Here is a 72,089-nt window from a genome sequence, read left to right as displayed (position 1 = left end):
TGTTCCACGGTTATTAGACTTTATTATTAATCTTTATTATTAATACTTTCTCCGCAACGGAGAGTATCTTATCAACTGGGTTTTTTTTTAAACAATAGATGATAAACTAAAAATATTGACAGTTCAAAAATGTGAACATTATTGCATTGTGTGTGGCCTAAGTTTGGGCTGAAAACTGAAATGTATTACATTTTTACAAAATTTTGGAATATGTTTAATTACGTAGACCAATTTTAACAGTTGTTTTCAATACAGATTTCAATCCTCTACAAATAGTTTCTAATGTCTTTTGATGTCAAATAATTAGGGAAGCTGGAATTTAACAATTTAGAATTTTACATTGAGTTAATGCAAAATTGTGACGCATGTCAAAATTCTCAATGTATTTTAATTGTATTCATTTTCTTCGAATCCTGAGAAAACTAATAAATATTTTTGAAAAACTTAAACTCAGAATGAAGGACTACATTATTACCGAGGGCTGAAAGTCCCTGAAAACTTCTATAATATTTATTTTAATAAGTTACAGGGCTGAATTGAATATTAATTTGTTTTGTTGTATAATCCACGTTTACAATAATTATGTGATCTATTTGATGTAAATACTATCATTTAGATAGTTAATATAAAAGTTTAGATAGATTTAAAATAATATAAACATTTAGACCTTAATAATTGGTACAATTTATGAATTAACATAATATGTAATCAGTTGTTTGTTGTTTGTTTATTTTATTATTTGTATGTCATAATAAATATAATGTCAGATCAATCATACACTGCTCAACATGATCAAATCTTACTAAGAGTCGTATCAGTTTTTTTAGGAACCGGCTGTACAGCTGGTTCCTAAACAAACTGATACGACTCTTAGTAAGATTTGATTATTTTGAGCAGTGTATTTGATTGGTCTGACATTATATTATATTTGTTATGACAGACTGTCAAAGTTAGTTAAAATAAACAAACAAACAACTGATTACATATGTTAATTCATAAATTGTAGTAATTATTAAGGTCTTAATTTTTATATTATTTTGAATTTCTGTATTTTATAAATAGTATATAAATGATATCTAGTTGTTACATAAAATAGGGTGGTTGTTATCATTTTTATTATTATTAAGGAATAAAACAAACGACTTAACTCAACAATATGTATATTAAAGCAAGAATTGTAACCAAATTAAAAGATAACTGGGCACTATCAGAGGCAGCAAAATATTTTAATATAAGCAGAACCACAGTTTTTCTATTAATAAAAAATGGAGGGAACAAGAAACTCTCAAAAGAAAGCGAGGGTCTGGAAGACCAAAACTATACTAAATTTAGGTATGAAAAAATAAAATTAATATTTTGTAATATCTCCATCAGCAGCAGTGATAACAGCTTGTAGTCTTCGGTCCATATGTGTGAAAAGAACTATGAAATTGTCTTCTTCAGAGAGCTCTTCCCAAATCTTGCTTTCTTTCGAGAGTTTCTTGTTCTCTCCATCTTTTATTAATATTAAAAACGGTTGTTCTGCTTACGTTAAAATGGTTCTCTACGGCAGATAGTGACCAATCATCTTCTAATTTCGTTACAATTCTTGATTTTACTTCTTTGCCAGCATGTGGACACATTTTTTGAGGTTGAACAGAATAAGTTATCTGACAAATTTTAAGATTTGGCAGTGACAGTGACAGTATGTATAGTATGTAAATAATAAGTATTTCAAAATACACTGCTCAATTTTCTACAAAATACGCTTTAAGAGTCGTATCAGTTTTTTTTGGAACCAGCTGTACATTACAGAAATTGGACTATTTAAGCGGCCTCAGGAATATTTTAAAGTTATAAACAATTTTTTGGCGTATAAACAAATAGAATATCTTGGGAAATAATAAATTAAATTAAATTATGAAACGGGTGTTGAAAAAAGCTGCAGGACGCTTCTTTTAAAAGAAAAAACGTTTAATTGGGATGAGTGGTTCCTGAGATAAAATCGGTCAAAGTTGACCGGCATTTATGGCAAAGGTATAAACAACAGGATCATAATTTTCAAACCATCAGCTTTTTGTTTTTGTTCTCTTTCTCCACACCAATTTTCATATCTTCAAAAACTCGTAACATATATTATTATAATAATAACGATATTACAAATGAAAATTGCCAAAAATAGCAAAATTCCCATCAAAAGTTGGGTTGGAGAAAATGTAATCTCAAAGTTCAAAATCGGTATACGTTAAAAAAATGCATTTTCTCGGCTTCCCATGGAGCAATTTCCTTCATTCTTTTTTTGTTCTCAAGTAACTCGAGTAGAGCCATCCAACTAACGCATTATTAAATGTCAAAGTTGCTTTTGTTTTGTTATAAAAAATTAATTTATTTATTACAACAAAAATTTTTAATTTGTTTAAATAAAGATTGTTTAAATAACCATACAGCTTTCAAATGAGAATATTGGTAATTTTAACGGTAAAAGGTACACTTGCAGTAAGTTTATCTAAAGAAAGTATACAACTGGAAAAAATATGTAGTTTTCTTTTCTTATAAATAAATTAATTTATTATAATAAAACAAAAGCAAGATTGACATTTAATAATACGTTAGTTAGATGGATCTACTCGAGTTACTTGGGAACAAAAAAAAAATAATGAAGAAAATTGCTTCATGGGAAGCCGAGAAAATGCATTTTTTAACGTATACCGATAGTGAACTTTGAGATTACATTTTCTCCAACCTAATTTTTGATTGGAATTTTGCTATTTTTGGCAATTTTCACTCGTAATATCGATAGTTTTTATTATAATAATATATGTTATGAGTATTTTAAAGATATGAAAATTTGTTTGGAGAAAGAGAACAAAAATAAAAGGTCATGGTTCGAAAATTATGATCCTATTGTTTATATCTTTGCCGTAAAAGCCAGTCAACTTTGACCGGTTGTATCTCAGGAACCACTTATCACAATTAAACTTTTTTTCTTTTAAAAAATCGCCCTGCTGCTTTTTAAAATACCGTTTTAAAGATTTAATTTAATTTAATATTTCCCGAGATATTGTACTTGTTTATAAGCCAAAATTTTTTTTATAATTTTAAAATATTTCTGAGGCCGCTTAGATAGTCCAATTTCAATTCCGTAAAGGGCATTAGATAGGTACAGTGTCTTTTTATACAAAATTCATAGTTATTCCCATGCGTCGTAATTACTGTGGCTATTATAACCACCGTAAATTTTTAATTAATAATTCAATTGTTGTTAAACTGTTCATTTAATTTCGATCGGCTTCTGGAATTATAATCTAAACGAAAATATCTTTTATATTATCAAGTTATTTAATTATTAATGAACAATTACTTATCTAAAATTTTAGTTCAAAATTAAAAATTTTGTTGGAAAAACCTGCATTTTCCGGAGAAAATTTTCATCGGAGTGAATCGGAAAAAAGACGTCTCTCTGCAGAATTTAATTACGATGATTTTTTATTTTGGTGTAAAATTAAAATCTTTGGAGTTATAGAGCAAAAATTGAAGAAAACACGATTTTCGGGCGCCATTTTGTTTATAAAAAAAGTAGCACTCTATCTGCGGACTTTGCATACCTATATTGGTAATATATAACAAGATTCGATTCCAGTAATAAAATTGCTGGTAAATAACTTTTCCTTGTATTTTGCTAATTAGCCCAGGGTAAAAGTTTCCTCGAACATAGAAGAAACATACCTTAATGATGAAATCGAAATCGAAAAGCCGTCATATGAGGTCTTTTTACGTGTAATAAGAAATCTAAAACAAAAGAAAGCAGCAAGCCCAGACGAAATCCCAAACGAGCTAATAAAACGAGGCGGAGAAGAAATACAACGGAAAATATACGACCCAATAATAAGGATTTGGGAAGAAGAAATAATGCCCGAAGAATTGAAAACTGGATGGGTATTTCCGATTCTAAAAAAAGGGGAAACCACAAAATGCAACAACTATAGAGGAGTAACACTGTTAGGCAGCTGCTATAAAATATTGACATCATTAGTCAGACAAAAACTCTGAAGATACATTGAAACTAAAATAGGAGACTACCAACACGGATTTAGAGAGGGAAGGTCAAAAATAAACGCAGTTCAAATAATCACATAGTCAATTAAGAAATGTTACGAACATTATATCGTTTACACATGCTTTTCATAGATTTCAAACATGCCTTTGACAGCTTAACAAGACCCGACCTAATAATAGAAGACATGAAAAACCTAGATGTACCAATAAAACTTATAAAGCCTACGAAAATGACAGTGGAAGCATTGAGTGCAGCAATAATTACAGATAACGGAATCACCAAAAATATAGAAATAGCAGGTGGAGTACGACAAGGCGACTCTCTATAGACGTCACTATTGACGTTCACCAAATGTCACATTGACGTTCACAGAAATAAAGGGTACAATTATAACATCGACGTCGCAACTTGTGGCGTCCACTGACGACATAGTATTAATTGGCAAAAACCTAAACAGTTTAACCCGGCATCCGCCAGGTGAATATTTTGCCACTAACAGACAGGTAGGATGTGACAAACCCCAGCAATTGAAAGAGATAAAGAGTCTCAAAAAATATATTTACGTTTAGATGTCTGTAATATATGGCACGCCAACATCTTGAAGCTGGACAGAACATTTACTATTTACACTAACATTATCTATTTCTTCACTTACTTCCGAATAACTCATGTCAATACATTTGTCACTACCTCCTTCATCCCATATAAGATCTGGAAGGCGTGCTTATTCTCGTTCGTAATTTATTTTAGCTTAGTCTAATAAAAAATATGTTAAAATGTTTAATAAGTGCAAGTAAGCACTTATTACACATTTTAACATTTGAACCTATTACTCCTAGTGTAGGAAACAGAGGTTGAACCTTGCAAAATGGACACAAGTCCGGTTTTATTTTTTTTCTGGCATATCAAGGGGTGCTTATTATAAGACTAACTTTTTCTGAAAAAATTTCGCCCCGGAACCCCCCTTTTCACCCCTTTAAAGGGGGTAATTTATGGTTTTTGCAGAACGTAGCCCTTCCTGTACCTTTTACAAAAAATTTCTTTTATAGAAATATGAAGAGGACTATATTTTCTACGATTTATTTCCGACAGCATCTCTCTATCATCCGACGTTTAGCAAGGGTGGCGCCCCAAAATTGACAAGTTTTTAAAAAAGATGTTTTTAAAAAAATATATTTTTCCCTAACTGTAACGGAAATTAAAAAGAAATGCTGCGGAGATTATTCACAAATAGATGATTGATTTTTCGGTATAGGTTTCACTTAAGGGTAATTGCCCTTTTTTTAATTACAGGGTATTACATTTTAAAAAACCGCTTTTTATACCATCTGAACCGTTTATGCTAGAGTAAAAAGACTTTCAGCGATTACCCATGTAGTGGTGTTATTTACAAATTTGTATAATGCACCCCCATTTTTTCCCCGGAACCACCCAAACAAAAAGAAGAATTAATAAATAAAGTGATTTTCTTGGAATCCTTCACACACAATGCCCTTCATTAATATGCTTCATATATCATTTTGTGCAAGTTATTATTACCCATGCATGGACACTAAAAGCGATTTCCTGGTGCAACCCTTGTAGCCAAAAACAATAAATCAAATGGGGGGTTGGAAATTTTTTTTCGTTTTTTGCTTTTTGATCCATATGGGCATATGCTTCATCAATAGTGCTTTTCAAAAATTATATGGTTATTGCAACATCCCTGCGCAAACCACCCCTATCCTTGAAAATATACTGCAGAAACCACCCCTATACCTTATCCAGCATGTTTTTACGATTTTCTCATTACCTATTCATTTTTTTTTTAAACAAAACTTATACAAGGTTAAAGACCACTATTTACTCTAAAAATTAGGTCCTATTCATTTTTTTCGTTTAAGCAACCGTTACGGCACAGTGGCGCCGTAAACCTCATATATGCTTTGACTGGCTCCAGTTTTTGTTTATTTTTTCGTCATCTGTTTGTTTTATTGATAAAGTACTTATGTAAAATAAAACAACACAGTGTAACCTACAAATCATGACCTATGCACATTTTACATTCTTTGCTCCCCAAAGCTACAGTGGTGGCCCAAAATAAATTTTTTCATATTTTCGCCACCTACACGCATTTTATTGCGTTAATGCTACCTTAATAGCACAATATTCACCCCTAAGTGGTCGCTAAGCAGTGGTGGATCCAGGGAGGGGTGATGGGGGCGATCACCCCACCGCTCTCAAACCAAGTGATATTATATTTGAAGATTATAAAAATATTCATTTATTTTTATAGAAATACTTATACTATATTAATATTATTTTTATAAGAATGACTTTTATGCTTTAGCGACAGTGGCGGATCCAGCATCGTTAAGAGGGGGGTGCCAATTGCTTAAATTTCTATAAAAATAAATAAATATTTTTATAATGTTTGAATATAATATCACTTGGTTTGAGAGGGGGGGAGGTCATCACCCCCATCACCCCTCCCTGGATCCGCCACTGCGTAGCGACCACCTAAGGGTGAATATTGTGCTGTTAAGGTAGCATTAATGCAATAAAATGCATGTAGGTGGCGAAAATATGCAAAAATTTATTTTGGGCCACCACTGTGGCTTTGGGGAGCAAAGAATGTAAAATGTGCATAAGTCATAATTTGTAGGTTACACTGTGGTGTTTTATTTTGCATAAGTACTTTATCAATAAAACGAACAGATGACGAAAAAAAAAACAAAAACTGGAGCCCGCCAAAGCATATATTATGAGGTTTACGGCGCCACTGTGCCGTAACGGTTGCTTATACGAAAAAATGAATAGGACATAAGTTTTAGAGTTAATAGTGGTCTTTAACCTTGTATAAGTTTTGTTTAAAAAGAACACATAGGTAATGAGAAAATCGTAAAAACATGCTCGCCAAGGGATAGGGGTAGTTTCTGCAGTATATTTTCAAGGATAGGGGTGGTTTTCGCAGAGATGTTGCAATAACCATATATATTTTTGAAAAGCACTATTGATGAAGCATGTGCCCATATGGATCAAAAAGCAAAAAACAAAAAAAAATTTTCAACCCCCCATTTTATTTATTTTTTTTTTGCTACAGGGGTTGCACTAGGAAATTGCTTTTGGTGTCCATACATGGGTAATAATAACGTCCATAAAATGATATATGAAGCATGTTAATAAAGGGCATTGTCTGTGAAGGATTCCAAGAAAATCAATTTATTTATTAATTCTTCTTTTTTTTTGGGGTGGTTCCAGGGAAAAGATGTGGGTGCATTATACAAAATTTATAAATAGCACCAGTACATGGGTAATCGCTGAAAGTCTTTTTACTCTAGCATAAACGGTTCAGATGGTATAAAAAGAGGTTTTTTAAAATGTAACACCCTGTAATTAAAAAAAGGGCAATTAGCCTTAAGTAAAACCTATACCAAAAAATCAGTCAGTTATTTGTGAATAATTGCCGCAGGATTTCTTCTTAATTTCCGTTACAGTTAGGGAAAAATATATATTTTTTAAAAACATCTTTTTTAAAAACTTGTCAACTTTAGGGCGCCACCCCTGCTAAACGGTGGATAATAGAGAGATGGTGTTGGAAATAAATCGTAGAAAATATAGTCCTCTTCATTATTCTGTAAAAGAAATTTTTTGTAAAAGTTACAGGAAGGGCTACGTTCCGCAAAAACCACAAATTACCCCCTTTAAAGGGGTGAAAAGGGAGGTTCCGGGGCGAAATTTTTCAGAAAAAGTAAGTCTTATAATAAGCACCCCTTGATATACCAGAAAAAAAAATAAAACCGGACTTGTGTCCATTTTGCAAGGTTCAACCTTTGTTTCCTACACTATCCAGGGAAATAAGGTTTTTGTTGGGACACTTGAGCAGCCAGGTTGCAAATGGGTTCTTTGGGTACTATATACCTAATACATTATACATACAAAAATGCCCGTCACAGTTCGGACGAGAATTTTAGTTATTAACAAATAAGGGTCAAAAATGGCAGTTTTTTCTTTTAAATCGCTACAGGTAAAAATAGGATAATTAAATATCTTATTTTTAGTATTCTTCTTATAGTAGAAGAGCCAATGTTTAAAACGGCCGTTTTTAAATTTTGGTCCGATCATTTGTTCCTTCTAAAATTGCAAAATAAAACTAAAATTTCGAAAAAAAAATTTGCTATAACTTTCGCGAAAGTGACCTTACGACTTTTATATTTCACAAAAAGTTGAGTCAAAGAGTCTATATACTACACAAAAAATTATAAGACGATTCGTCAATTAGTTTAAATTTTTTTTGAATTTGTTTATCCCAAAGAGCTTTTTTGGGGCGGGCATGTTTTCGACGCTAAAGTACCTGAGGGTCTTAAAATTACCCGTGTTTTGGACGCTGCCAGAAAGTAAAGTTAGGACCGAAGGGTTGGGTCTTCCTCCTTTGGGTCTTTTAAATTTAGCGTCCAAATCATGCACATCCAACGGGTTGTATAAATTCCACTGATGTAGAGTGGTAGTAGAATAGGATTTATTCGGTGAGACATTCTGTATAGTAACATCTGATGACATATTGATAATTTATTTACGGTACTACCGAAACTAATTACTTTCGTTTCCCGCAAAAAACAAACTGGTAATTTGTTTGTAATCCATAAACCTGTGTCTATTTAAAATAACTCATGTACTAGACAGGAATATAAACTATTAGTGAATATGGAAATTTCAACGTTAGTAAGTAATCGTGGTAAAATTTTGCTCAAAGTGAACAGTTTTACTTTTTCTCAAGATAAAGTACTAAAATCGGGAGAAACGTGTTGGAGGTGCGTAAAACGGTCGTGTAAAGCGAAGATATTCACGAAAGGGCCAGAAAAGTTAGTGATCCGAAGTAATCTAGAACAAAATCACGAGTGTGATATCAAGACGCTTAATAGACAGATTATGCGTAGCAGTGCCAAAAGGAAGGCTAAGGATAATTTGACCGAAAGGCCGTCCAAAATCATACATAGTGCGTTGAAAAAAAATGTAGATTTCTTGAGCCACATGACTGTTAAAGACGTTAATTTAATACGAAATCAAATATACAGTGAACGGCGAATGGCTCAACCGAAACTGCCCAAAAGTAAAGAAGAAATTATTGCTGCGGTAAATATTATGAACATCAAAACACTTAAAGACGAGAATTTTATATTTTCGGTTGAACCAAGTTCTAACATTATCATCTTCTCGTGTAACACTAACATGCGTTTTCTGTGCGGCAGTGAAACGATTTATATGGACGGTACATTTAGTTACTGTGCTCAATATTTCAAGCAAGTTTTTACCATACATGTATTTATTAACGGACATTATATACCATTGTCTTATTGTTTACTTCCCGACAAATCGAAACAAACCTATATAAAACTATTTAATGTTTTGAAAAGCAAATGTGAAGTAATTGGTCTGAAATTCAATCCAAAAATCATTTTCTCCGATTTTGAAATTGCTGTCCACAATGCTGCGCGTTTTGAATTTACAAATGTGCATACTAAAGGGTGCCGTTTTCATCTTATGCAAGCTTGGTATCGTAATATCGGCAGTTGTGGCTTAATTTGGGAATATAAATTGGCAGACAGTGAAATATCTATATTGCTGAAATATATTTTTGGGCTGCCATTTTTACCTCCCTCAGAAGTCGAAGAATCTTTCATATATGATTTTATGGCTATTCAACCAAAGGATGCAAAAATTGAAAAGTTTTCCGACTACTTATTGGACAACTACATTGGCGACCACGCAACATTTCCGCCAGAGATGTGGGCTACGATGAGTGAGAGTTTAGAATTAACAACTAATGCTTGTGAATCGTTCCACTCGCGTTTTAATGATAATTTTTACCATGCTCATCCAAATATTTTCCATTTTATTAATGTTTTAAAAAATTTTCAAACTGAAACTTACATTAAAATTACTAGTGTCCATGAAAGTAGTAGACTTAAAGATCTAAAGAGTAGAAAAAAAATTATGTTCGTTAGAGATAGGATACATGAGTATCAAACTAACTGTATCGATCGATACCATTTCGTAAAATGTATGTCGTATTTATTTCAAAGTGACAAATAAACCTTATCAAGCTTAATCTCTAGAATTTTATTACTATAACTATATACCTATATACTATACCTGACTTTCCATTTACATTTCAATTAGACCCACCGTCCAAATCATGTATGCAGAAACAGGTAATTTTATTTTTCAACGTCGAATTTTAAATTTAGCTTCCAAATCATGCACGCCCCGTTTTTGTAATGTTATTGTTCAGAAAATAATAACTATATAAAAATTCTGTCAAAACCACATGAAAGAACTATAGTTTTTTTGTTCACATTATTGAAGAAAATCATTAAAAAGTAACTTTGGCATTATGAAAACATTTTACTAAAGTAGAGTCATTTTTGGCTTGAAAACAATTTGAATAGCTTTGTTAATATTGACTGTAGAGTAAATTTACCTTGGAATTTCAAAAGCTGGTATTTTTACACCAATTTAAAAAAAAACTTTTCGCCTATGTTAATTACGGTCAAAGTTAGCCACTTTTATTATTTAATTTACAGTTACTTCAATATTCATAAAATTTTCCTGTAACAGTGTTAGTTACCATACTACTCAGAAACGGCTTGGCCGATTTTTATGAAATTTGAAAAATCTATCCTATGGGACTGAGAACAGGTTTTAATATATTTTTCATATCCATAAAATATAAGGGGGGTTGCCCCCCTGATATTTTTTTTTTTATTTTTTTGGACAAAATTGTCTATCTTAATTTTATATGATGTAGGATTAAAAAATACATACAACCCTTAATTTACACTTTTCCATCACCAACCCCTTTTTGTTAATACACATCTATATAATATTTACATCTATAAAATTCTCCTGTCACAGTGTTAGTTGTCATACTCCTCCGAGACCACTTGACCGATTTTTATGAAATAATATATGTATATTCGGTAGGTCTTAGAATCGGTAGTAATATATTTTTCATATCCCTGAGTGATAAGGGGAACTCCCCCTAACATTTTGAAATGTAAGGTGGGGATTTACGTACATAACGTACTCTACAAGACTACGAGTACATACAATTTAAATAAAATATGATCAAAATCCATCAGCAAGATCTGTAGATATTAATCGCAGCATATGTTTCAAGAATCAGTTTCATTTTTTGAGTGCACGGATTTTAATAATTCATTTCCACCGACCACAAATCGATTTCGTTAGAATGTTATTTTTAAAGCTTTATTAACAACTCTGTTGAAGTTTAAAGTTTACTCAAACGTTTACACATAAACTATATACCTTCATCCTCGAAATGGCGCTAGTTGGGTTGCTTAATTGTTATAAACAAAGTAACTGTCAATTAAAAAAAGAAGTGGCTAACTTCGACTGAAATTAACATAGGCAAAAGGTGTTTTTTTGAGAATTCGTATAAAAATACCTGCTTTTCAAATCCCAAAATAGTTTTAATCTACAGTCAATATTATAGTCCTGTCGCCAGGGGGGGTACAACGGCCTCGTTAATTCAGATGGACTTACTCAAGTTTTTTTTATGTATTTTGACCCGTAGAACACGAATTTTTTGGGTAACAGTTGATCCGGATGTCGATAAGATTGTTATAGACCAAGAACTTGAGGAATCAAATAACAGCGATTTTTGGCAAAACAAAACAATATTTTGTATTTTTTGGGCCATTTTAAGTAAAAAATATTTCTACAAGTTTTTTCGTAGGATGCACAGTTTTCGAGATAAACGCGGTTGAACTTTAAAAAAATCGAAAAATTGCAATTTTTGAACCCGAATAACTTTTGATTAAAAAATAAAATAGCAAGTCTGCTTACCGCATTTGAAAGTTTAAGTCAAATTATATCGGTTTTGATTATTTGCATTGGTAAAAATTTATTTTTTTATTGTTTAACAAAGCTATAAACACGTAGGGTTTCCCGTGCTTTTACATGCGTTTTAACGCATGTAACGTAGAAATAGTCTTGATTGCACTAGTACCTATTCTACCTACTCGTTCGATTTTAAATGAGAAATCATAGAAACATCACTTACGCACTAGTTGTTTGTAGCTTTGTTTAGCAATAACACAATAAATTTTTAGCAATGCAAATAATCAAAACCGACATAATTTGACTTGAACTTTCAAAGGCGCTAAGCAGAATTGCTATTTTATTTTTTAATCAAAAGTTATTCGGGTTTAAAAATTGCAGTTTTTCGATTTTTTGAAAGTTCAACCGCGTTTATCTCGAAAACTGTGCATCCTACTAAAAAACTTGTAGAAATATTTTTTGCTTAAAATGACCCAAAAAATACAAAATATTGTTTTGTTTTGCCAAAAATCGCTGTTATTTGATTCCTCAAGTTCTTGGTCTATAACAATCTTATTGACATCCGGATCAACTGTTACCCAAAAAATTCGTGTTCTACGGGTCAAAATACATAAAAAAAATTTGGGTAAGTCCATCTGAATTAACGAGGCCGTTGTACCCCCCCTGGCGACAGGACTATTAACAAAGTTATTCAAATTGTTTTTAACTAAAAATGACCCTACTTTATTAAAATGTTTTCGGAATGATAAAAATGACTTTTTAATGATTTTTTTTTAAACTTTGAAAGAATGACTTTTTTTATTTCATGTGATTTTCACAGAATTGCAATATTATTACTATTTCCTGAACAATATTATTACGAAAAAAAAAGCTCATTGGGATAAACAAATTGAATAAGATTTAGTCTAATTGACGAATCGTCTTAAAAATTTTTGTGCATTATATGGACTGTTCGTCTCAACTTTTTGTGCAATATGAAAGTCTTAAAGTCAATTTTGAAAAAGTTGTAGCATTTTTTTTATTTCCGATTTTAGTTTTATTTTGCAATATCTGAAGCAACAAATGATCTAACCGAAATTCAAAATCGGTCATTTTAAACATTCGCTCATCTACTATGAGAATAACAGTATAAATAAGATATTTAATTACCATATTTTTACCCGTAGCGATTTAAAGAAAAAACTGCCATTTTTGACACTTATTTGTTAATAACTAAATTTTTCGTCCGAACTGTGACGGGCATTTTTGTATGTATAATGTATTAGGTATATAGTACCCAAAAAACCCATTTGCAAACTGGCTGTAAGTGTCCCGAACATGGTATATTTTTGCCTTATTTCCCTGGAGTATATAATTACTTATTCAAAAGAGTAAAACAAAATAAAGACAATTCTGCCAGAAAGTATAAAATCCGACTCGTGTGGTGTGACCACCTTTAATCCAAATGTACTTGCTGAAACTAAACAGACGACTAAAAACTATGTGTTATCGCATAGTTGAATATACAATAGAAAGCTATCTAGCCGCTGTGGGCCCTACATGCAAAATTTCCTTATGTTTTAGGCACTTTAAAGTTGTTGGGGTGTACCGCACGCCACCTGTCGGATGGCGGGTTAAAAGAAGAATTTACGAAGTTATACAAGGAAGAATCCAAAAGGGGTTTAGAAATAAATCAAAATAAAATAAAATATTTAATATGCTCCAGAAAAAATTGAGTTAATATTATAACAAGTTTAAAATTGGTGAATATGAATTTGAAAAGGGAGAACACTTTAAATATTTTGGAGTCTCAGTTAATGGAACTAATTAAAGAAGCATCGAAATTAATGAAAAAATCCAGGCAGGAAACAGAACCTACTGGAAATACAATAACTTCCTCAAAGATAAGAAGCTTACTCAGAATACTAAACTGAAAATTTACAAAGCAGCAATTAGACCAGAAATCACATATGGTGCTGAGGTAATGTGTCTGACACAGAAAGAGGGAAAAAGATTGCGGATTCTAGAGAGGAAAATATTTCGGAGGATAGCAGGCCCACCAAACTTAGGTAATAATGAATTTAGAGAACTCATGAACCACGAAGTAGGAGAACTTCTGAAAGGAAAAAACATCGTCAGACTGCGAAATGTTGTTTTCTTGTACACTAATTTTTTGATTTTCACCTTTGATCCTTGGTCTCATAAAATCTGTGATGGGTATTAAATGGAAATAGCGAAACATATTTATTTGGTTAATTTGTATTTGAGGAAATATTCCCGTAGTGGAAGTCAAAAAATCAAATACAATGCAAAACGTAGAAAAAACAATACATCATGCATTTATAAGTTTTTATTTATAAGTTCTTGTCTCTTATTTTATAAGACGTTCCAATCACAAACATAACTCACATACACATACTGGATATGCGTTAGACATACAATCTTCGAAGCTCCCAAAGTTATTGTTGCTGCGATAGCACTTACGATGACATTCATCTTGCATACAACCCCATGATAATAGAGTTACCTTTCCCCATCTCCAACATTCATAGTTATCAAATTTTTCTTCATGGTTGCAAAACTCCGCGGGTGAAGTACAATCTTTAACAAATAAGAAAATATTTTCATTAGTAATTGGAATATACATTTTAGATAATAATTATCAGCTGTGTTTGGTTAATAAAACTTTTCCTTTCACTTTTCAGTTTTTGACTTTTAATTAATATTTAAAATATTTTTATTGCGAAATAAGCCACAATTAAAATGAAAAAATAATTTTATAAACGTTACGTATTTTTTATGGGGAATAAGCCACAATTTTACTAAAAAATGAATTTATTAACGTTTCGAAGCCCAAATCGGGTTTCGTTGTCAAAATACAAAGTACTATTAAAACATGTTTGTTTTATTTTAATAGTATTTTGTATTTTGACAACGAAACCCGATTTGGGCTTCGAAACGTTAATAAATTCATTTTTTAGTAAAATTGTGGCTTATTTCCCATAAAAAATACGTAATTATAAAAATGCCACAAGGAAATAGCTTCAGAACAACATTTATAAACGTTATTATTTTTTCATTTAATTTATGGCTTATTTCCCAATAAAAATAGTTTAATTATAAAAATGCCACAAGGAAATAGCTTCAGAAGAATATTTTAATTATTATTAACCATCGTTGCGAAATCACCAGCAAGAGTGAACTATTTAACGAAAAATTTTTTGTTTATTTTCTACTTGTGGTTATACCGGAAGTTGCTTCTAACTTCGTTTTTTTAATGGGACACCCTCTATATTTTTATACTTTGTGATTCTCCTTGATGTATTCTTTCTTAAAATATGAAATTTTGTAATAATTACGTTTTTTTTTTAATTAATTTCGTAGCAACATTCACATTCAAAACACTTTAAAATGATCTTTCAACGTTGTTGTCTATTGTTGTCTATTGTTGTTAAAAATTATTAATGTAGAAAAATATTTAATTCTGGTATACATGGTGATATTTTACGGTACTTTTCTTTAAGGGAAATTAAGGCGCGAAAAAAAAATTATTTGTGGCGCGATGGCAATTACCATGACATTCATCTGTGATACAACTCTTCAATAATAAAGTTACTTCCCCCATCCCAACATTGATAGTTATCTAATGTTTCTTCATTGTGGCAAAACTCCGGGGGTAAACCACAATCTATAACAAGTGAGAAAATATTTTCATTATATATTGGAATATACATTTTAGATAATAATTATCAGCTGCGTTTGGTCAATAAAACTTTTCCTTTTACTTTTCAGTTCTTGACTTTTAATAATTATTAACCATTGTTGCAAAATCACCAGCAATAATTTTCACTTAGCTAAAAGATATACAGGGTGAGTCAGTTAAAGAGCCAATTAGACATATCGCACACCTAGTTCAATAGTGCCACAAGTGCAAAACACAATATTCTCGAGAAATGAGCAAAACGTTCTGTAGTAAACGCGTTTTAGTTATGGCGATATTGAATTGTGAAGAAAGTCATTTATAAAACGATACCTAGGAGATACGGCGGCAATATAATGAAAAAATCAATTGATTTTTGCAGTTGTGGCCGTATTGAATTATATCGGTTGTATTGTGGCAGTGTATATTATCGCCACATCTCTCTTGATTTTTGCAGTTGTGGCCGTATTGAACGTATTGAATTACATCGGTTGTATTGTGGCAGTGTATATTATCGCCACATCTCCCAGTTATGGCCATATTGCATTTTCAAAACCTCCAAAAACCCTACAGTGAAATACCGAAGTATCTTACTTTATACTTATCCAAAACAATATTTTAGTTCAGGCTGTATTGCATTAGATGGGCCATTATATAGGCAATATTTTACAGCCTTAACCGAAAATTCGATTTTTTTGCAGTTGTAGCACAATTGAACTAAGTGTGCGATATCTCGAGAACTACATAAAGGTAACTGAATAATGTAAATTGGAATTAAGGGGTTTTAAAGAATCAACTATTTAATGAAAATATTTTTACTTATCTTCTACTTCCGGTTATAGTAAAAGTTAGTTATAACTTCGTTTTTTAATGGAACACCCTGTATATTTTTACACTTTTTGATACTCCTCGATGTATTGTTTCTTAAAATATGAATTTTTTTAATAATTACGTTTTTATAATAAATCTCGTAGCAACAGTCACACCCACAATACGTTGAAATGATCTGTAATATAGTCTATTGTTGTTAAAAATTATTAATAGAGCAAAATATTTAATTTTAGTATACAGGGTGATATTTTACGGTACTTTTTTAAGCATTATCTACACATATCTGCTTTAGTTTGTTATTCGTGATTATTGTATAGAGTTATTCGTGATTCTTTAGCCCGGGAACAGTCGCGCGTTAGATTCTATCTAACAATACGAATTTAAAAACGAATTTAAACCAAATTTTTATTTTACAATATGTTTATTTACTTGTCATATTAAAAATATATATTTCTCACAATTTTAATGCTAATTGGTCCTCACCAAAGCCATAAATTCCCCACAAATAAATTTAAAAAATTTAAAAAATTTCAATTTTTTTTTAAATATCCTATGCATTACTACAGTCTTCCTCAAAGCACTTACGAGTGGAAAGTTAGGTTGCAAAATTGTTCATCAAATTATCACGGAAAAGGATAAAATATTAAATTTTTTCTAGCGGCGCCACTGCTCCCGGGTTATTCCAAATAATGATTGCAGCAAATATTATGTAAAACTTTATTAGAATGGCCGTGAAAATATTAAATCAAAAATAAGTTTTCGAAACTAAACACACATTTTCATCTAGATTGATCCTTAATTTATTAATATTGGGGGAGATATCAATATGTCTACTTTGTTAAGATTGCTGGTGCGTAAATAATCATAAAAAAGTAAATATTCTCTCTGTTTGTCTATGACTTTGACTTTAACCTAATAAAATTAATTTTTGCTGCATTTGATATTTGGCTTAAAGTATCACGAACAACTAACAAATTAAATCAGTTATGGACAGGGTGAGGCAGATAAAGGGCCTATTAGAAATATCTCGAGAACTATAAGAAGGAAAATCATGAAAATTTGAATACAGGGGTTTTGAGGTGTGAACTATTTAATGAAAATAATTTGGTCTCTTTGCTACTTCCGGTTATACCGGAAGCTCATTGTAACTTCGTTTTTTAAATGGGACACCCTGTATATTTTTACATTTTTGGATTCACCTCGATTTTTTCTTTCTTAAAATATAAGGTTTTGTAATATTTTATATGGTAGGTTAAAAGATAATTACGTTTTCTTATTAATTTTGTAGCACACCCTGTAGGATTGTAGTAGTTTGACATAATAAACTCTATTTATAGTCAAATAATTTTTAGTGTAGTCTACTATTGTTAAGAATTGTTGGTATAGTTAAATTTTTCATTTTAGTATACAGGGTTGGTCGAAACTCGGAATGAGTATTTTCTGAGTTTTCTTAAAAGGAACACCCTGTATTTTAGTATTGTAATGAAATGTTCTTTTATGGTACTTTTTAATTTCTTAAGCATTCCCTATACCTAACTGCTTAAATTTGTGAGTTAGTGGTGATTCAAGCCAAATATTAATTGCAACACAAAATATGTGAAATTGTATTAGGTTGGCCGTGAAAATATTCAATCACAAATAATTTTTTGGAAATAAATACATATTAATCTAGACTAATACTTAAAATTGCCAATAATGGTTGGTCTATATCAAAATACCATCGAAGTTAAGATTGTTGGTACGATTAACAATTAAGCACAAATTAAAGCAGTTAGGTATAGGGAATGCTTAAGAAGTAAAAAAGTACCAAGAAATATCATTTTATTACAATACTAAAATATAGGATGTTTTATTTAAGAAAACTTAGACAATACTCATTCCGAGTTTCGACCCACCCTGTATACTAAAATTAAAAATTGAGTTATACTAATAATTGTTAACAATAGTAGACTATATTAAAAATCATTTGAACATACATAGAGTTTATTATGTCAATCTACTACAATCCTACAGGGTATGAACATTAGGGTGGAACGAAAAAAATGTTTTTATAATTTTAAAGTGTAATAGTGATAGAAAGTTGCGTATAGCCATTGTTAAGCCACAAATAAAATATTTTTCAAAACAAAATATTTTTAGAGGTGCCGCAAAAGGGTTGAAAATTAGAATTTTTAGTTAAATTTTGCGAATTTTGATGATTTTATTTTGGTCAAAAATAGCTATTGTAATGTCCTAATTCCTATTTTAAATGAGAAATACACACTCTAAAACTACTCTTTAAAGATAATTTTAGTTTTAACTTACAATAATCCAATATTTATTTTTACTAAAACTGACAAAGTTTGAACTAGAATTCCACATTTAAAGAAATATTTAGTAGTCAATATTTATTTCATTTTTTAATATAATTTAACATTCTTAGTAGCAGATAAAAGCCAAGACGTGAGAAAAATGTGTATTGATAGAGTTGACAAGATAGTTTCAAAGGTTCTGGCAACGAGGGAGGAAAGGAGGCAAAAACTAGTACAGCAGCATTTGAATTACAGACAATCAGTAGCTGATGGTAACACAGCTGTGAATATTACATTACTGATGATCACGATCAAAGTTACCTGCAAGAATTTATTTATAAGTCCAGAAAGCCCTCAAGTTCTTTAAGTATAACTAAACAAATGTGAGTAGAACTGCCAACAGTAGCTTCTATCTGTGACAGGACTGGTGTCTCAGACAGAATAGCAGCAGCAATCACCAGTGCTGTACAAGATGTTGGCATTATTATGAAAGATAATAAAAGTAAGGTAATTACACAGGATGAAAATACATCGAGCATGGTTGAAAAATCGTTCAAATGCCACAGAAATTAGCTTCACTCAAAAAAAGAAAAGACAAAACAATTAATCAAGAAAAACAAGGGCACAAATTTTACTAACAGACTTATACTATAAGAGCACATTTCAATAGTAGAGGAACCTGGATCAACCTTCCTGTGGCATATAACTTCTGCTTCCGGAACAGGTAAAGCTATAAAAGAAAGCATAGTAGAGCATTTTCAAGGAGGCAATCCTTTGAATATTTCCAATATAACAGCTATCGGATGTGATGGAACTGCCCTATCACCGGTGTTAACAATGGTGTAATTGCTTTAAAAGAAAAAAACCTTAATAAGCCGCTGCAGTGGCTGATTTGTTTGTTCCATGCCAATGAATTGCCTTTGCGTCATTTGCCATGGAAAAACTAAAAACCCTAATGAATTTGAAGATGTTTTAAGCAAAGAACTTGAAATCTGTAACCAGCTTCCTGTGGTTAATTTCGCTCCCATACAAAACAACCTCCCTATTCTAGAGATTAAAGATGATCTAAGCACAGATCGACAATATTTACTTGATATGTGCAAAACAATCTCCAGTAGTGTATGTCCTTCTGATCTTTCATTAAAAACCCCTGGGAAATTAGCTCATTCACGATGGCTTACTTTGGCCAATCACATTCTTCGGTTATGTGTTGCAACAGAGAATCCTTCAGATAATCTGAAAACTTTAACTATGAATGTGATGAAGGTGTATGCCCCAGTCTTGTCTCATATCAAACTAAAACCATCTTGTGTAAATGGATCAAAATTTATATGGGGACTCATCAAATTTTCACGTTATCTTTGTGAGGAACATCTCCAAATAACTGATCCAGTAATTCAAAGGAATGATTACTTCTCTCACCCAAAAAATATGCTTCTCTCCATGTTACGTGACAAGAGAAAACACATAAGAGAGAAAACACATATGTCGTCTACGACGACTTTTGAAGGCAAGATCGGAACTCATAAATTGTGTAAGGAACTTTGTTGTCCCAAAGCTTAACTTTAATGCCAATGACTACATTGATGTAATTAACTGGACGGAAGAAGTAATTACTGAACCTCATATGATAAAACATATAACTGACGAGGACTTAAAATATATAAGTGAAGCAAGATACCCTAGTTGTTGCAGTGTGTGGATTTTCAGTGTTTTCCCTGTCATACAAAGGCAGTGGAAAGAGTCACAAAGCTCGTGACTGAGTCATCTCTTAGTGTCTGTGGTCTAGAAGCAAGAAATGGCTTTGCTAGGGCAAATATTGCTTCCAACAAGATTATTCTTAAGTTTGAAATAAATAACAATGTTTTGAGTATCAAGCGGAATATTGTAACTAAAGAAATCTTATAGCAATGTGTACATATAGCAATGATAGCAATGTTAACTGTTATTATAAACAATATTTGACTAAGAAATGTTAGCTATGGCACCAGATTAAATATATAAAATATTTGAAAATGTCTGTATTTTTTTGTTAAAAACCTATATTTTCAATGCTCTTGCGGCACCTCAAGATGTAAACCTAGAACAACAATATTTTGTAGTTTTATTGTAGACATGAAAAGGCAACTTTCGAGTGCTATTAGAAAGTTCTTTGAAACAAAAATTTTTTTTTCCTATGCTTTCGTTCCACCCTAATGAACATTGCTACGAAATTGATAAGAAAACGTAATTATCTCTCACCCTACCCTGTATAATGTTACAAAACCTCATATTTTAAGAAAGAGGAAATCGAGGAGAATCCAAAATTTAAAAATATACAGGGTGTCCCATTTAAAAAAACGAAGCTATAAGCAACTTCCGGTATAACCGGAAGTACCAAATAGATGAAAATATTTTCATTAAATAGATCTGTCTTCAGAACCCCCTTATTCCAATTTTCGTAATTAAGTTGCCTTTAGTTCTCGAGATATTTCTAATAGGCCCTTGATCTGCCTCACCCTATATTGGAAATGCTTAAGACATAATAAAATACCGTTTCATATCAATACTAAAATACAGGGTGTTCTATTTAAGAAAACTCTGAAAATACTGCTTCCGAATTCCGAACAACCCTGTATACTGAAATTAAGTATTTCGCTATATTAATCATTTAAAAATATTTGAATGTATTAAAAAGTATTTCAACATGGAGTTTTTTTTATCTCAAATCAATACAGTTCTACAGGGTGTGAATGTTGCTATGAACTTATTAAAAAACAACGTCATTATCATTTAAACTACCATACACATTCTATTCCAACGAAAATTTGAGAGCCCCAGAAATTCAGAAACCAAGAGCTTCGTCAGAATTTAAAAAAAACACGTCCATTTTTTATGGAGTTGGACGAATTTTCATAAAAAATTCATGCCCTCAAATTTAATCTCCTACTGTCCCACATCGACCCCCACTTTTTTTTAAATAGCAAGTGTGGTCGAGTGGAACCACAACCAATCAAATCGACAAATTTTGATGCAAACCAAATTCTAGATTTATTTTAAAACATTTTTCTATAATATTTGCTAAATTTGAAGTAAACGCGCCACAAAAGAGTTTGAACATTCAAACTGCATCAATAGACCAGGGTGCATCTGTAAAAATATTAGTACATTTGGACGTTGAGAGGTGACTCAAATTTTTTTGCAGAAATTGCGTGAAAATAAATCAAATAATAATATTTCAGTTATCGTTTCTCTCAAAAAGGTCCGGAACATTGTTTAAATAATCAAAATGTCAAAAATTGATGGAAAAATTCGATTTTTTTCTTAGTTTTTTGATTATAACTTTAAAAGTAGTCATTTCCGAGAAAAGTTGTACTGACATAAAAGTTGCGTAATTAAATTTCCTATAACATAAAATTGGTTAAAGATTTAAAAAATAATTACCCTAGTTGCAAAATAGCAATAATTGCGAAAAAAACATACAAAAACAAGTATTCGCATTTTACGTTTTACAACCATTTATGCTACACTTAGGAACTTCACATTTCACCCAGAAAAACTTTATGATACAGTAAAATAATATTGTAAATTTCGTTAAGATCGGTTTCATAGATATTGCAAAATAAATTTTGCAATCCAGCTTTCGCAAAAAAAATTCATTTTTTCAAAATGTTACAGGACTGAAAATAAAGCAGATAGCAAGTTGAAATTATTTTTGCGTATAGAAGTGTACTGTACCTTTCATTTTCAATTTTGCAAAATTTAAATCGATTAAGACCACGGCGTCAGGAATTTTTTTAAATAAACATTAAATATTGGTGCTACGCGCAGGACAGCGGATAGTTTGCTCTGATTGGACATTCCAATGACCTTTGATAATAATTGATACATTTTTATTTTGATTACATTTCGATATAAATAAATAAATTTTTTTATTGCAAAAAAAACACATACTCTATCCTTTGAAATAACACTTTAATTAGCAAAAACTTTCTTTGTTCATATATTTTAACTAAGAGAATAAAAGTTTATTATTTTTAAACATAATATGCAATTGTTTAAAAAATATTTCACAAACAATAATAACATTAGTTTGATTTTTGTGGAATTAAAATATTAAAATACAACAAAATATAGAGTAAGAAAATAATATGTTAGATAAAGATTGGAAGAAATTTTGGTGGAAATCAACTTGTGTGAATCGAACACCGCTGTCCTGCGCGTAGCACCAAAAAGTAATGTTTATTTAAAAAATTTCCTGACGCCGTGGTAATTAATCGGTTTTAATTTTGTAAATTGCAAATGAAAGGTACCGTACACTTCTATCAGCAAAACAAATTTCAACTTGCTATCTGCTTTATTTTTAGTCCTGTAATATTTTGAAGAAATGATTTTTTTTTTGCGAAAGCTGGATTTCAAAATTTATTTTGCAAAATGTATTGAACCGATCTTAATAAAATTTATAGAATTGTTTTATTGTATCATAAAGTTTTTCTGGGTGAAATGTGAAGGTCCTAAGTGTAGCATAAATGGTTGAAAAACGTAAAATGCAAATACTTGTTTTTGTATGGTTTTTACGTAATTATTGCTATTTTGCAACTAGGGTGACTATTTTTTAAATTTTTAACCAATTTTATATTGTAGGAAATTTAATTACGCAACTTTTTTGTCAGTACAGCTTTTCTCGAAAATGAATACTTTTAAAGTTATAATAAAAAAACTCAGACAAAAATCGATTTTTTCCGGACCTCTTTGAGAGGGAGGATAACTCAAATATGATTATCTGATTTATTTTCAAGCAATTTCTGCAAAAAAATTTGAGTCACCTCTCAACGTCCATCTCAAAACAGATGCGCCCTGGACTACAAAGTTACTCTTTTGTGGCGCGTTTTACTTCAAATTGAGCAAATATTGTGGAAAATATTTTAAAATAAAACTAGAATTTTGTTTTGCATCAAAATGAAAATACATTTTCATTTTACGTAATATTCATATCAGACCTTTTGTAGCTGGAATATTGTATGCGCCATTCTTTTTTACGGCGTTTAGCGGTTATTTATTCTTGTATATAGATGCACATAATAGCATAAGCGATGACGGTCGCGATGACGGTAGCAAATTCAATGCTTTTTTCCCTGTCCAAAAATCGCACAACGTCCCTAAAGGAGTTTTCACTTCAAAAAAACTGTAAAAGATATTTTTGGTAGTGGGGGAGGGGTTGGTATGATGGTGGGTTAAAATTCCGCTAAGTCTTAATTAGTAATCACATAAATCGAGAAAAAAGAATTAAAAAAATTGAATTCTGGGAGTGAAAGCATTTTGCAAAGGGGTGCCCTTTAAATAAACATATTTATATGGATTCCGTCTCACATTGGTATACCTGGCAATGAACTCGCAGATCAGCATGCTAAAACGGCTTCAACAGATACCACGTCAACAACCCACATCCAAATTTGTAAAGATTTGAAAACAGAAGCGTACAGATTCTCCTGGAGGTTATGGCAAACCCACTGGAACTCTTTAAATACATCTTTACGTGCAATCCAGCCGTCAGTATATAAGCCACTTTACACTGGCCCAACAAGACTCTCTAGAAAAGACCTTAGAATTATAAGAAGAATCTATATAGGCCACACCAAGTTTACTCACGGCTTCCTGATTTCATCAGGTATACGGCCTATCTGTCTAACATACCAGTGCCAACTTACCGTGAACCACATTATTACCGAATGTCATCAGTTCAGTGTAGTAAGACAACAGCTCAAATTCAAACCGCAACTATGTGACATTCTAAGTGATACCAACCAGTTAGACAAAATTTTTCAGTTTTTAAAAAATATATCATTGTATTATAAACTTTAAATTATTTTTACGACATAATTTGTTAATGCTCTTTAATTATACCTCTTGTAATCTTGTTTGTGACCGTCCCGTGCGAGTGGCCGTAGTTGCCGAGCACGTTAATGTAAATAAAAAAAATAAACACTTTTGAGTTTTGTCCATTTTTAGGTAAAATTTGTAGTAAAAAAAAAACGTTAATAATTTTTTGATTTTAATAACAGCAATTAAATTTTTTTTCTTAAATAATGAAAAAATTACCTTCCCAAGTGATGTTTTCATACTTAGCTACGATGTCTATAGGCAGTCTTTTGGCTAGGCTGTCTTTGTGTAATCCGGCATATACGGCGGCAACCAAAAACAGTAAGAAAATAAAATTCATATTTGAATTTTTTAAGTATGTCAGTGAAATAAAGTTTATACTTTTAGAATAAATAGATATGTATAAACCTATTATTTATAGGAAACTTTCTAGGTCAAAAATTTCATAAATTAAAAAAATTAATTAAGATTAGAATGGTAAATAATAATTTTATAGGCAAAAGCAATAAAAAATAGAATGTGCATGAGTAAGTTTATCACAAAAGGTCATAAAATTTTTCTTTGGTATTTGGTAATAGTTAATTAATTCGAGGTAAAATATTGCAAAACCTCCGCCCTATTTTGGGTAAAATTTTTCAAGTGGGCTTATCATGCCTTCCTCTTCAAAAACGATGACTAAAATAGGCGATCATGGTTTATAAGGGGTGAAAACTGTCCGTTTTTGCCAAAAATTGATAAGGGCAGATATAAGCGTTATTCAAATCTAAATTATATGTACATAGGTACGTTAAATAAAAATTTATTTCTCATAAACGAATGTACTTTACAGTAGTTTAAATTTATCTTCAACCCTCAAAAATACCTACCTCTTACGTAATTATCTTTCACTTTTTTATAAGCTATATTTTTTGGCCAATAATATTTTTTTCGATAAAATACTTACTTTTTGAGTTATTTGCGAAGAACCGTCCAAAGACATGTTTTTTTTTTGTTGAAAATGAACATATTATTGACTTGCAGATAACTCGAAAAGTATTGACTTCTGAAAAAATCTCTATAGAACAAAAATTGTTTAGAATGAGTAATTTTTTACAATTCCGGACTTAATTTGAATGTATATTTTTTCAACCACGAGAAGGGGATATTTCCAAATTTTTGTAAAATGGGGACAATCTAGAAAGTGTAAACTTTTTCTTATACCTATTATAATAATAGATACTGTCAACTACGTATCCGCAAATTTTTATTCTTCCTTTAATTTTTTGACAAAAAGAATGCTAGAAATAGAAGAGATCAAAACACTTCGATAAATCGATGGTAAGACACTATGAAGTAGAGCTGGCAGTAGCTCAATATGCTGGAAAGTTTCTATAGCTTAAAAGTTTGCATCGATAAAGAGGTGATATACATTGCTTCTGCGATAAAATCCTTTTGCTGGCTACTGATCAATAATCAATGAGTTAATCGCAACTTTTAACCGGCTGTAGAATCTCTTTGCAGAACAGAGTCCACTTTCATAATGGCCGACACAATCATGAAATTTGTCTTAGACATTCTAAATAGCCAGGACTCTAGCCTTAGTGCCGATCTATCGGAAGCACTACGCAACAGAATCATAGAACGGCGCCTCTGTAAGATTACAGGTGCATTATTGTATTTACAAGATCAAAAAAAGTATGACGAAGGACTAAAAAATCCTGGTTACTTCCCCATGCCGAAAAAGAATGCAATGCAAGAAGGGATGAAAAATTTGTTGATTCGTATAAATAACCAAGTAACTGTGGAGCGAGTGCAAGAGATAATATAAGAAGGCAGGATAACTAATCCGGAGCCCGTGAATTTTACTTTGGAACAAGAACTTGAGACGGGAAAACATTTATAGCCAAAAAATCTGGTGCTCAAAAAGATTAGGAAAAGATTTTGGAAAAACAATGGCGGTTTATGAGACTGAAGGAGTGAAAGGCGATCGTTTGTCAATGTTATATAACTATTTGATGACCTTAAAACCGACCAGCACAGAGGCCGGAAGGGCTTTCTCCGCAACCGGCTGTATGTGCAGTTCTGTGCGAAGTAGGTAAGGCCTATGATTTTAAGGTATCACTTTTAAAAAACGAAATAATTCATGTCTCTTGATTAGAAATTTAGCATACAGACAAAAAAACATTAAAATCGTGTTTTTATTTTGATTCCACATTTTGCTGGATCCGCGTTGGATCCAGCTGGATTCAGGTTATCTTGCAAAAATCCAGCTGGATTGAAAATGCTGCTGGATTGCAATCCCTACAACAAATAGAGGAGTAACGACGGCGAGAGACGGTTCCCCAATAGGAAAAGGATCAGTTGGAAGACAACGAAAACGATGGAATGACAACTTACTGGAGGAACATTGAAAAACAGACAGAGTCATGTCTATACAGAAAGATGAAGAAGAAGAAGAAAAAGAAGAAGAAGAAGAAGAAGAAGAAGAAAAAGAAGAAGAAGAAAAAGAAGAAGAAGAAGAAGAAGAAGAAGAGGAGGAAAAAGAAGAGTTTTTTGAGGTTTTTGTTAAGTTTTGTGTTCTGTGATAGGGCTAAGAAACAAAAACAGCCATAAATATTTGAATACCGCTTTATTACGGTCGAATGTGTGAGACACGGGCAAGTCCCAAATTTTACGGCAAGCCGCACCATGTCAGACACGGGATAATACATTATGTGGTTAACTAAGGAAATCGTATTTCAAAGATATTTTTAAGAATGTGGTCTGTTGAACGTTTTCTTCTACATTTCGTAGTTTTTTACTATTGAATATTAAATTAATATTGAAATAAAAAAATATTGAAAGTCGCTTTTTTGCTTACACGTTAAAAAAACCATGACGCAGTAAAAAATTTAATACACGGTGGTGGGGAGACTTATATTTTTGTCTTTACGTCACAAGAGTACACAATCCCATATTTTTAAATGATTTTCGATTATTTAATGTGTGTTATTGTGTATATATGTGTATTATTTGTGTTATTATTAAATAATAAGACAAATAATACACATTTTATCTTATACCGGGTGTTGAATCGTAAAACTGGCCATAGGAAACTCAATGTAAAATTCTAAATTGTTGAATTCCTGCTTCCCTAATAATTTTACATCAAAAGTCATGAGAGAATACTTGTAGAGAATTAAAATCTGTATTAAAATCAAAAGTTCAAATTGTTCTACGATTTAAATGTATTCCAGAATTTTGAAAAATATGATACATTTGCCACAATAGGTATGCGTGTAAAAGTTAGGCCACACGTTACTATTTAACTGACAGTGCTCACACCATTGACTGAATAAAAAATCTTTATTATTGATACTTTTTCCGCAACTGAGGATATTTTATCATCTGTATTGTTTTTAAACAATAAATGATAAAATAAAAATATTGACAGTTCAAAAATGTGACCATTATTGCATTGTGTGCGGCCTAATTTTGGGGTAAAAAATTGAAATGTATTACATTTTTACAAAAGTTTGCAATAGGTATGTTTAATTCGTAGACCAACTTTAACAGTTGTTTTCAATGCAGATTTCAATCCTCCACAAATAGTTTGTAATGTCTTTTGATATAAAATAATTAGGGAAGCTGGAATTCAACAGTTTAGAATTTTACATTGAGTTAATGCAAAATTCTGACGCATGTCAAAATTCTCATTGTGTTTTAATTGTATTCATATTTTTTCGGATCCTGAGAAAACTAATAAATATTTTTGAAAAATTTAAACTCAGAATGAAAGGCTACATTTTTACCGAGGGCCGAAAGTCCCTGAAAATTTCTATAATATTTATTTTAATAAGTTACAGAGCTGAAAATAAAAGAGAAGTGTGATATTTACTTTAAAATATTTCATTCAATAGAAACTGCTTGTTTATTCTAATGGGCTTTCCGCCCTCGGTAATAATGTAATCTTTCATCCTGCGTTTAAATTTTTCTAAAATACTTAGTTTTCTCAGGATTCGAAAAAAATCATATTACGATTCAAATGACAGTACACTCTCGTGACGTAACCGCACCCTTAATGTTCATTGGTTAGTCGATCTAGGCAACCGTAGTAATGTCTAAGAACCGTGAGCTTTTACCTTTCTCTTTGTGAAGACCGAGAAATCAACTCAACCACCTACATGCACGTGTTATAGTCATATGATGCTTTGATGTATATCTTGTTTAAATTTCATCCATCGTCAAGGTTTAATATATAATACGCCAATGTAAAACTTTTGGTCGGCATTTCAAGGGTTTTAACCCATGTATTTTTGGGGGCTTAGCATGTAGAGATTGTAAGTAGAACCTAATTTTTTATCTATTTTAGGCTTAAAACACTGATGATGCTCTCTTTGGAGCGAAAACGTTCTGTTTTTATTGTAGCTCTTTATTGGGGTTTTAAATAAATACACCTTTTACACAGAAGATTTTTTCTTCAATTTTTCAATATATTATACTTTTATAAGTTATTTTGTCTCTTATTTTATAAAACGTTCACATACTGGTTGTGCGTTATACAAACATTCTTGAAAGTTTCCAAAGTTATTTTTGGTAGAAGGGCAAAAGCGATGTCAATCATCTGCTCTACAATGATTCAGCTTTACGTCCCATCTCCAACACGAATAAGCAATCTTTAACAAAAAATAACAAAATTCTTTCATTAGATATTGGAATATACGTTTTAGATATTAAATGTCAGCTATTATTGGTATATAAAGCTTTTCCTACCTTTCTAAAGATAAAACATCAAAACAAGGAAGCTGGAATATTTAGGCCACATTACCAGAGGTGCGAAATATGAGATATTAAGGCTCATAATGCAAGGTAAAATAAAGGGTAAAAGATCCATATGCAGAAGAAGAATTTCCTGGCTGAGAAACTTAAGAGAGTGGTATAGTTGTAGCTCAGTTGATCTTTTAAGAGCAGCCGCCAATAAAGTACGGATAGCTGTAAAGATAGCCAACCTCCGATAGGAGAAGGAACTACAAGAAGAAGAAAGCTTTTCCTTTCAGTGCTTGACTTTTAGTTATTACTAGATAACCATTATTGCAAAATCAGCAGCAATATTTGTCCACTTAGGTAAAATGTTATACAGGGTAATACTGCCGTGCTAAGCCCAAAGGCGAGAACTGATTTTTTATCTAAAATGAGATTTTTGTATTTTTAGGTAAAATAGGGTATTAAGTATATATTTATAAAGTTTTTGGAGTTGTAGAAGCATTATATTTTAAATAAAATTGCAATTTTGTTAGCGGTATCTACACTTTTCAGTTAAAATACTAAGCCATTTGGCGGCAAATGTTAAATACTATGGCGTTTTGACGGTATCTGCTACAGTTGCCGTCCATATACCTTAGCATATTGCACTTGCCGCTAATCTACTTTCAAGAATGCTACGCCTACATTTAGAAACCGCCAAATCGCCTTAGTATTACAAAGTAAATTCGGCCTAACTTTACAATAAATTATTGTGTTAGTTAAAAGTGTTGTGTGTGTGTGTGTTCACAAAAAGGGGATGGCATTAGATAGTTAGTAAAAGAAATAATTAGCGAGGATGGTAAGAAATTTTCGAGTTTATTATATCTATTGAAATGTATTTTCATTTTTGTTTATAATATTTCAAGAATTAACCAAATTATATTGTCCTAAACAATATAAATCTGCCCCAAGTGGATGATTTTTTATATCTTGAATTAGGCAGTAAGAGATTTTCATATTTAAAAAATATGTCTTTTTTGAAGTTATACTTCTTTAGGCGCGATTGAGATTGAGGGTGAATTTATATTGATCTGCACGCATGCGCACACCGACAGTTTGGTATTAGTCTTTATACGGGCTCTGATTGGGTGTTGAAACGATCTGTCAATAATTGTTCAATATGGAGGTTATCGGTAAACAAAAATGTTGTATAATATATTAGTTTTTATTGTTGTGAGGACAGAAATAAAATCAAATTTATAATTATAGTGACTTTTTAAATAGTTTTGAAAAGCCACTGGTATGTAATTTTAAATGTTTCAGTTGTATTCCAATAAAAAATTATCTTCATACCTATTTGGAAAATGTAAAAAAAATAATGTACTTACTTAGTACTTGCTATGCTATACCCCTAGTAGGCAATGCTTTAATTTACATAATCTGATTACGAACAAACTTTCTATAAATTTTCATCTAATGTATCGTTTTCTTACTCTATATATTGTTGTATTTTAATTCGACAAAAATCAAACTAATAAAAATTCATATAAACAAAATGTCAAAAAGTTGTTCAGTTTGTGTATATTCCCACATGACGTATACGCGAAGGTGGTGCAGTTTGAAATCGCTTCGACTCTCGTACTGCGGGATACACGGGAAGTAGGTTCAAGCCCAATGCAAGTTATATCATTTTTTTTATAGATTTTATGATTGTAAGTATATTATTATATAATTTTTTTTGAAAATACGTATTTAATTAAAATTTTTGGCAACAATTATTGTTCAGAAATCGTTTGTGGCATTTTTCAATGTGTTTGTGTGTGTTTTATTCTTTTATTTTTTTAATTTTTGGTATTGTTTTAATAAAAATTTTTGGAAAGTAGTAGAGAAACTGTTTAAAGTATATTGATTTCGTTGAAATCATATAATAGAAGTATAACTTCTTACGTGCGTACACAGTACACACATTCCTTTTTTTTTTAATTAGGTTTTAAAAACTTAATAATATATCCACACGCTGTCCACAAACATTTTTAGAAAAAGAGTCTTAAAAGACGTATTATGTTTTTTTAAAAAATCAAGTAGAGTCGAGTAAGAGTTGTGAACCACGAGGTGATACCACTGAAGACAATATTGTAGAAAGAGAAAAATTTATTGTAAAGCAATTACAAGAGGTGAAAAAAAAAACTATGTTCAGCCTATACAGGCGCAAGGTTTGTTTCATACTTTGTTTCAAGGTTTGTTTCAGTTTTCTGTATGTTTAAACCCTTTGTTGGTCGTACATGGGATTAGAATTAGCAGTCCCATTGATTGCATTTTTTTTGTTTAAATACAAGCTAATATCATTGTTTAACTAGATAATGTCTAGTAATCTAGTTATACAATGCTATTATACAGTTGAGTCCGCGAATCTTTACTTGTGCGTCATCATTTAAAGCATACGAAATAAGTCGATGATAAGTCGGAAATTGAAATTTACTAAACGCAACAGCAAGTGACAGTAAGTGACTTGCTGTTGCGTTTAGTAAATTTCAATTTCCGACTTACTATCGACTTATTTCGTATGCTTTAAATGATGACGCACGGGTAAAGATTCGCGGACTCAACTGCAGATACGGGATTGTAGATTTGGGATATCTTTATTTAATCTTTTGAGAATTCTTTACGTAAGTTTTATACAAAAATGCTGGTTTTATTCCTTTATAAATTTTCTAAGAATGCGTCAGGTACTTGGATAATAATCCAAAAAGTTGTTTGCATATTTTAAAAATCTTATATATCCCATAATTAGGTATTTTTTGGTCTAAAAGACAATGGTCATCATATTTTAATCATAACGTATAACTAGTTTGTACAATACAATTAATAAAATGTTAAAATTTGCCCTAATTACTGTAAATTATAATATTTTCCAAAATATAATATTGTGAAATACCCAATAATATAACAATACATAATAATATTAGGGCAGGTGTCGGCGATCATAAAAATCTTGAAGCTCTATAATAACTCAGACCTGTCGTAAAATAGCAAACCTTTGTCGCTAAGAAACAAAATAGAAGTAGCTGACAAAGTCAAAAGTATGGTTTACAATCACATTCACAGTTGAAAAATTCTTTAAAACGCTTCAGCAGATGTTTAAACATCTATAACAATCTGAACGAATTCTGTTTAGTATAAGTACAGTTCTGTCCAAATTATTAGACGCACTATAAAAGATTTTATAAAAAATGTTAATTATGAGGTAATACCATTGTATTGTAATACTAAATAGGTTTTGTATATGTACCAGACACAAATTATGTTGTTTGGTGGTCTATTAAATTGTCTATATTGAATCACAAATAGAACATTAGTATTAATGAACCAATATGTATTTATTGACTCTTGAAAGAAACAGATATAACTAAAACTAAAAATTGTCAATTTGTTGTTGTCATATTGTAGCTCCACAAAATAATAACATTTAATAGTACTGTAATTCTTTCAATTTAATAAACTGTAATACACAGAAAAGCTTTTTATTTCATATCAATCACAACTGTAAACCACATACCGCTAATAGGCTTAGTTTTATAGTAAGTTTTGATAAAACGTTTTAGCGGTATCTACCTCTTTTTATATAAAACTTTATTTTAAAATATAATTAATGGTTCCCTTAATAAACTGGGGCATATATCCATGCACAAAAACTATTAGCTAGTCCATAAATCCCTTACGGGCCAAAATTTTAGCACTCAATTTTGAAATCGATTTTTCCACCATTTCCGAATAATCAACCTTAGTCTCAGTTGAAGATAAAACTCTGAACAGGTCAGTATCTTCCTGAATTTTACTAAAGCTTGTCGAGCTAGCTGAGTGTGACATTTTACTTTCCGCTCCGATGCCCGTTCTTCAAAGTACCACGTTTCAAGGTATTTAATCCGGAATCCGACCGGTAGGGTGTGGTACACCCCAACAATGCTGAAGCGCCTGAAACATAAGAAAGATTTGCATGTATGGGCCACAGCGGCTAGATAGCTTTCTATTGTTTATTATTCTATGCGATGACACATAGTTTTTAGTCGTCTGTTTAGTTTCAGCAAGTACATTTGGAATGAAAAAGGTCACATCCCACGAGTCGAATTTGGTACTTTCTGCAAAATTATATTTATTTTGTTTTACTCCTATAAATAAGTGGGTATAGGTAAGTGAATAATACTTATTAATAACAGATTTTAAAATATGTTTTTATTAGTCTAAGCTAAAATGAATTACTATCGAGAAAACACGTCGTCGGATCTTATGGGATGAAGCAGACAGTGACGAATGTATTGACAAGAGTGATTCGGAAGCAAGTGAAGAAATAGACATTGTTACTGCAAATAGTGACTATCCTAACCGGCTTTAAGATGTTGATGTTCCAGACTTCACCGAAAACTAAAGGTAAAGAGATTTTTTGAGAATCTTTTACTCTTTCAATTGCTGGGGTTTGTCACACCCCACCTGTCTGTTAGATGCAAAAGAATTTACCTGTCGGATGCCGAGTTAAAGTTTTTCACTCTTTTAATGGACTTGGTAGTCAGTGTTATGGTGCAGTTTTCAAGTGCATCCAAGTTTCTGGACATGATCATAAGTTTAGTGTTTTTGGTATTAATCTCTAATCCTATTCGCTTACTGTATTCTTCGATTATATGGGCAAAAGGGCATGCCGGTATACTGGGTAATCAGAAAGTGGATGAGTTGGCCAAAGATGCAATAAAAAAAGGTGAGATACTAATTCACATCTTATCGACAGATGCAATAAATGACGTCAAAGTTGGAATAAATAAAATATGGAAAAAAGAATGGAAAAATATTACAAGCATGTCAAAAAATTTATATTTTTTTTTTACATCAAGAACTTCCTCCGCCACCTGAATACATATTTAAATATAACCTGCCAAAGCAAGATATATCTACTATCGTCAGATTAAAAACTCGACACGGGAAATATGATTATAAAATATAAAAAATATAAAAAAATAAAAAAACTGGTGTTTGGATCTTGATTCTATTCGAAAAATTTTTCCCAGCCAGAAATAGTGGATGTGTGAGTTATTCGTAAGGGGATTTTTCCACATTCTCTATTTCATTTGTTTGATTTCGTACGAGTGGTCGTTAAACCAGTACCTGTGGATCTTTTGATCACTGAGTGTGTTTCAAAGATCTACATCTTTTGTTTTTTCATAAGCATTATCTTACTTACTCTAAAGTAATTAGGGAATTAAAACTTGAGACTGTCATTTTCAGGTTGGGCGTAGATTTACGCTCCTGTTATGTCTATGTCTCGGATGTTGTTTTTTGATGGAATGTGTCTAAAGATATTCAACCTCTCATCTTTACCGATGAGCCCACGGAGGTTGAAGAGGGCGAAACACATTTCTAAGAACTGGTGTTTGGATCTTGATTCTATTCGAAAAATTTTTCCCAGCCAGAAATAGTGGATGTGTGAGTTATTCGTAAGGGGATTTTTCCACATTCTCTATTTCATTTGTTTGATTTCGTACGGGAAATATGAGGCACATCTGCACAAATTAGGAATAATTAATTCATCAGTCTGTTTTTGTGATAATGTTTTGATTAGAGATTTAAACCATATTTTCTTGTAATGCAAAATTAACGAGAGATATATAAATCAATTATATTACAATTTACGACAAACACAAGTTTATTTTCTAATTAGTATAGAATATCTACTAAGTTGTCATAAAATGGAAATATCTAAATTACTCATAAACTACTTGAAAGAAACAAATATAATCATTTGAGTGAAATACGTATAAATATAACAAAACTAATAAATTGAGATAAAAATAAAATAAAAATCTGTGGCTAACGGACTAGCATCCAAGCCATTTTTTCACACACACACACACACACACACACACAGCATATCGTATGTTGTTGATCAATATTCCATTCACTTTGACTCCCATCTCTGCATCTTCTAAAGACTTTTGAAATATGGGTTCCAAATAAATATTACCGAAAAGAGGAGAAAACACACATCCCTATTGAACACCCCTGCTTATTTGTATGGGTTCTCCTTCTTGCAGTACCGTCTCCTATCGGAGGTTGGCTACCATCACAGCAATCTTAACTTTGTTGGCTGCAGCTCTGAACAACTATATTGAACTGCACCCATACCACTCTCTTACATTTCGCAACCAGGAAATCCTCCTATGTTCCACATTTCTCTTTCCCGAGATTTTTCCTTGGATGATGAGTCTTAGCAGAGAGTACTTTTCTCCTCTCATTATGTGGCCTAGATATTCCAGTTTTTTCATTTGTATGGTTTTTATGACATCGAGTTCCTTCCCCATCTTCAGCCGAACATCTTGATTTGTTACTCTTTCTGTCCATGGTACTTTCCACATTTTCCTGTAACACCACATATCGAATGCCTCAATGTTTTTGATGTTTATCTTTTTCAGCGTCCAAGCTTCCATGCCGTACAGCAGAACGGAGAAAACATAGCACCTCAACATTCTTGTTCTTAAGTTTATATTTATGTCCCGGCTGCATAGGAACTTTTTCATTTTGACAAACGATTGTCTCGCTATCTCTATTCACCTCCTGATTTCTCTTGTCTGGTCATTAGTATCAGTGAAGCAAACCCCTAAATATTTGTATGACGTAACTCTTTCAACTGGCTGATTATTTATTGTTAAATTAACATTGGTGTATAATTTCTTCGTTACAATCATGAATTTAGTCTTTTTGATGTTCAGTTTTAGACCATATTTATTGATATGAGTGTTTATGTTTTCCATCAAATACTGTAAATTTGCTAGGTTATCTGTTACTATTAGCATGTCATCAGCGTATGGTATATTGTTAATTAACTCTCCGTTAATGTTCATACCAATATTTTGCTCTAGGAGTGCTTCCTGACATATTGTTTCGCTATATACAAGGTGTCCCAAAAGTAGTGGAACGGTCGAATATTTCGCGAACTAAACATCGAATCGAAAAACTGAAAAATATGTTTTCAATCATTTTCAAAAATCTATTAAATGACACTAAACACCAACCCCCACTACACCCCCTGGAAGTGCGGTGGGGGGTAACTTTAAAATCTTAAATAGAAACCCCCAGTTTTTCTTGCAGATTTTAATTCGTTACATAAAACTAAGTAACTTTTATTCAAGACATTTTTTCGAACTGTGGATAGATGGCGCTATAATTGGGAAAAACGATTTATCCTGGTACCATAGGTAAATTATAGAAACGGTCTAATATCTCACGAAATACACTTCCAAATGAGAAACTAAAAAAAACAGATTTTTAATCTTTTTCGAAAACCTTTCGAATAACACCAAACGTGCCCCTTCAATCCACCCCCTGGGGGTGGGGTGGGGGGTAACTTTAAAATCTTAAATGGCAACCCCCACTTTTTATTACAGATTCGAATCCGTCACGAAAAACTAAGCAACATTTATTCAAAATATTTTTTAGAATTGTTAATAGATGGCGCTTTAATTGGAAAAATACGATTTGCTAGCGCCATCTATCAGAAATTTAAAAGAATATTTTGAATAAATGTTGCTTAATTTTTTATGACGAATCCGAATTTGCAATAAAAAGTGGGGGTTGCTATTTAAGATTTTAAATTTACCCCCCACCCCACCTCCAGGGGGTGGGTTAGAGGGTCATGTTTGGTGTTATTCGATAGCTTTTCGAAAAAGATTAAAATGTTGTTTTTTGGTTTCTCATTCGGAAGTGTATATCGTGAGATATTAGACCGTTTCTATAATTTACCTATGGTATAAGGAAAAATGGTTTTTCCTAATTATAGCGCCATTTATTCACAGTTCGAAAAAATGTCTTGAATAAAATTACCTACTTTTACGTAACGAATCCAAATTTGCAAGAAAAACTGGGGGTTTCCATTTGAGATTTTAAAGTTACCTCCACCCCACCTCCAGGGGGTGTAGTGGGGATTGGTGTTTGATGTCATTGGATAGATTTTTGAAAATGATTGAACACGTATTTTTCAGTTTTTTGATCCGATGTTTTGTTCGCGAAATATTCGACCGTTCCGCGACTTTTGGGACACCCTATATATTGAATAGTAGTGGAGAAAGCACACAACCCCCAATTTCTTAGGTTAATTCATTATCAACCTTGAGTTTTGCTGTTTGTCCCCAATACAACCTGGATATAATATTAATGTCGCGACTGTCGATGTTTTTGCTTCTTAGGATTTCATACAGTTTTGGTGTCTGACTTTATCGAAGGCCTTCTCAAAATCTATAAAACCTAAAAGGTTGGAATAAATTGATTTTCTCGAGAATGGATGACTTTGAAAAAAAAATCCCGAAACAGGTCAATTTTTATTTTCAAATTGCGACTTTTTGGCTTATGTATCATACTAGTGACGTCACCCATCTGGACGTGATGACGTCATCTATAATTTTTTTAAATTGGAATAGGGTCTTGTGATAGCTCATTTGAAAGGTAATTCATTTCTCTATTCAGTAATATAAACATTAACATAATTATTTATACAGGGCGTCCAAAAATATATTTTGAATTCAATTTATTGACATAAAAAGGAGAATGTGTGTACCTAATTTATTTAACTCAAAATAAATTTTACTGCTATCAGAAAACAGAAAATAATGTTTATTTGACAAAAAATATTGCTTTTTGAATAAATTCAATATTAAACCGACACCCACCTTCCTCTTGACAGTTTGAACATTTAATTTAGGCGAAAAGCAATGATTATTTTTCAAATAAACATTTGTTTCTGTTATCTGAGAGCAGTAAAATGTATTTTGAACTAAATAAATTACATTCATTCTTCTCTTTATGTCAATAGATTTAATTCTAAATAATTTTTTTTGACACCCTGTATAAATAATTATGTAAATGTTTATACTACTGAATAGAGAAATAAATTGCTTTTCAAATGAGCTATTACACGACCCCTATTCCTATTTACAAAAATCATCGATGACGTCATCACGCCCAGATGGGTGACGTCACTAGTATGATATATATACCAAAACCTCGTAATTTAAAAATAAAAATTGACCTCTTTCTGGATTTTTTTCCAAAATCGTCCATTCTCGCGAGAATGAATTTATTCCAACCTTTTCGTGCTCACTGTATATGTCCAAAAATGATTACGCCTCAATGACGTTTGTCAAACTTACAACAATAGAATTACCAGACAGCTTCGTGACGGATCTGTCATAATTTTGTCGCTGAGAAGTCACTGTCAGGAAGGGTTTTGTCAGTAGGAAACGTGGCGCTGCTATGAAGTTTTATCAGTTAAAAAGAGTCTAGTGAAATATAGTCTGTATAATATAGCTTTGCATGAGATCTGCTCTAGATTCTCTGTTCCATAATGATTCTCCTGTGATATATCGGACCATTCTCCTTTCACACGCTACCATCAGTCTTCTTCTCCTTGTAGTGTCAGGTCTTGTTTCCGCAAAAGTCATAATTGGCCTAACTACTGTCCTATAACTCTTGGCCTTTGTTTCTGTCTCTAGATATGTGTTGCGTCATATAGTATGTTTAAGACATTCTACTATTCTGTTGGCTTTGTTTGGCAACATAATTCCTGTATCTCCATAACTGTGCATTAGTAGTCCCAGGTAGCTGATACTTCTTTCTTGCTGGATTATTTTACTCTCCACTTCCAGCTTGCACCTTATTGGATCTTTAGAGATTACCATACTTTTTGTTTTTGTTGGTAACTTTATTATGTTGAACTTTCTTGCTGTTATATTAAATTGATATAAAAGTATCTGAAAGTCATCTTCACTCTCTGCAATAAGCATGGCATCCTCTGTATATTGTAGAGATAATTTCTTTACTCATTATGTACCCTGTACTCAGGTTTTTAACTTTATGAATAATTTCATCCATGAGTAAAAAGAAAGCATACCCACAGACCAGGAAAAATGACTCGGAATAGGGTATAAAATTGAAATAATGAAACAAAATAATTTGATGAATTTGTATTTTAGAAAATATTTCCGTAATGTATATCAAGAAGTCAAATATAATGAAAAATCTAGAAAAATTTTATACTTTTAGAAGTTATTATGTCCGTAAGGCTCCACTGGGATTGGGTTATGACATACTGGTCCTGCGAGATGCCAACACTGTTGGAAGCTCCCAAAGTTATTTCTGGTGCGAGCACAACCACCATGAGCAACTACGTTTGCACAACGATTCTTCGTTACGTCCCATGTCCAAGCAAGATAGCTATCTAGACCTACATTTTCGCAGTCTTTCTCGGGGGGTAAATAACATTCTTTAACAAAAAATAAAAAAATATTTTCATTAGATATTGAAATATATATAGGGTGTGCGACAAAGCCAATTACTTGTCGTAAGAGATATGAAACAAAGTTATTTATAGCCTAATAAAATAAAAAAAGTCAAAATGTAAATTCGTACAGGTTAAAACAAATTTTATATCAAAGTTTAGGTGGGTACAAAAGATATTTTCAAGAAAATGTCCAAATCATACAAGGGGATCATTGTTTAAATAATTAAAAAATGGTCATTTTTGCAAAAAAAAATACTTTTTTAACTGCTGAGGTAATTCACTTATTAGTGAAGGTCTATGGGATTTTTTCGGCAAAGTTAAACAGTAAATATTTCATATAAGATTTACTAAATTAAATTTGACCCCCTTTTTATTTAAATAATTGTATATAAAACTTTAAAAAGAAATTTGCAAAAAAAAATATTTTTATCGTTTTAAATAAGCACTATAAAATATCTTATTTTACAGACTAAGTTGCGCTATGTTACCAGTATTAAGCAAAAAAAAATTGGTCAAAAAATATTTAATATTTTTTGAGATATTGAATTTGATTATTAAATGTTACTATATTGTCAATTGCAAAAATGCGGTTGTTGCCAAAGAATATTCACCGGCTTAAGATCTCACTTCTTTTATTTTTATGTATATTTTCGATAAGTGTATTGATAAACTCAAATTTCAATTAAACTCCCCCCTAAAATGGCATTTGAAAATTATTCAAATTTGTTTATAACTTTTTTTTTTAATAACGTCGCGGGGATTAAGTATTTTGAAATGCCGTTTCGATAATTGAGTTCCTGGGAATTTTTTACTATTTAACAAAATTTTTTTATCGTTTTTTATTCTTCTTTTTTTTTGTAGTTTTATTACTACGGGCCCTTTTAGGGTTAAATTTTTTTAAGAATGTCGAATCTCTGAGTTGTAGATTCTAAACCTAAAAATATTAAGATTTAACTAAAATCTCTTAAATAAAATGTGGCTACTTACTGAGTTACAGGGTCTGAGTTACAGGGTGTTTTATTTAAAAATTTAAAAATTATTTTTACCAATTACTTTAAAACAATTTGACGTATCTTTATCATACTTAGCAGAAAGTGTGGCTATTATACACCCTACTAAACTGTGATTAACAAACGTTTCTACCTATTGCCAGAGGCGTACGACAGGGGATAGGGAATGGTTGACCCTTCTCAAATTCTACGCCACTGAGTGAATTACTATTTTAGCGAAATTTTTCGATTATCCAATACTGTGTATGTAAATAACTTTATTGGTATCGATAAAGTCATCAGTTTGAGAGATATTAAAAGTTTAAAATGAATGAATGAATGAATCAAAATAACTATGCTGTTTCATTTTTAACGTCCAATATCTCGAAAACTAATGACTTAATCGTTACCAGTAAAGAGTATATTATTTACATGGAAAGTATTGGAGAATCGAAAAATTTCACTAAAATAGTAATTCCCTCAGTAGTGTAGAATTTGAAAAGTGTCAATCATTAACTATCCCCTATCGTACGCCTCTGGTAGTAGCTAGAAACTTTTGTTTATCACAGTTTAGTAGACTGTATAGTACCCACACTTTCTGCCAAGTATTATAAGGATACGTCAAATAGTTTGAAAGTTCTTGGTAAAAATAATGATAAAATTTTTAATTAAAACACCCTGTAACTCAGTAAGTAGCCACATTTTATTTAAGTGATTTTAGACTAATATTAATATTTTTAGGTCTAGAATCTACAACTTAGAGATTCGACATTCTTAATGAAACTTAACCCTAAACTTCCCAGGAATCCAATTATCGAAACAGCATTTCAAAATATTTAATCCCCTCGACGTTATTAAAAAAACAAATTATAAACAAATTTGAATAATTTTCAAATGCCATTTTAGGGGGAAGTTTAATTGAAATTTGAATTTATCAATACATCCATCGAAAACATGCATCAAAATAAAAATAATAAGATTTAACACATGTGAATATTTCTTTGGCAACAACCGCGTTTTTGCAATTGAAAAGAGAGTAACATTTAATAAGGAAGTTTGATATTTCAAAGAATGTTAAATATTCCTGGACAATTTTTTTTTGGTTAATACTGATAACATAGTGCAACTTCTCCTGTAAAACAAGATATTTTATAGTGCTTATTTAAAACGCTAAAAATCATTTTTTGCAAATTTGTTTTTAAAGATTTATGTATAATTATTTAAAATAAATAGGGGGTCAAATTTAATTCTGTAAGTTCTATGTGAAATATTTACTTTTCAGCTTTGCAGAAAACAATCCTATATACCTTCATTAGTAATTTAATGACCTCAGCAGTTAAAAAAGTAATTTTTTTGCCAAAATGACCCCTTTCTAATTATTTAAACAATAATCCCCTTGTATGATTTGGATACTTTCTTGAAAATATCTTTTGTACCCACCTAAACTTTAATATAAAATTTGTTTCAACCTGTACGAATTTATATTTTGATTTACATGTAGTGTAATTTTATTTTACTAGACTATTAGTTAAAAGTTTTGTTACAGATAGTACCATAATTTAAAAATATTTTCAAATATACAGCGCCATTCTTATTGAGAGGGTGACAAAAATTTTGTTTTTTTTTTAATGGAACACCCTGTATATTTTTACACTTTTCGATTCTTCTCGATTTCTTCTTCCATAAAATATGAGGTTTTGTAATATTGTAGGAAGTAGTTTATTAAATAACTACGTTTACTTGTTAATTTCGTAGCAAGATTAACACCCTGCAGAATCAGAGTGATTTGACATCAAAATTTCTGTTTATGTTTAAGCGATTTCTAATATAGTCTAATATTCTTATTACATTAGAAGATTATTAATATAGCGAAATGTTTATGTTTTAGTACACAGGGTTGATCGAATCTCGGAATGAGTATTTTCGAAGTTTTCTTAAATGGAACACCCTGTATTTATTTTAGTATTGTAATGAGATGATATTTTTCGGTACTTTATTATTTCTTAAGCATTCCCGATAGCTAAGTGCTTCAATTTGTGAGAAATTCATGATTTTTTAAGCCAAACATTGATTGCAATGAAAATTAGGTGAAATTTTATTAGGGGGCCGTGAAAATATTCAATCACAAATCATTTTTCGAAAAAACAAAACCTATTAATTTCGACTGATACTTAATTTATTAATATTGGATGATATATCAAAATAGTTACGTAGTTATATTAAGATTGTTGCTGCATAAAATATTAATAAAAACAATATGACATTAAATTTGCTATGACACTATTTTGACATTATACTATTTTTATATAGACAAGGCGAAAACGGCAGGTTCTTTGGAGAAAATATTCCCATTAGATTTTTTTTTATAATCGCATTCGTGAGGCATTCCAGAACAACATTCAAGAAGTCGCCCACGCGAAAAGTGGTATAAATTTTTTTTAACAATTTTTTAAATCAAATTGCAACAATTAATATTTTTGACCCGGACAATTTTTTTAGGTTTTTTGGACCATTCTGGATAAAAAAGGTCTCTTATAATTTTTCTCTCAAGTTGATCGTTTTCGAAGTAAAAGCATTTTAAAATTGAAAAAAAAAAAACGAAAACTAACGATTTTCAAGGCTTAATAACTCAGTTATACATAAGTTATTACTATGGAAGTAAGAAAGTGACTAAATCAAAGTTTAAAGCCCACCTTCAAGATCCTGGAGAAATTTTCACTATTTACTAACCTGTTATTTTTATGCCATTCTGGCAGTCTAATGGCGAATCTCACTCACACTCACATTTACAGCCGCGTCAATACGATCTCATTATTAATAATTAAAAATAACAGCTTAGTAATAAAGTGATGACACAAATTTCTTCAGGATCATGTAGGGGGGCTTTATATTTGATTTAGTCACTTTCTGACTTTCATAATAATAATTTTTAACCGAGATATTAAGTATTAAAAATGGTCCTTTTCGCGTTTTTCAAATTTTAAATTGCTTATAACTCGAACACAATTACTTTAGAGGAAAATTACAACAGACCTTCTTGTCTGAAATGGTCCGAAAAATCTAAAAAAAAATTGTCTGGGCCGAAAATATGGATTTTTCCAATTTGATTAAAAAAAAATTTGGACTTTTCTGATTATGCAAAAAAATCTCATGGGAATATTTTTTCAACAAACCCGCCGTTTTGGCCTTGTCTAATAGTTCCAGTAGCTTTATTGCCATTACTAATAAGAATTTTTCCAATGAGGAACTGACTAATATGATTTTTGCCCTTGGAGAGTATAACAAAAGTGTTCTACCAATAGAAATAAGAATTTATCATCAGCAATTCCCTGATAGATTAATGAGGCAATGCTTAAAAAATAAAAAAGCACCACAAAAATATCTCTTTATAATAATAAAATATAGGGTCTTCCATTTAAGAAAACTCCGCAAAATACTACTCCCGAGTAAATACTAATCCGACTTTTGACCAACTCTGTATACTAAAATTAAACATTTCGCTATTTTAATAATGTTTAAGAATAGTAGGCTATATTAAAAATCGTTTGAACATAAACAGAAATTTCGATGTCAAATCCCTACAGTTCTAAAAGGTGTTAAGTTTGCTACGAAATTAACAAGAAAACGTGTTTATAGTTTAAACTACTTTGTACAACATTAAAAAATCCTATATTTTATAAAATAAGGCACTGAAAAGGATCCAAAAATTTAAAAATATACAGGTTATTCAATTTAAAAAAACAAAATTTTGTGCCACCCTGTAAATACGGACGACCCTGTATATTTGAAAATATTTTTAAATTATGGTCCTATCTGCACCCCAACTTTTACCTAAATAACTTTTTTTGTATCTCTTACGACCAACGAATAATAATTGGTCTTTGTCACACTAATGCCCCACCCTGTATACATTTTAGATAATAAATTTCAGCTGTGTTTCGACATTTGATCGATAAAACTATTTGATCTATAATAGGCGAGCGAGTCACCCAAAATGACATGGTAATGAACACGGTGGTGTGGTAAATGGCCTATTTTGGTCATACTTTATGTTTTTATGGCGCTCACAATGAAAATGAGGTTTATTTTGTATTTTAAGCGAGGAAAAATTGTCAAATAGGAAATTTTACAACAAAAATAAATTTTATCGCCAACCGTCACTAAAGTCATTCATTATTGTACTCATTTGCCCTCATTTGCGGTAGTAAAGTAACACTTTATTGTACTGAAAGAAGAAATTTACTTTACCTCGCGCGATTAATCGAGATTGAGTAAGTGATCGACGGCAGTAATCAATTATTTATTTGAGTTAACTTACAATTTATTTACTTTAATTATTAAAAATATTCTACAAAATTTACGACATTGTTAATTAAATTTATGTCAAAAAGTGAAATTCTGTAGTATTTTGTAATTATATTCATATAAAACGGATCAAAACTTTATCGATTTAGTATTTATTCAATATTGATATCTATTGATTAAAAATCGAAAGCGGCCATCATGCAAAATTCATCTGTCATCACTGTCATAAAATTTTTATTACGTATAAAATTTTAAAAAGCTTAAATTGTAAATTGTAAGTTATTTTAAATACTTTTTCTACGACCGTTTAATAACATGCTCATTATTCGCTATTTTTTCATAGATAATAGCACTCATTACTGTACCTGTGAATAATAATTCATTACTCACGGGCTGAAGTTACTCACGGGTCATTACTCACGGGCTGAAGTTAGATTCAAGTGGCACATGCCACTTTTAATATTAATCGTATATAAACTACAAATAAAATTACTTAAACTTGTTTATTTAATACAATAATAATTATTGTAATTTATACCAATAATTAATTTCGAAAAATGTTTAAAAGAATTTTAACTGTAACAGTGTCAATATATTTTTTACGTTTATATCTTGTTTGCTAAAAAATTTGACGTTTATCATTTAATTTAGTGACAGTGACATTAGCGCATTTTGTTTATGTTAATTGGAATTTATAACTAATATTGTGTTTGTTTTTCAAGTTATATTGTGTTAAATATGTTAGGTAATCCCTATTCCACGAACATACGCCTGTTTTGGATTACTTCGACAACGAATATTTTACTGTGCAAAATAAGAAGAACGAAAGTAAATTGCAAATTACATTGTTGTTTATTGGAATAATTATTAGCGCCATTTACTTTCGTACTTCTTATGTTGCACAGTAAAATATTCGTTATCGAAGTAATCCAAAACAGGCGTATGTTCGTGGAATAGCCCATATAACATATTATGTATAGTTATATTATTATATTATATATATAGTTAAATGTAACTATACATTATAACTAATATAATATATGAAATACGTCCACCGACAACAGCCATTTCCTATTTATCAGATTCACTGACAGTAGGTACAAATTTAAGCTTATAATTTTTCGGAAACGAATAGAACTTATATTGACTATTTATAGTTGTATTTTTACAATAAATCATAATTTAGTAATAGTAGGCAACCAATTATTCAGCCACGTACTAGAGGTAAATAGCACTTAGGTATTTTTGTAAATTATTATGATTCCATCAAAATAAGAAAACTTCAATACTTGGGTCATATAACACGTAGTGACAGATAAAGGCGCAGCATAGGTAGGAGAAAAATGTCCCGGCTGAGAAATCTCAGAGAATGGTTTGAATGCAGCTCAACTGAACTCTTTCGGGCTGTAGTGTCGAAAGTGAGAATAGTAATGATGATTGCCAACCTTTGTCGCGGGGATGGCACGTAAAGAAGAAGTAAATTATTATAATTTAAATCTCGACTAGTTGATAATAAAATTTTTTACTAATTAAAATAAAAAAAGGTCGTAGAAAAAGTACAGTATTCTACTCGCATGTAATGGCTATTACTCACTCTGATGAATTACGACACTCGCCTACGGCTCGTGTCGCAAACTTCATCATCGTGAGTAATAGCCATCATTACATGCTTGTTGAATAATATACTATTATTTAATGGATTACAAGTCAAAACTTATTCAAATATCTGAGATACAATGAATCATATAAGTGACAACCATGTCGACTGGCTTGAAGTTAGCTCTGTCATGTCTATCACGCAGCCCCTTGCCACGCTGTTACACAGTTATATAAATATATAAAACATAAGTAAGTGTTAAGACCAATACCAAATTTTTGGCGATAAAATTTTGTATGCACCACGTCAATATAGACTCTTTACTGACTTGGTACATAAATAACTATTTTTTCGTGTAACTCTCTACACCCCTGTATGGTATTAATATTTTTTGTAGTATACATTTTTCACCTTTCTGAAGACAATAGGACCTGTTGCAAGCCTTAAATCTTACTGTAGTAAAGGACATGAATTTTTAAATTGTGCAGATTCGTGAAATTCAAAGTTAAATCGTAAATGCTAAGCGACAAAACTTGAAATTTAGTTTTTTATTATTCTTAGGGCCGGTTGTTCGAACGCTAATCAACAATGATCACTATCAAATATTTAATTACTGTCACAACTGTCAATGTCAACTTTGGTTGGGTTGCTAAAAACATAATTGATTATAATTATGAGATTAGTTATTCAATTAACATAACCATTATTAACATAATTGATTAAGTAATTTCATAATTGTAATCAATAATTATGATTTCAGCAACCCAATCAAAGTTGACATTGACAGTTGGTGACAGTAATTAAATATTTGATAATGATCATTGTTGATTAGCGTTCGAACAACCGGCCCTTGGAGTACAAAGAAGTTTTCTGGGTAGATTTAGATGAATATGTTTATAGAAAAAAAGGTGCAACTTTTAGCCATCGTAAGGCGGTGTTTAGATTCTTATGTAAACAACGGTGCGGGGTGCATTTGCACTCCATCTGTTTATCCATTTTTGTATATGTGAACGTCGGGGAAATTAATTTGAAAGATAATTAGGACTTACTTTTTATTCCATGAAACATAATTTTACAAAAAAAATACTCATTTCTTCTTAAAAATTATTATGGTTGCAAGAAAAGCACATGCAATTTTTCACAGACTGAGCAACACAAAATTTTTACACAATACATTTATGCCGGGACTTTCGGTCTCTTTTCTCTGACATAAGTAATACCGACCTTGTCCCGTAACTCTGTTAGTTCCAGGTTGAACATCTGAAACGTCCAATTCAGTATATGAAATTTTCATCATTTATACCCTACAGTCATTTTTCCAAAAAAGCACGTAAACGGAAAGAGTTAGACATGCTGTAATGGGTGGAATACGTTTAGAATTGAATTTAATACGAATAAAAAAATTACAAAAATCAAAAAAAAAACATTAAAAAAGATAGGTGAGAAAAACAAAGTCTGGGGTACCGCTGCACCCCGCACCGCCTTACGAGGGTTAATAGCGACGTTATAAACCCCCAAAATAACGCTAAGTTTTCGAGATAGTGACCACGGGTGGCGAGTGGCTAATTTGCTAATTTTGGTCGTATTTGATGTTTTTGATAGTGGTGAAAACGAAAATGAAGTCAATTTTGAATTTTAAGTGAAGGAACTTTTTAAAAATCGCAATTTTATTCTAAAACTACAAAAAAATAAAATCGCGTTTTCTGCATTTTTTTCTGAAATTTTTATAGCATATTTATCCTTCACATTTTTGAAGATTATGAAACCTGCTGCAAGCTTTTAGCTGTAAGCCATTAGCCTTATGCTAGTAAAAGATATAAATTTTTAAACAAAAAGTACAGATTCGTGAATTACAAAGTTGAGTGACATAATTTGAAATTTAAGAGTATAAATAATAAATAGAGATTTTTGTTAAAATGTAGAGTATAAATAACTTTTCTGGGGAGCTTTACACTGCCACATTTTATATAAAAAAAATGGTGCAACTTGTAATACCAACGTTATACCTACACCAACAAAATAATGCTCATTTCTCGAAATACTGACCACGGGTGGTGAATCGCTAATTTGAATTTCAAGTGAAGAATCATTGCAGTAGCGATGTTGAAATTTTACCCCAAATTTAAAAACTGGGCCAAATTGAGATGTTCCCCAACTTAAAATTCAAAATATACTTTATTTTAGTTCTAAATATTTTTATTTATCAAAAATATACTACATTCTCCTCGCTAAACTCAACCGTTTTCGAACTAAACGCATTTTAAATGTGGCACATTTAACATTGTATATATTTATAAGAAAACATAGTTGGCATAATATCATTGTAGTTACACCCTAAAAATAAACTTGAAGCCACAATAATTGTTTAAGTTCTCATACTTATGTAATTGCATCGCAAATTCCATTTGAAAAAATTTGCGATACATTTTTGGAAAATATTATTGTTGTAAGTTTATTTTTCGGGTGTAACTACAATGATATACAAAAAATTATTTTGCATCGCTGATTTAAAATGCGTTTACCTATAAAACGGTAAGATAAATGTACTTAGTATACCTATAAACTAAAACCTAAATATACTTAGGTGAAGCGTACGGTGGCAGCCTTATAAAATTTATTTTTTTAAATTGCTTTCCAAATGCATTCATATTTTTTTTTTCGAATCCTTAGAAAACAAATAAATATTTTTAAAAAATTTAAAAGCCGAATGAAAGATTATTACCAAGGGCCGAAAGTCCCCTAGAATACACACACAGTTTCTTTTAAATGTGATATTTAAAATTAAAAATCACACTAATTTTTTTTTTCACTCCTGAAACTTATTTAAATAAACTTTATCGAAGTTTTTAGGGACTTTCTGCCCTCGGTAATAACGAAGTATTTTATTCTGCGTTTAAATGTTTCAAAAATACTTATTAGGTTTCGAAAAAAAATGAAAGCATTTAAAAAGCATTGAAGCCGAAATTTTGCGCCTTCTTCTTCTTCTTCTTCTACGGCACTACAGCCCAAATTGAGCCTTGGCCTCCTTTATTTTTTGCCTCCACCCTTGCCTGTCTGTGGCTGCTCTTCTCCATACACGGACACCTAAAAGGGCTTGTGCGTCGCTGTTTACTGTGTCTTCCCAGCGCTTTCGTGGCTTCCCAACCGGTCTCTTTCCTTGCATTCTAGCATTCAGTGCTCGTTTTGGTAGCCTATCCTCTCCCATTCTTATGACATGTCCGGCCCATTGCAATCTTTGTAATCTAATGAAGTCTGACAGGGGCGTTTCCTTATAAAGTTGATAAAGCTCGTTGTTGTATCGACTTCTGAAGATTCCGTTTTCCCTCACAGGTCCTAGTATTCTCCTAAGTACTTTCCTTTCGAATGTGTCGAGTTTGTTTTTGGATGTTTCTTTCAGCACCCAGACTTCACTGCCATAGCATGTTATTGGTCGAATTAAGGTTTTATAGATTCTCATCTTTGTATTTCGGTGGACACTTTTTGACCGAAATATATGGGAGAGGGCAAAATAAGCTCTGTTTGCCTGCGTTATTCTCTTCCTTATTTCTCCATCTTCTGATCCGTCGGCATATATTTCTACTCCCAGGTATGTAAACTTTTCAACCGTTTCAATGTCATCTTCATGTATAATGTTTTCTGGGACTATATTTCTTCTCGTCTGAGTCATTATTTTTGTTTTTTCTGTGTTAATTTCCAGACCTAGCATTTTTGTTTGTGTTTTTAACTCTGCATATGTTTCCTGTGATCCTGTTGATGTTCTACTCATAATATTAATATCATCAGCATAAGCGGCCAGTTGAACCGTTCGGTTGGTCAGTAGATTTCCTCGTCCAGTTTGCATTTGCCTAACCGCATACTCCAGTGCCAGGTTAAACAATGTTGGGGCCAGCCCATCTCCCTGTTTTAGTCCCTGCGAAATGTTAAAAAAGTCTGTCCGGTGGTTTTGTATTCGTATACATGCCTGAGTTTCATCCATTGTGGCTTTAATGAGTCTTATTAACTTGTGTGGTATTGCCAATTCAGCCAATATATAGTATAGTTTGTTCCTTTTGACTGAGTCGTATGCCTGTTTGAAGTCTACAAACACGTTGTGAACATCAATATCGTGTTCCCATGCTTTGCTCAAGATCTGTTTTACTGTGAATATTTGATCCAGTGTCGATCTTCCCCGTCGGAAGCCCGTCTGATACTCTCCAATAATATTTTCTGCTAGTGGTTGGAGCCGCTGATTTATAATATACCTGAGGACTTTATATGCTGTACATAGTAGAGAGATTCCACGGTAGTTTTTGCACTGGAGTTTGTCTCCTTTTTTATAGATCGGGCATACTATACTTTTCTTCCAGTCGTCGGGTATTTTCTCTTCTTGCCATACGTCTCTGATGAGCGCGTGGATGTGACTTGCTAGGTGGTCGCCACCTACCTTATATAGTTCTGCTGGTATTTCATCAACTCCTGGAGCTTTATTGTTTTTCTGGGCCTTAATGGCTTCGAAAACTTCCTCTATGGTTGGAGCTTCTACTCCCTTAAATTTTGCGCCTACTCCCTTAATATTATATAATTATTATTTGTTTTCGTTATCTAATATAAATTTATAATGTTAGTGTTCTCAAACCAATGGCCATAGTGTTTTTGAGGTATTTTATGTAAATAAATAAATAAGTATAAAATCATCAAAACCAAAAATTATTTTTCAAATAATAAAAAATTACCAATCACTCTGAGTGGTATCTCCTGCCAATCATGCCATCTGTCTCCAGATGGTAATCTGTCCAGACTATCTGGAGGTGCCAATTTGGCCAGGCTGCCTGGAGGCGGTAATATGACCTGGCTGTGGTGTCGAGATGCTAATAAGTCCAGGTCTTCTCTAGATGGCAATCTGGCGCTTACAGCGGCAACCAAAAACAATAACAAAATAAATTTCATATTTGAATTTGTGAAGTATGACACTGAAATCAAATTTAAACTTTTAGAATAAGTAACTAAGTATAAAAACAAGGTATATATAGGTACCTTCCTACTACATAAATGTCTTTCATTAAAAAGTTTAATTAAGATAAGACTATGAATGATGATTTTTTTTAAGAGAAACAATGAAGAATTAAATGTGGGAGTAAATTTAGGGAGAGATAATTTCACGCCGGATTAATAAAATTAATCTATTTTATAAATAATAACCTTTTTTATTGCCATATATTGAAATATGTATCTTTTGTATTGTATAGAGGATGTCCAGAAACTTTCCCGACAAACGAAGTCCGAAAAATCCTCAGATTATTTTATTAATAGACAATTTGACCAATAGAAAGCTACATAAATAAGCGATATTTTTTTTTCGATAATTTCTCGTTTTCAAATATTACCACTGAATCAGCGGGAAACGACAAAATTACTGGTACTTGAAAGATAGATACTTCGGGCTATCTATGGACCTTGCAGAGAAGAGAAAACAGGAGAATGGAGAAGAAGACACAATGATGAACTCCAGACAATATATGGAGATGAAAACATCACGTGCAAAGATCAAGTGACGAAAGACTTCTGAACGCCACATTCTGGGAAAGGCCCGATAGAAAAGATCAGTTGGTCGCCCAAGAAAGAGATGGAAGGGCGCAGTAGCCAGTGATCTACGCAAAATGGGAGTACAGCAATGGGAAATAGCTGCTCAGGACCGACAACTATGAAGGGAAATAGTAAACGCGGCCAAGACTCACATAGAGTTGTAGAGCCAAATGATGATGATGATGAAATATTACGTCAGATGCCCTTCGTTGCTACGCAAAAATGAACATTCAGTGACATTAATGACAATTAATATTCTACAACATGTCACAAACAATACCAAGAAAAAGGTTTGGCAGTTATTTAGGCGAAGATATCAATAAAATGTTAGTTAAAATGATTTGAAAAGACAGTTTTATGCACGAAATAATCTTACAGAATTACTCTCGAGCTCCTAAAAATTATCGATTTGTTTTGCCCTCGTGACACTTTGACATAATTTTCTAAATTAAATTAAAACTGTCAAAGTGTCACTCTGGATACATATCGATCATTTTAGAGCCGTCACGTATTTACTACTGATAATTTTAAGATCGTTTAACTTAACCCAATTTATCTAGTCCGAAAATGAATCATAAGCGAGCTAGAGCTCTTTAAAGATAACGTGTTGTAATTAATCTTTTTAAATTATCTCCAGAACGCTTTTATGTAGAAAAACGGAAACTGGTACGCCTATTAATCTTCCATAGATAAATCCGTTCCATGAATTGTGAATTTCTAGTTTTTAATTTCGTCAAGATATAAGAAATTTGAGCTGACGTTGGTGGGAGGTCCCTACCGATTTAGTATCATAATAAATAGTTGATGTTACTAATCCCTCAATTGTCTTTGCGACGGGTGGCAATAGTTTTGGAACAGCTACTAGGGCCGTACTTTATATTATTTACAGAACTGACTCGTTACCTATCAATGCAAATAAATTATTAAAATTAAAATTTCTATTGTCTGTCCCACCTTGACTTTACAGTACACGAACATACGGCAATACAATCCTTATGCGAATTTTTAGCGCGGCGATGCCGACTTTCTTCAAAAGAATTTTCAATCGGACATTACTAAGGTCCTAAAAACGTAGGTCCCTAAAAATGTTAAATTAAAACTATCCCGTTTACAGTCAAGTAAAACAATATTTTTCATTGTTTTTTTGTGAGTGATAGTAATTTTCGAAAAGTAATCAGCAATTTTATAATCGATATACGTAATAACTTTTTTTGGTTAAGAATGTTAGAATATTCAACATTAAAAGTGGATGTTGTTCTATAGTTGTTAATTTATGTATTGACAGTTCTGAAGTAATGTCAAGAAAAATATAAAATAGACTGTCAGTCAAGTTTAAGTAAAGTTTTATATTATCCTACCAGGTCCTACAGTTGAGAATAAATAGTGTATAATTATTGTTGATAGTCAGTTCACCTAAATTAAATTATAACAAAGAATATTAAATAAGCTTAAAATTATTACTGACAACATTGTATTGAGTAACTCATTGCTTATTTGGAAAATTTGGATCCTAATTCCAGTTTATTGTTATTCTTAATGACTGATTTCCAAGATGAAATTAATGTCATTTTAATGTGTTTACACCCTACGACAGTGGCAGTGAAAGTGAGGAAGACGGGATTATAGAAAGAAGCTAAAATATATAGTTTAAATGTATTTTAATTATTTCTGTAGGTACCTACGTATTTATTAAGGTTTAACATATTTATGCGCTTAAATACATTATTATATAAATGTTTTATACAAAATTATTTTTATTTTGTTCACATAAAGCTATTTTTCGAAAAAAAAAATGTTTTAGAACCCCTGACAGCCACAAAATGTCAATAATATTAATTTCTAAGTTATTAATAGTTATCCTATAGAAAAAAGTATGTTTGCTTAAAATCTGTTTCTGATGAAATTTGGCATTACTGTTGGTCATAAGAACCTGTACTGTAAAGTCAAAGTGGGATGCACAATAGACAATGTATTAAAAATTTTGTTTACTGTAGACGAATTCGTTTAGTCATCTGAAATTAACTTGCTTGGAATCAATTACAAACGACCACAAACAATTTTTATGTCCAATGCGCTCATTACGTGAATTTTATGGAGTTAGATTATAATGTGTTTTATATCGTTTTCATTTTAAACAAAATGGACTTCCGATAATGCAGCTTTCTATCTTTAAATAAAAAAATGAAAGAATCATTAGAAAGAGCATTAGTTAAAGATAAGATATATCTCTAATTATTATTATATAGCTTTACACATAATTCTCGTGCTTATAGGTATTTAGGTAAAATTAAGTATCATTTATTTATCCAGAAAACATACATTATGGAACATTATGAAAGGGGGGCAAACATATTTAAGTTTGACATTTGCACATTCAGGCAGTTATTTTCTTGCATTTAGATAGAAGGTTAGATCGCGAGTATTCAAGTAAAATGTCTGAAGTCGGTGAAGCTAGTGCTAAGTGTAAAACACGTGCACATTTATCCGATGATGCCAAAGAAATTATTAGGAATGTGAAACATTCTTATCAACATATTTGAATATCATATTTGAATTATCAAACTGTGAAACAAGATAATCCAAATCCAGAAGACGGTAAATTCCTCATCAGGACAACATCTCGACTGACAAGGATGCCATATACAATAGTGTGGAAAATTATTGCGAATAGAATTCAACCTCGTAAAAAGGGAGTGACTTTTCTACACATAAAGCAGTAAATGAAAAAGATTCTGAGGTAATTAGAAGAGCAATTTAAAATTTCTATTCAAAGAACCTAGTTCCAATGCTTAGTATGATCTACGATCAACTTGTTAAAGACTATTCCATTACGTATTCGCCTTCAACTTTATCAAGATTTTTGAATCACATTGGTTTTCGATAAAAGAAAATTAATAAGCGATCATCAATAATGGATTCTCCTCGTCTAATTAAATGGAGAAATGAATACTTGGATGCTATATCTAAATTTAGAGATGAAGGAAGACCGATATTTTATATAGATGAAACATGGTTCGATACCCACGATACTGCTCAAAAAGGTTGTACAGACGATTCTATTAATTGTGCACCCAATTATCCAATTAATAGAGGTCAGTGAATAATTATTCTGAATATTGGATCCAAAAATGGCTGGCTTGGAGGGGAAAGTTTTTTACTATCGGCAAAAAACATTAAAGATTCAAAGCAGGACTACCATGAAAATATGACGAGTAGCTTGTTTAAGAAGTGGTTTGAAAGAAGGTGTTGCCAAATTTGCCTCCAAAGAGTGTAATTGTAATGGATAACGCAACGTATCACAGCGAACAAATTAGAAAAATCCCCGGTGTAGGTTTGACAAAAAAACAGATATCTGATTTTTTGTATGACAATGATTTGTACTTTGAAGAAACATATACAAAAAAAGAAATGTTGGAAATTCTTCACACAAAAGTGTTTGAGAAACAATTTGTTATAGACGAATTAGCCAAACGTGATGGTCATAATGTATTGCGATTACCTCCTTACTACTGTGTCTTCAACCCCATTGAATTATTCTGGAGCCAACTTAAGGAAAGTTTACGGCGAAACAACTGCCGTCCCAAATTTAATAGCGAATCGGTTTCACATGTTCTAGAAGAAATAAAAAAAATTTTCCAAACACTGTGGCAAAATTGTGTTACACATGTTATAAAAACGGAAGATCATTACAGAACATTAACCTCACATATTAAACCAATAATTATAACATTAGATAACGATTCTAGTGAAGATGACAGCGATAGTGACGACATAGAGTTGTAATTTGTATTTATTTTTTTCCGTCTAAACTTCAAATTTTATTTTCTATGTTATTTTCTATGTTATTTTTTATTATGTTATCTTTTTAATTCTGATTTTTGCTACCACTCTTTTAATCTTTTATTGTTATTATCATTAATTTCCTTAATTTCTTTAATTTGTTCATTTCTCTTATTTCATTGTACATAATAATATACCTATAACTACATAGATATAAATACGTAATAAATATAATGATATGATATTTAAATTTATATTTATTATTCCAACCCCATTAAAATATTATATCTACTTGAAGACTTGAATTTTTTTTTGTTAAGGGGATGGGTACGAACTTTCGGCTTTAAGCCTTTACGTTATTACCGAGGGCCGAAAGTCCCTGAAAACTTCTATAATGTTTATTTTAATTAGTTACAGGGGTGAAAAACTAAGAGAAAATTTAGTGTGATTTTTAATTTCAAATATCTCATTCAAAAGAAATTTTAATTCATTCCAAGGGACTTTCGGCCCTCGGTAATAAAGTAATTTTTCATTCTGCGTTTAAATTTTTCAAAAATACTTACATATTAGTTTTCTCAGGATTCGAAAAAAATTATTACATTTAAAACACATTGAAAATTTTGACAGGCGTCAAAATTTTGCATTTGTTCCTTTCCCCTTAATTTTAGCGAATCCGCTCCTGGAGGGTTTGTTGTTTGTTATTATGATACTAAATCGGTAGGGCCATCCCACCAGCGCCAAGCCAAATTTCTTATATCTTGACGCAAAGAATACCATCTCGACCATCTAAGCGTCCGTTTTAGGTAGAGCAACGGTTATTTTAACGGATAACATTTTTGTCTTTAACTTTTAAGTATTTTTGACACTAGAGAGCTACTACCAAAAGGTACTCTCACTTTAATTCGGTATGATTCACCGTTTCCTAGAAAAATCGATTTGAAAATTTTTTGTTTTTGAATTTGTCCATCTTGTTTGAGGTCAGCCTCTATTTCTTGTGCTTGCCCTTGTTCGCCACTCGAGAATTCGCTTTGTCCTACGGTTGTCTTCCATTTTTCCGATGTGTCCTGCCCAGTTTCATTTTCACATGGCAATCTTATGGATAACATCTGTTACTTTTGATAGTCTTCTTATCTCTTCATTAGACTTGCGATCAATAGCTCTCTTGTTGAAGTTTGTTGACTGCGTTTTTGTTAAAAGCTTAAGTTTCAGTTCCGTATGTCTGGTGTGGGAGCACGCAAAATATTTTGTTGACGTTACAAAACGAATTTCACAATGCGAGAATCGACGGTTGCTAAGCAACGTGACGTCATTAAAATAGAATTATATTTTGAGCGCTCCCACTACAGAATTGGCAACGCGTACTGATCGAACGTTTTTACGTTTAAAGTATTTGGTAAGTTTGATTTAAATACTGTATATAATTGACCAAATGTTGCCCATGTTAAGGAACATCTGCTATTTAAATCAGCCTTTAGGTTAAGCTTTGACAGTATTTTATACTAAGTATATCTACGATTCAATATTTCCTATATTATTATTGTCCAGAGTTATATTCCCATTTATGTCTAGAGATTCGTTGGTTAGATATTATTTTTTGTTCGATTTATTGTTAATCCACTATATATACATTGTAAATTATGATTTGGGAGTGCTCCTTGTAACAATCAAAGTATCCTGGTTTGCTTATTTCTTTTAGTGCATCTTTATTGTGATTGTCGTATAGATGCTAGCATGCCAAAAAATAAAATTGGCAGAGATTTCTGACTATAGGCCATTTAAGTCTAAAAATTTACCAACAATTTGTTTTTCTTTTTCTCCTTTTTCTCCTTTATTTCTCGGTTTTTGTACAGACATGACTCTCTCGGCTTTTTAATGTGCCTACAGTAAGTTGTCGTTCAATCGTCTTCGTGGTCTTCCCACTGATCGTCTTCCCATTGGGGAATCGCCTCTCCCATTCCTTGCTACTCTGTTTGCTGTCACTCGGCTTATGTGGTCATCCCATTCTACATTACAGTCTGTATCTTACCCAGTTATTAATCTTCTTTGCCTTGCATCTTCTTCGTATATCTGTATTTCTTGTTCTGTCCCATAGTATCTTACCATTGATTTTTCGAAGGGCTTTTATCTCTGCTGTTTCGAGCAATATTTTTGTCCTCTTAGACAAGGCGAAAACGTCGGGTTCATTGGAAAAAATATTCCCATGAGATTTTTTTGCATAATCACATTTGTGGGACATCCCAGAATAAGTTTCAAGAAGTCGCCCACGAGAAAAGTGGTCCAAATTTTTTTTTAACAATTTTTATTTGTTCAAAATATTTTCGGCCGGTACTAATTTTTTTATGGTTTTTGGACAATTTTGGACAAAAAATATAGTCGGTAGACTAATCGGTCGGTAGACTAAAGCATATAAGTCAAAAATTATAAATTTCCAGAAATCGAATAAAACTGTATAAAAAAATAATTCAATATTTGTTAAAAACATTTATTGCATTTTATGAGAGTGTGTATAACATAGTTATTACATAGGAGCTAAGTATGACTCTATAAAAAGTATGGAAAATTGTTTTTCCTGACTTATGTTAAAAAGTACACAAATGGCTTATGTCTAACAGCAAACTAGGTATTTTAGTTTGTTACAATACAATATTTTCTTCCATCAATCCATATTAGCTACATTTTTCTTACTAGACAAATTTATATCAAATTTATGGAAAATATTAATTTGGTATTAATGTTAGTAGAGAAACGCAGTCATTTTTTTTCTTTTGATATAGGTAAAGGCAATAGTGATACAACTGAAATGTTTCAAGGTATAAAGGATGGGTGCGGCCCAAAAGATCAACTGTCATCAACACGCCTAACTTTGATAACCTAACCTAACACTCGCAACTTTGATAATATCAAAGTATATCCAAAAAGCATAGGTACCAAGTTGGATACGACCTATCATATTCACAGCAACTCGGACACATAATATTAAGGAAAAATATATATTTAGAATATTATAGATATTGAATCAATGATGTATCAAAGTTGCGCGTGAAGTTAGGCGTATTGATGACAGTTGAGATTTAGTGGGCGACCCATAAAGGATGCTCTCCGTCTTAAATGTATCTTGTGAAATTCTGATTCCATTTATAAGGTGTCTTTGTAGGATACCATTCCAAATTCCGTATCATAGCGGAGCCACTTTTGTCCAACCATTTAAACTGCTTTCCATCTATATCTTTATTTCTTAATACCAAAGTCAAAAGTCCAAAAAGTCAGTATTTCCACAACATGAAATTTGTTACTGCTGGCCTAATAAGTTGACTCCAGTCATGAGGATGATATATTTGGATTTCTGTCTTTTTTCCTTCTTTTCTATTATCTCATGTTTCACATTCTAAATGGCTATGTCCGGGAACCATAAATTGATGGTCGATTCTCTCTAAATGTAAGTTATGTACAGCCCACGTAAACATAAAACACACGTGAGAATTTCTATACTGACCTCCAGAGGTATCAGAGTAAATCTTGTGTTATTAGCAGATTTGTGTGAAGATCTTTAAAGAGACAAGATGCAATCTGATTTGCTTTTCGAGCAGGAGTAGATTCATACCATACATATCAAAAAAGCAACTTAAGAAGTCAATGATGGAGTCCGTAAACACTGTTGTAAATCACATGAAGGTATACACTTGTACGGTACTATCATTTTGATAAATCTGTGTGTCGTTTTTTTTTTAGATTCGTAAGCTTGATCTGCTGTCATTTTATAATTATCATGTTGCGAATTTATTTCAGTTTTGGTTTGTTCATCTTGACAAAGTTGAAAATATATTTTAAACTTATCAAAAGTGTAGAATATATCAACTCTGGGTTTTTGAAACATTATCCTAATTTTTTAAATTCTTGGCTGTAAGTTTTCATTGAAGGAGGTTTGATAGACAAATAGTTGATATATTTTGGTGATTCTTAGGAGGGAAGGCAAATATTTCTTTGATGTACTCTTTTTGGTGTAGTGACTTGCTTATGACGAAAGAGACACAATATGATTTTTATTTCCTTCCTTTTGTCATCGAATATTTTCTTTTAAGGTACAGTTGTTCCACGCATATCATTAATTTTTGTACCACCTACTGAAGACTGTTTCTTCATTTCCACCCCCTAGAAATAGCTTAACGCAATCCATCTATTACAAGAAAATATTTATACGTCTTCATACGAAATTTCTGTTTTTCAGGGTCTATTTCGCGTTGTCTTTGAAAAGCTTTTTCTTCAATCTCTATTGATGATGGCATGTACATAAACAGACCTTTTTTGTATGTACCCATTAGCCAATATCCTTTGAATATTGCTTCTCTCTTAGACATGTTTTAAGTAGGTACCTAAAGTTAAATATCTGTATATTCTTAAACAAGTAAGACCATAACGTCATATACTTGAGGTACCTAACAACTTAAGGCATGCTTATAAATCAGCAAAGCTGAATATATCAGTTGTATTTTTTCACATAAGTCAACTTATGTTCTTTATAACGTCTAAAGATTTATAAGAATTGAAAGGTTGAAACAGTACGCTACTTAAAATCAATGTGAAATATACGTGTATGACGTTTGTGCTTGAGTCAGTCGGTCGAGAAAAAATATATGGACATGTGCAAATGTGCATGCACAAAAAGAAAAATCGGTTTTTTTGACTTATGTGCTATAGTCTGCCGGCCCTAGAAGTATCCCTTATAATTTTTCTCTAAATTTGATCGGTTTTGGAGTTATAAGCAATTTAAAATTGAATAAAACGAAAAATGGCGATTTTCAAGGCTTAATAACTCGGTTAAAAGTTATTATCATGAAAGTCAGAAAGTGACTAAATCAAATTTAAAGCCCCCCATACACGATCCTAAAGAAATTTCTGTCATTATTTTATTACTAAGCTGTTATTTTTACGTAGTAATAATGAGCGCCATGCACGTGCTAGGTGGCAGTCAATTATGAGTGCGAATGAGATGCCATTCCGGCAGTCCAATCATGCATCTTACTCGCACTCACATTTACAGATGCGTTAATAGCTTAGTAATAAAATAATGACAAAAATGTGTTCAGAATATTGTAGCAGGGGCTTTAAACTTTGATTTAGTCACTTTCTGACATTCATAATAATAACTTTTAAGCGATTTAAAGCCTTGAAAATCGCCATTTTTCGTTTTATTCAATTTTAAATTGCTTATAACTCTAAAACGATCAGCTCTAAAGAAAAACTATAAAAGATCTTTTTTGTCCAGAATGGTCCAAAAAATCTAAAAAAAATTGTACGGGCCAAAAATATTGGTTTTTGAAATTTGAACAAAAAAAATTTTCAAAAAAATTTGGACCACTTTTTGCGTGGGCGACTTCTTGAACCTAATTCTAGGATGTCTCACGAATGCGATGGTGCAAAAAAATCTCATGGGAATATTTTTTCCAACGAACCCGCCGTTTTTGCCTTGTCTATCTCTATGTCAGGCCCTGTATGCTATTATTAGTCCGATGACTATTTTATAAGTTCAACCTTTCATTTATTTTCCGATATTTTTATTTCTTCACATTGTGTCGTTCAGCAACCTCTGGCCCTGTTTGCTCTATTCACTTACACTTTCGCTTATGTTTCGAGCTTTCCACAGCAGTTACGCCTTGATATTTAAACTCCATAAATTCTTGTTCTATTATCTGACCCTCTACCTCCAATTTATATTTTATTTGAGTTGCTGTTATAACCATGCATTTTATCTTTTTTGGAAAAGTTAATATGTTAAATTTTTTGGCAGTTATATTAAATTGGTGCAGTACACCTCGTAAACCATTTTCACTTTGAGAGATTAGTATTGCATCGTTTGCATAGCAGAGTTTTTTAAGTTGTTTTTCTCCCATTTGATATCCTTTTTTAATTCTTAATTTTTTTATTATTTCATCCATGATCACGTTGAACAATAAAAGACAGGAAGTCTTATCCCACTGCCAGCTTCAATTGGGTCAGTTAGTTCATTTTTTACTTTTATTTTATTGTGTTGCTCTGGTAGATATTTTCGATCTTCTTAATTATTTCCAGAGGTACCTCTCTTGATTATAATTTCCTTTAATTTGACAGTGTCAAACGCTTTTTTAACCTAATCCTATTTTAAATCTATTTATCCCAATTGAAAATTCAGTTGATTCAAAGGGCAATATCAAAAGGAATAGTTTCTCAAAATTTGTGAAATTGGACTTATCAACTGTTCCGTGAATGGTCTCCATTGATTATTGGTCTGAGAAATTTATAACGGGTATTAAGTTGAAATAAAAATCATAATAATTTGCTTAATGTCTATTTGAAAAAAGTTTTCCTTAATCGAAGTCGAAGACTCCAATAACATAACAAAAAATGTAGAAAAAGCAATGCATTATACTTTTCGAAAGTATTTTGTCTAGGTGGTGGGCCTGGTTCTATAGTTGAACATACTGGTCCTGCTATAAGTCAACACTCTAGTTCGCTCTAAAAGTGATTTATGGTGGGAGTGCACCGACCATAATCGCAAATTTTACTTTGACAACCATAAGTACTCCTCTACTTGCCACTCCAAAGCTAGATAGGCATCAGGAATTGGTTAAGACATATTATTGCAATATATGTTGGCGGGTAAATAACAACCTAAGACAAAGAATAAGAAATTTTGATTAGATTACATTACATTAGACATTTAATATTGTTCTGAAGCTACTTCTTTGTGGCATTTATGTGATTTATTATTCTAATTTGGAAATAAGCCACATTGAGGTTTTTTCTTGGTTTTTCCTCGTGATTTATTATGGAATTACTAACACGAAAATTTTACTGTCACCATTGCCTGTGGTTGTCTTTTTAAAGACATGCTATTAAGTATTAGGGTCTATCCAATAGTTTTAATATCTATATAAACCATTTCTAGTTTAAACGTACAATGAAAGTTTGCGTCTTAAAAAAGGAACGAAAAATTAGATACTGTTTAATTTGTGAAAAATATGCATTTTATTATAAAATTTACAAAATATGCAAAAAATGCATAGTATGCATTTTGCATATTGGTGCTGTCGCCAGGGAGGTACAATGGCCTCATTTATTTAGATGGACTCACCCAAGTTTTTTTATGTATTTTGACCCGTAGAATACGAATTGGTTGGGTAGCAGTTGGTACGGATGTCGATAAGATTGTTATAAATAAAAAACTTGCAAAATTACAAAAAAGCAATTTCTCGCAAAACAAAACATCCTTTTGTATTTTTGGGTAATATTAAACAGAAAATTCCTTTACAAGTTTTTTCGTGGAATACACAGTTTTCGAGATAAACGCGGTTGAACTTTCAAAAAACCGAAAATTTGCAATCTTTGAACCCGAATAACTTTTGATTAAAATTAAAATGGCAATTCTGCACACATAATTTAAAAGTTTAAGTCAAATTATACCGGTTTTGAATATTTTAATTGCTATAAATTAATTCTTTTATCGTTAAACAAAGCTGTAAACAAATATTGATTGAGCTTTTTGACTCGTGCCCATGCATAAGTTTTAATGTATGCTACGTAGAAATTGCCCGTTTGCAGGCGCTTGCATTTGTACCGACACGTTCGATTTTAAATGAGAGATGCATTGAAAACATTACTTAAGCACTATGTGTTTATAGCTTTATTAACAATAAAAAATTAATATTTAGCAATGCATATAATCAATATCGGTATAATTTTAATTTAACTTTCAAAAATGCTGTAAGCAGAATTGTTATTTTATTTTTTAATAAAAAAATTATTCGGGTTCAAAAAATGCAATTTTTTTGCTTTTTCAAAGTTTAACCGCGTTTATCTCGAAAACTATGCGTCCTACGAAAAAACTTGTAAGGACCTTTTTCACAGAATTGAATGAAAAGAGTGGCTTTTTTTTAAGTGTTATAATAAAAAACCATGACCCAGTAAAATTTCGATACCCACTCGATTCTGGGGTATAAACAATAAATGTTGATTAGCTTTGGTATAATATTTTTGACACTAAGAGCACACAGTAGCCATCAACAGGTAGCAACAAACGCGGTCCAAGATTGCGAAAATTCTGCGAACTTTCAAAAGTGAGGCAACGGTGCGTCGGTAATTCGACACTGACAGTGACGTTTATACTATCTAAAACAATCATTTTTATACACATAGGCGCAAATTGTTGCCAAGTCAGTGACGTTCGATTTTTTGTTATAAAAAAATCGATTTTTATTAGTAACAATGTGACACAAAATCTAGACACAAATCAAAGTTTATTTGAAGAAAGTGAATTTTGTTGTCTTTATTAATGGCGGCACAGGCTGCTTTTTTAATATTTTATTTAGTTATAGAGTAATTTCTATATACCAACATATTTCTGAAATTGTGCTCTGCACCGCCATTCTCTATTATATTACGAATATGTGTGCCAAATATCTTGACAAAATATTCAAAATTAGAACCGCAATCTTGGAACGCCTTTGTTGGTACCTGTTGTTCGCTACTGTTTGCTCTTAATTCTTGGCCTAATAAAATGTATGAGGGGTAGAAAATGCTTTTTCTTCTTCCTTCTTTCTTAATAGGATCGCGCCTGTTCCATCTTCGGACGCCTCCTCATCAGATACCCTGGTTGTCACTCCATCTCTTGCTTGACCTTCCTATACCCCTTCGGCCATTTATTGATCTGTATCGCGCTATCGTTACCAGTCTTCTTTCTTCCATTCTGATTATATGGCTATACCCTTCTTTTTTTCTTTTCAGTGTACAGTTGTAACGTTACAAACGTCACATCTTTGATATTTTATTTTTAAATAATTATTCTACTTTATATTCTTTAATATTTCGTTAACAATAATTTTCTTCTATTTGTTTTACCAGTTTTTTCGTTAAAAACTCGTTGGCGCCCTCTTTTATTATCCTCTTTTATTACCCTCTTTTATTATCCTCTTTTATTATCTTCTATTTACTATATCTCTTTTCATTTAAATCATTGATTAAACATACTGAACGTACCCCGTTACATTCTTACTCTATAAGTAACTGTTTTCAATACGGAACATGCCCGCCACTTCCTATGTCGTTTTCAATGACAGTGTCACTTCATCCCTACTCCTACTGACACATACTGGAAGGGAAGAATTATTATTTATTAAAAAGGCATGTAATTGTAAAAATAAATCACTTTTATTCCAAATCAAATCTTCTCTTGGGGTGAGTTATTGTTCTAAGTTTTTTATAGTCTACTTTTAATTTTTTATAATGATTTTTTCTCCAACCTTCAAATGTTAAACGATGTGTTTAGTTTCTATATTTTACATTCTCATCTATTAAATATTTTTTCTAATTTACATGTATGCACGTTTAGTAATCAAAATTTAACTATTCTCTTCATCTAAATTCCATTTAATTTATTCTTGTCATCTGCTACTCTTTGGATTAAGGAATGGCAGGCTGGCACACGTTGGTTATTAACTTCTTGATTGTTGATATGTGTTTTACTATTACAGTTTTTGGGATAAAGATTAACCTTTCTCCCTTCGGGAGCTTCAAGCCATCCTCATCACCGGTGATGGAACTACAAAGGCAAAGGACTTCATGGATGCATCGCAACTAGACAGCAGCACCAAATATCTAAGTATGACACCACCGAGAGAGAAGCTGCACTGACCTAGGGCCATAACATCTGCCCAGGTCAAGAGAAGTACACAGAAGTACTATTCAACATCAAGAAGTTACCATCAGCTACCAAAAGCCAAGGAAACCAAAAAACAAGGAAAAATGGCACAAGATGATAGAGAGAGGAAACTCGTATGGGAAAAATGCATCAAAAATCTCTTTGCAGACGAGAGGCCTGAGATAGAAGTCGTTCAGGAAAAAGTGATAGATATTAACAACCTATCTGGTCCCGAGATCACAATTGAAGAAATTACTAGAGCAGTAAATACCTCGAAAGACGGGAAAGCAGTTGGACCTGATAAAATTCCTGTTGAGTTACTCAGATTGTTAGATGAAGAGGGAATTACGATACTCCAAAGATTTTTCAACCAAATCTATAAAAAAGGAAAATTCCCTGTCCAATGGCTTGTATCTACCTTTATCCGTTTGCCAAAAAAGAACAACGCAACAAAGTGTCAAGAGCACCGACTTAAAGTCTGATGAGCCATTCTTTAAAAATATTCCTCAAAGATCTTCACTACAGAATCTCCACAAAACGCGATAAGGTTATTGGTTGCTCACAATTTGGATTTCAAAAAGGCCTGGGTACCAGGGAAGCACTAGTTGCAATCCAAGTGCTAGCTCAGAACTGCTACGATCAAAGGAAAGATGTAATGATGTGCTTTATAGATTATGAAAAAGCCTTCGATCGAGTACAACATCATAAACTCGTACATATACTGAAACAACTCGACATAGATCAAAAAGACATTCGTTTGCATAGAGGCTCTTTACTGGAATCAAACAGCTGTCGTCAAGGTGGACAATGAAACAACGCAAGCTCAAAAAATTCTCAGAGGTGTAAGACAGGGATGCATTCTCTCCCCACTACTGTTCAATCTATATTCAGAAAGTATCTTCCAGGAAGCTCTTGAGGAATGCGAAAGCGGCATCAAAGTGAATGGTACCTGGGTCAATAATATACGATATGCGGATGATTCGGTCTTAATAGCAGACAATATAGAAGACCTCCAAAACCTTCTTAATAAAATTGCAGAGCATAGCGAGAACATGGGACTTAGCATCAACATAAAAAAGACAAAGTTCCTTATAATCAGCCGTCAATTATGTCAACATCAAAATGCAAGACTAGCATATAACAACCAAGATGTAGAGCGCGTAAGAAAGTTTAAGTACCTGGGAACCTGGCTATGTGAAGACTGGATGTCGGATATGGAAATTAAATGTCGGATAGAAAGAGCCAGAAGTGCATTCATGAAATTCAGAAACGTCTTTATGAACTCTGACTTTGACCTAAACCTAAGATTAAGATTCACAAAATGCTATATATGGTCGGTGCTCCTATATGGCATGGAAGGATGGACTTTAAAAATAAACACAATGAATAAGCTAGAGGCATTTGAGATGTGGATCTATCGACGAATCCTTAAAGTTCCCTGGACCGCAAGAATAACAAATGAAGAAATCCTGAGAAGAATTGGTACAGAACGACAACTGATGTGCACAATTAAACAGAGAAAAACGGCATACCTGGGACACATAATTAGAAATGAAAGATATCAGTTTCTGCAAACCTTAAGTGAAAGAAAGATCGAAGGAAGAAGGGGAGTGGGCAGGAAGAAAATGTCATGGCTCCGTAATTTCAAACAATGGACAGGACTAAAAAACATAGGAGACCTAATACATACTGCAAGGGATAGAGAAAAATGGTCAAACGTGATCGCGAACATCCATTAGTGGATTGCATAAGAAGAAGAAGAAGACCAAAAGCCATAAATATAATCCAGAATTGTTAGTTTTTGGTAAGAATTTGAATATATTTGTTAATGCAATTTACAAAGTCATATTTTTATATATCTTTTTGAACAATAAACATGATTAGTTAAAAATATTGTTTTGTTTGCTTTCATTCCAAACTTCCATAGTTAATTTCTAAGATTAGGACAAGACGAACACACACCTGAGTGACTGAGCTAAGCTAAGGGTGTAACGATGGCTATCTTAGTGGATTGGGGTAATATTTTCGAATATTATTTCAATTAGCTGGGGTAGTCCATCGCTTATTTCGTTTCACAGTCATTTATGTTCTCTATATTGCAACTTTGGCTGAGGTCTGTGCTACGTTGTCTGTGCCATAATGATTTTCCTGTGATATATCCAACTATTTTGATTTCACGAGTTTCCATCAGTATTTTTGTCCTTGTGGTGTCAGGTCTTGTTTCCGCAGTGTAAGTCATAATTGGCCTAACTACTGTCCTATAAATTTTGACCATTGTTTCTGTCCGTATATGTGTGTTGCGCCAGATAGTGTGTTTAAGACATCCTACTATTCTGTTGGATTTGTTTATTTGTTGGGCAACTTTCGCTTCTGTATCTCCATAACTGTGCATTAGTACCCCCAGGTAGCTGATACTTCTTTCTTGCTGTCCACTTCCAGCTTGCACCTTATTGGATCTTTAGAGACTACCATAATGTTTGCTTTATTTGGTGATATTATCATGTTTAACATTCTTGCTGTCATATTAAATTGATGTAAAAGTGTCTGAAGGTCATGTTCACTCTCTGCAATAAGTATGGCATCCTCTGTATAGAATACTATGGAAATAATTTTTTCGTCCATTCTGTACCCTGTACTCAGGTTTTTGAATTCATGAATAATTTCATCCATGGGTAAGAAGAAAGCATACTCACAGACCCCGAAAAATGACTCGCAATAGGGTATACAATTAACCCGGCATCTGACAGGTGGAGTGTGGAACACCTCAACAATGCTAAAGCGCGTAAAACATAAGGAAATTTTGCATACAGTAGCCACAGCGGCTAGATAGTTTTCTATTGTATATTCATCTATGCGAAGATACATAGTTTTTAGTCATCTATTTAGTTTCAGCAAGTAAATTTGGATTGGAAATTGTCACGCCCCACGTTTCTGATTTTGTACTTTCTGCAGAATTGTCTTTATTTTGTATTACTCCTGTAAATAAATAAGTATAGGCACAGAATAACTAACCATACAGGATTGTGTGGGAAGCGAAATATTTGACCTTGAGCCCTAGTTACAGATTAGAACTTGATTTTCTAAGGAATAGACGAATTCAAATGATGTGATATTTTGACAAGTAGTTATTAATTAATTTTGAAATATAAAATTTAACTATAAAATATAAATAAACTATAAAATAAAACATATATAAATATAAAATTTAACTAAAAACAACTGTCACCGTCAGTCTAAAAGTGAGGTTATACCAGTTACATTGACACATGAGCATGAAAATTATGTTACCATTTTGGGCCTGAGTTTCGCTTCTGTATGGTTAGTTATTCTGTGGTATAGGTAAGTGAATAATACTTATTACAGATTTTAATATATTTTTTATTAGTCTAAGCTAAAGTTAATTACGATCGAGACTAAACACGTCTTCAGGTCTTATGCGACGAAGCAGACAGTGATGAATGTATTGACAAGAGTAATTCGGAAGTAAGTGAAGAAATAGACAATGTTAGAGTAGATAGTGACTATGCTGACCAGCTTTAAGATATTGACGTTCCAGACATCACAGACAACTAATTGTAAATAGATTTTTTGAGAATCCCTAACTCGTTCAAATGCTGGGGTTTGTTACACCCCACCTGTCTGTTAGTGGCAAAAAAGTTCACCTGTCGGATGCCGCGTTAAAATAATGAAACAAAATAATTTGATTAGTTTGTATTTTAGAAAAATTTCCGTAATGTAGACAAAAAAATATATTATAATTTTAGAAGTTATGTTTAAGTCCAGTGGGGCTTCGGTTATGACATACTGGTCTTGCGATATGCCAACACTGTTGGAAGCTTCCAAAGTTATTTTTGGTGGGAGTACAACCACCCTGAGCAACTGCTCTTGCACAACGATTCTCCGTTACGTCCCATGTCCAAACGAGATAGCCATCTAAACCTGCAGGTTTGCAGTCTTTTTCGACGGGTGAATAACAATCTTTAACAAAAAATAAGAAAATATTTGCATTAGATATTGAAATATATTTACCCCAGGGTGGGGCATTAGTGTGACAAAGTCTAATTAATATAAAAACAAAAACTGCCTTTTTCTTTTTCATCTCTACTCAGATTTAAGTACTTGAAACTGTCTTTCTGTCCTTTTCCTAGATGAAAATAAGGTAAATATGTGACCGTGTCTAGAAATGCATTAACCCTTAAACGCCCAAGGGTGGATAAAAAATGTCCACCTAATGCGTATTCCCTTGTAACATATTTATTACGTGTTCAAAAATTTTTCAAAAATTACTTATTGTTAAAAATACAGCCCTTTATCGAATGTTAATTTGATTTTACCGATACTTTTGAAAATGAAAGTAATATCTTGAGTTAAATATGGGTGGGCATAAAAAGTACACCCTTGGTAAAACTTGCTACTACAGGTTTCTCTATAATTTCTCGTTGGTAGGAACATAATCCATATAATTATCGACGTATAATTATATTATCGACATAATTTTCCGCCATTGAGGAGGCTGAAATGAAGAATGTAGAGAAAATCAACAAATCTGAATTAATGGCTTTTACTGGTTTGTTAATTTTGATGTACATTGTACATTGTAATTTTGTTGTAAGGTTATTTTTTTACCCACCCTTGGGCGTACATGGAGCCTAAAAAAGGTTGGGCGTTTAAGGGTTAAGTCAAACTAGTTTGATATTATTCAACAAACTTTACTTGACTTGAAAACCAAACTTTTTTGTAAAAGTTTGATTTGACTTGATTTCGATATCTTTAGGTTTGACTTGAAATCAAAATTCTTCAAACAGTTTGAAGTTTGAATATCATATTGCGCAACGTTTTTATTTCCAATTTTATTGAGAGCGTACCGACTAATGTGTTGACTTATTTGGCTAGGTCTGAATATGTACACTCCGCAAATTAGTTTGTTGTTCATATTAAGAAGTCTATGCTTATCTTGTTTATTACGTTCGTTTTGAAGTGTGTGCTTTGTGAAATAATATCTCAACATGAATATTTTTCGGCTCAGAATAGGTACCAGAACAAATCGAGTCTAATGTTGAAGGTATTCATTGAAAAAGTCACTGATTCATTGAAACAGGTGATTTCAAAACAATGAAAATTGCAAAGTGCATACTTGTAATATGTATAAAAAGAACAGCGTTAGTCATATACTTCCAAGAAAAAAAAAGGAGAAAAAAGAACAGCGTTATAAAATGACAAATAGTGAACTAACTCTTTAAAACAACATTACAAAGTTACAAAAAGCTCATTAAACCTACTCTATCAAGAATATAACATTTTGTTGCTCCTTTATAAATTTTTGTTATAGTAGATTAAATCTTGGTATGATAAAAATAACCACCCAACGAATTCTTTGTTTTAATCTAGTAACACTCAAGTTAATAAAAATATAAAAAAATTATATGGATAAAACGAAACTTGCCAGCAAGCATTTCTAGGTGTACAGAAATCATTTTCATGAAATTTACGATCCTATTTTGACTATAATCGCTTCCTGTATCAAGTTATTTTATGTGGCATTAATTGTATGTGTTATTACTTTTCTTATCTTAATTGGCAACTTACATGTCTATCTGAGCTGGCCACCAGCCGTCTTGCACCATCGGTCAAGAAACGCAGATGCGCCCAATACTCCACTAGGAGTGATGGTCCGAGAGAGAACATGTCTATCTCGACAAAAAAGTATATCTGCTAAATAAATTATTTTTTAAACTCTTTCAAACTAGTTTGAAAAACAGTTTGAGTTTTCAAACCTGTACGATTGGCCAGTTTGACTTGACTTGAATTATTTGTCAGAAGAATTGACTTGAGTTTGATTTGAAATTAAGTCAAACTCAAGTCTTCAAACATTCAAGTCAAACTTATGCAACTCTAACCGTGTCCTTTATTTGCTTTCTTTAATATTCATCGTCTCTGTGCTTATATATTGTAAAAGAGTGAGATCCGGATGCGGCCAGAAAGCAGTTTCTTAACGAAGAGTCTTTGATTTAAAATATTGTTTATTATTTTTATTTCAGTTATTTTAATTGGTTAATTGTAGTAAACTTTGTATCTGGGACTTTTTGTCTTCCTCGTTTTACGAGGGATGTCGCTGTTTTGCATCTCAAAGTTGGAATTATTGCAACCGGCAATTTCCCTTAAATTGGCAGGCTGTTGGTATTTGGTTTAGAGTTGTGACTGCATAGCTCCACCGATGACGCCTGAGAGGCAGAAATACCTATCTGGAGATGGTGGTCCAACTCTGAATCAAATAGAAACAAAAACTGTCTTTTTCTTTTTCATCTTTACTCAGAATTGAATAGCTGAAACTGTGTTTCGATCCTTTTCTAAGACGAAAAGAAGATAAATACGTAACCGGATACTTTATTTGCTTTCTTCTATATTCGTCGTCTCTGTGCTTATATATTGTAAAGCCAGAGATACGGGATGCAGTCAGAAAGCAGTTCCTTTACCAAAAGTCTTAGATTTAAATTATTGTTTATTATTTTTATTTCAGTTTTTTTAATTGTTTAATTGTAGTAAACTTTGTATCTGGGACTTTTTGTCTTCCTCGTTTTACGAGGGATGTCGCTGTTTTGCGTCTCAACGCCTAAGAGGCAGAAATAGCTATT

At 31.9% G+C, this 72,089-nt stretch overlaps 3 protein-coding genes across 3 annotated transcripts in view; all 3 read right to left on the bottom strand.

Moving 5' to 3' along the window:
• Positions 1-14,192: 14,192 nt before the first annotated feature.
• Positions 14,193-24,931, bottom strand: LOC126884971 (uncharacterized). Its single transcript, XM_050651356.1, has 2 exons — positions 24,758-24,931; positions 14,193-14,458 (listed from the first exon to the last, which is right to left on the bottom strand). Exons 1-2 carry the CDS (start codon positions 24,876-24,878, stop codon positions 14,250-14,252), a joined length of 330 nt encoding a protein of 109 aa, XP_050507313.1. The 5' UTR covers positions 24,879-24,931; the 3' UTR covers positions 14,193-14,249.
• Positions 24,932-39,222: 14,291 nt separating this feature from the next.
• On the bottom strand, positions 39,223-51,425 carry LOC126884968 (uncharacterized). The gene is made up of 2 exons (XM_050651349.1): positions 51,158-51,425; positions 39,223-39,536 (listed from the first exon to the last, which is right to left on the bottom strand). The coding sequence occupies exons 1-2, from the start codon at positions 51,369-51,371 to the stop codon at positions 39,313-39,315; spliced, it is 438 nt and encodes a 145-aa protein (XP_050507306.1). The 5' UTR covers positions 51,372-51,425; the 3' UTR covers positions 39,223-39,312.
• Positions 51,426-69,153: 17,728 nt separating this feature from the next.
• The window catches only part of LOC126884967 (uncharacterized), a 25,624-nt gene continuing 22,688 nt past the window's right edge, over positions 69,154-72,089 (bottom strand). The window contains exon 2 of the mRNA XM_050651348.1: positions 69,154-69,435. Coding sequence (XP_050507305.1) covers positions 69,218-69,435 — 218 coding nt within the window. The 3' untranslated portion in view covers positions 69,154-69,217. The remainder of the gene's footprint in view (positions 69,436-72,089) is intronic.

Source organism: Diabrotica virgifera, chromosome 5 (genome assembly GCF_917563875.1).
Source record: "Diabrotica virgifera virgifera chromosome 5, PGI_DIABVI_V3a".
NCBI classification, from domain to species: Eukaryota; Metazoa; Arthropoda; class Insecta; order Coleoptera; family Chrysomelidae; genus Diabrotica; species Diabrotica virgifera.
The sequence above is the reverse complement of the archived record's forward strand: the minus strand, read 5'-3'. Positions and strand labels throughout refer to the sequence as shown.

Excerpts from the sequence above, each read along its gene's own strand:
- LOC126884971 (XM_050651356.1), bottom strand. The coding sequence starts at position 24,878 with ATGAATTTTATTTTCTTACTGTTTTTGGTTGCCGCCGTATATGCCGGA. Across the intron at positions 14,459-24,757 it reads TGAAAACATCACTTGGGAAG|ATTGTACTTCACCCGCGGAG; the intron begins GTAATTTTTTCA and ends TATTTGTTAAAG.
- LOC126884968 (XM_050651349.1), bottom strand. The coding sequence starts at position 51,371 with ATGAAATTTATTTTGTTATTGTTTTTGGTTGCCGCTGTAAGCGCCAGA. Across the intron at positions 39,537-51,157 it reads GATACCACTCAGAGTGATTG|AATGTTATTTACCCCCCGAG; the intron begins GTAATTTTTTAT and ends TTTTTGTTAAAG.